Raw genomic sequence first — 64,836 nt, 5'->3', positions numbered from 1 at the left:
CTCAAAGTCATAAAAGACAGACTGAGGAACTGCCCAGAGTAAAGGAGACCAAAGAGACATGACAGCTAAATATAATGTGTGATCTTGGATTGACATCTGGGCTTGAGGGGAAATTATTTTTCCTTTGCTTATAAAGGACAACAGTGGGCAACTGGTGACATTTAAATAAGGCTTGTGGATTAAATAATAGTACTGTATCAATGTTATTTTCCTGATTTTCATCATCGTACTCCAGCTATGTAAGAGAATGTCCTTGATTTTATGAATTACTCATTGGATGATGGATTGGGGTAGAGGAGAGGCCATTATCTCTGAGATGTTATACATATGCATATGTATAAGCAGTGGATGGATGGATGGATGGATGGATGGATGGACGACAGACAGACAGATGGGGCAGAAAATAATAAAACAAATGTGGTAAAGGGAATCTGGATGAAAGGTAAAGGGTAGACAAGAATTCTCTGTACTATGTTTGCAACTTTTCTGTGTCTGAAATTGTTTCAAAATAAGCAGATTTGAAACACACTCAAACAAAAGTTGCCTGTGTAGGTACACATTAAATATCTCTTCCTGCTAAACTGTAGCTATAAGCGATGCTGCTTAATCGAATTTAGTATTCCATATTCTTTAAGGGAAATGTGTAACTCACTCGCGCTCACAGTTAGGATGACGGCAAGCGCTCAGGCTGCCCCCCTGTCCCAGAGATTCTTAGCTCCCTGCGGCTGCTCTGATGTGTGAGGCAGTCTGTTTGTTAAGGTCAGGATGGTGTTGATTTGCTTCTTTGACCCTGAAACCACCTATTTGTCCTGTTCTACATGGAATCCGCATCTCTGGGTCACTGTCTGCTCTCAGCCCTCACCGGTTAGGACACTGGGAAGATCATCTCAGTGACTATCTTTAGTCCAGTCGGCTTGGTAACCAAGTTAATTTTTCACTGACGCCTCTCTTTCTGAGTCTGGGAATGTTGGAGCTTATTCTCAGTTCAAGTTACCTTGTAAACAACAGAAACGTGACAGGTTGGTGTACAAGGCATCATAAAACCCTAACAAAGAAGTGATTCGGTGGTCGCCCCAGGACTTGGATCTCGGAACCAAGCTCCTGCCAGCTCTCTTCCTCTGCTCAGACAGTGATAGCCCTTGGGCTGTCTCACAATGCCCATTTCTCTCCCCATCTCACACTGCTTCTGGGTTTCTGGGTGGTCATCCCTGACAGAGCCTTCATGGGGCCATGGGAAGAAGCTACACCTGCAAGCATCCTGAAGGAACCTCACTTCATTGTTACAAAGTGCTCCTCTCAGCCCTATGGTGGCAGGCTTGTTTCCTATTTTCATGCCATCTGTCCAAACTAAAGGTACAAACAGCTGTGTTTGGTCCCCACAAGTTCCCATAGAAACCCCAGGGATGCAGCTTGGATTTGCCCCTCTTCTCCTCGCACCTGTTGCTTCTCTACGATTCTGGCCTTTTTCCAAAGGGCAATAGGCCTAGATGGCAGTCGTGCCATCATGACCTGATTGTCCCTTCTCTCCAGGCCCCAAGCATCCACCACACCAATGCTTTCTTTACGATGAGCAAGTTCCTCATTTGTGCAAAACCTAAGGCATAAGGAGCCAAGGTCTGTGTCATAAAAATGGGAGAGTCTAACAGCTTTAAAGTTAATCTTATAGAGTCCCTTTATTTTACTCGCAATCCATTTTTACAACAGAAAATGTGCTTTTAGCTAATTTCCTCATTTTAAGAAAATTTGTAAAGTCTTTTTACAGAGATTCTGTGAAATAGAGTTAGATCAGTAATGTCATGTTGAGGAATTATCACAGAACTGTTGGATAAAATCAACTTCTCATGACTTCAAACTGTCAATTTTAACAGTTTTGTCCCGCAAACATTTTGACAAATGTAGTTTCAAGGACCAAACTTGTCTCAAGATTATCCTTGGAATGATAAAAACCAAATTTCTCAGTATTATCAGAAAGCTGTTCAGCCTCCTTAACAGAAAGACGTAGGCAGAAACATTATCACAACAAGATAAGAAATAGGTATGGCTTTAACTTCCTTCCCTCTCTAACAAGTCATACATAACAGCTAGGCCACGGTTTGTCTTTTCTAAGCACCTTGTCAACTTCTTCCATTTTTTTTTTCCTTTTAAGTGTGTTGTTTTCCCAGGCCCCTTCAGCTCCAAGTCAAGTAGCTGTTTTAATCTAGTTGTGGAGGGCGCAGCTCACAGTGGCCCATGTGGGGATTGAACCGCCAACCTTGGTATTATGAGCACCATGCTCTAACCAGCGGAGCTAACCAGCCGGCCCCCAATCTTCTTCCATTCTTTAAAGGTTCTTCATTAACTACTGGATGAGTCTTGCGGCTTCTGCTTCTAATATATTTTCTAGCCAAGAATAACTTGAAGAAAATGGGCTTATGCTTTGCTGTTTTTACAGATGATTTGTCCTGGGACTGGCTGCAGCCCCGAAGTCCCAGCTACACCCCCTTCATCAAGCTCTCTACTTCTGCTTCCAGAGAGACTGCTGTTAGGCCTTCCCCACTGTACCTGCAGCATATCTAATATTTCCATACGAGGATTCCTCCCCAGCATTGCTTGGGAAATTTCTGGTTTTTTTTTTTCTCCAAATTCCAAATTTCAAGATAAATCCATTGAGAAATTAGGAAAACAAAAAAGAGCTCTATAATTCTCCTGCAAGAATTAAAGCTTTGTGAGTAATGTAGAGATGTAACTGGTTTGAAGGAACCCTTTGAAGTCCAAGAACTTGAGAGCAGGAAACACTGACACACAGAGTCCAAAGTTAAGGGTGATGTTTTTGGAAACCAGGACAGCAGGAGGCAGAATAAAAAAGCAGTCAAGATCTAATTTGTTGGTTGTAAATGTGTTTGTGACTCACCTGCCTCTCATGGTGAGTAATTGTTGCAAATAACAGATACATATTAATATGTTGTTGTGCATAGTGCACTTGATACATATCTTATGAATGATGCTCTAAGAAATACCAAGTTTTGGAAGCGAAACATGTCCTGAAACGGGCAATTTCAACATATGATTCTGACCAGTGCTATTAACCTAGCTAACCTCTTACCAGGCGATCTGAATGCTATATCTTTTGAATGTTACATAGTAACGTTTCCTGGTGTTTCCTAGTGTTTGAGTATTTGCTGTAGACTAATTTTTTTTGTAATTATTACTAAACTTAATACTTCTTATTTATTAAACAACTTTTTAGATATCTACAATAATGGGTCAAGAGAAGAATTAATTTTGGAACTATTTAAAGAATAACATGATTTGGGGGAATTCCTGAAAATTCCTGAGAGTTCTGACTTTGGTTCCTGAATTCTAAAATAATAGCTGTTGAGAAACTGCTGGGAATACAACCTTAACATTGTTGACACCTATTGCATGGTCTCCCTCAATTTATTGCTTGGGGTTCTCCGCCAAACAATCAATCAAACAGGTTTCCTTTATAAAATTTTTATCCTTTTCCCATATTTTTTGCCAAGTGTTTTTTTTTTAAACTGCTTTATTGAGTGTGACTGACATGTAAAAAGCTGTACATATTTAATGTACACAACTCGATGAGTTTGGGGATGTACACCCATAAAACCATCCCCACCATCAAGGCCATAAACATATGTATCATCTTCCAAGGTTTCCTCTTGGCCCCTTTATTTCTGTTATTTGTGTGTGTGTGTGTGTGTGTGTGTGTGTGTTAAGCATACTTACCATAAGATTTACTCTCTTAGAAAATTTTTCAGTAAACAATACAGTATTGTTAGCCGTAGACACTATGCTGTATAGTAGATACCCAGAACTTACTCATCTTGCATAACTAAAACTTTGTGCCCTTTGACCATCATCTCCTCTTTTCCTCCTCCCCTGACCTCGGGCAGCCAAGATTCCAGTCTCTGTCTCTATGAGTTTGACTATTTTTAGATTCCACATATAAATGAGATCATACAGTATTTGTCTTTCTGTGTCTGGCTTATTTCACTTAATATAATGTCTTCCAGGTCCATCTGTGTTGTTGCAAATTTGCTACATGTTTTTGATCTAAAATGCTTTTATTTTGCCTTCATTCTTAAAGAATGTCTTCGTCTTCTTCCTCTTCCTTTTCTTCTCCTTCTCCTTTTCCTTCTCTTTCTTCTTCTCCTCCTTCTTCTTTTTTTTTTTTTTTTACCAAGTGTTTTTAAATGCTTTGACAAAATTGTTCCCCAGCAGTCTTTTCTTCTTACGTCTGTGTGCGTGTTTTGTGGTTGGCATGAAGCTATGGCTGGCTGCACATCAGCCTGGACAGTGTCTGAGGGCTCCCACTGGGCACAGTGGTTCTCAGGATTGTAATAATCTTCAACAATTAGTTCCCAGTCACTTTTAATCTTCATGAGCTTCTCTCCGGGGCAGGGGAGTTTCGCTGGAGATGGAATTCACTGAGGAGGAGTAGAACTTGTACTTTCCCAGTGTCCTCTGATCCATGGGGAAAACAGGAAAACCTGGGAATATGGGTTACAGTAACAATGGCAACAAAAGGAGTCCACGAGCAGCACAAAGCTCTCGCACCACAATCCATGGAACTCCTTTCTCCCAGAAGTCTCACCCCAGCCCTATGAAGGAACCCCTACACTGCTGCTAGAATCTTTCCTCACAGATTGGTAGAGGGTGCAGGGGGTGGGAGGGTTGCCACCGATTCTGTGGTACAGCAGGTCTAGGCTCAGAGGCTTTGTTTTCTAAGCCTTGGGTCCTGACACTCTGATGAGGGCTTAGGTTCCCAGTCAGAGATGGACACTCGTTCCCGGGCAGCGCTGCTGCTCTGGGGACTGGCTACCCACCAGGGCTTGTTTTGCTCTCCTGGGCTGGAACACTGCACTCCCGAGTTGCCCAGCACAGCTTAGGGAACAGGGGAGACAGACTGAGGGGATAGGAAAGCATTGGCTCAGGGGCAACAGGGGTGGCAACTGTAAAGTCATTTTGAGTGATGGAGGGTGCCGCAGGCTCGGTGTGGAGGCATGGGTAACAGCAGTGCCAGCAGTGGTACCAGGTGCTACAGCACATGGTGGCCAGGGCAGCAGATCCTGCAGGTGATGGAAGGGGTGGATGGGCAGAGCCTATTCCTGCTTCCAGTAGCTGCTGCTGGAGACCCCAGTGGTGCCAGATGGCCCTCAGGGAACTCTATTAATGGCAGGTAGTGGCTCAGAGTGCAAACGCTGATGGCTAAACCTGGGATTGGCCAGGCAGGGTGAAAGAGCCAGGAGAAAAGGTCCTCTATCTGCAGCTGCGCTGCTCTCATCCCGCTCCCTGCAGGAGGGCTCTGGTTTTCTCACTGTGCTCCTGGGATTTTCTTCTCTCTCTCCTCAAATGTTAGGATCTTTGCATCTGGGATTAATTCAGCTTCAGAGGGGCGGGCTATTGATCAATGGGTCACCTGCTTTTGTGCGTCTTCCTGCTCAGTCAGAAGGGAGCCAGAGGCGGTCTTTACTCATAAACACTTTGCCCTATGGACCTTCAATCATGGACGGGCTGTTTTCCATAGAGGATTTTTCTTTGGGGTCCTATCCCCACCCTTCGGATCTTGCAAACAGCTCAGTAAACAGAGTAACGTCCTACCTATGAGACTCACCTTTCTTCATTAAAGCCCTTGTGAGCAGGCAAGATTTCTTTACACCCTAATAGGAAACACCCCTAAAGAGTGAAGCCATCTCTTCTGCTTTACCCCTACTACTGTGAACTCCTTGTAGCCAAATTCTCTGAGAGAGAGAGAAAGAGAGAGAGAGAGAGAGAGAGAGAGAGAGAGAGAGAGAGAGAGAGAGAGAGAGAGAGAAAGAGAGAGATCCATCAGTTTAGGGCAATATCCAGAGCCTGTGCAGAAGCAGTTCCACCGAGGCCGCCCAGAACTTCTTTCCAAATGAGACTCAATGGCAAACACAGCAGATCCCTGGCCATCTTGAGTTTTCCAAACATCCTGTTTATGTATAGAGGGGTTTGGAAAAATAAAAGCAGTCCAGGGTCAGTTCCATCCATAAAACAAGGAAGGGAGGTTTTTAAGGAAGCAGCCGAGGCCCCTGGGGGAGGGTGGCTGTGGTCAGGTTGGGTCTCTTTGGGCAAATCGACCAGTTGGCCAGTTACTCCCTGAACGCAATATGGTAGAATAAACAGGCAACTGTTATGAAATCCAGCTTGCCCTGGCCCTAGACTGGAGCGGTCTGGCAAATCCAGCAATGGACAGACTTCATCTCAGACACACTTTCAGTAAGGTACCCAGCGAGCTCTCTGCCAGCGCTTCTAGTCTGTCTCCCCCATCCGTAGTTCTTTCTGGCTCCAGACAAGATCAAAGATTCTGGCTCATCTTGGCCAGAAGCCTCAGACAGAGGGATTTGTAGGAGTCCTTTCATTTTGGGCTCCTGGTTACTGGAATTCGAAAATCTGGCTGTGAACACTTATTCCAGGCCAACTGTTGGCACCAATGTTTTAACAAGGATCAACTTCTACCCCTCCCCCGCCCCCTTTTCAAGTCAAATATGGAAACACTCCATTTGGCAGTTCTTTTCCCTGAAATAGCAACAAGAAGGGAGACAAATATCCCATTTTAAAAGAGAAAACTTTGGAGTGAATCAAGGATTCTCTTATAATGTTATTTTAATAAGTAATACCTTCAACTCTGTCACCACACGCTGGCTATTTGTGATTATAAATGGGCCTCTAAATTAGGAGATGCAAGTTAATGCTAAAGCCACCATGAAATTCTAAAACACAGTGTATTAAAGATGGGGGGAGAGAGAGAGAGAGAGAGAGAGAGAGAGAGAGAGAGAGAGAGAGAGAGAGAGAGAAGCTAAATCCATGAATAGAAAATTCCAGGTAAATAAACTCCCTGCAGGGGTGACCCTGGGGACACAGCTCAGTTTACCTTGAGACTGGGCGTTTCCTCTCAGGTCTGGAGGGGACCTTGTAACACAGTGTTTTTCTTTGGAGAGTGTGTATCCTCACAGAAGAGACACCCTGTTTCTTCTCTTTCAGACACCTTCTCGTGCCTCCTCTGACAGGGCTCAGAGAAAAGAGAAAAAGGGCCATTTGCAGCCCTTTCTGTTGTTGCCTTTTGAGACTTCACAGCTGCAGGATGGCCTAGAAACACCAAGTTATGCAAACCTCATCTTTCCAATTTTATGGTTTTCATCCATTTTCACACTCTTCCCACCTTCAGTCATAACTTTCATTTCTCCGCATCTGTCGAATCAACTTGAATGGTGCAGAAAGGGAAGCAGGATCACTGGAAATCGGGTGGGCTAACAGGGGTGTGGAGTAGATTTTCGGGTCACACCTCAGGCTTAGAAGGCTTCCTGACCAAAGTGGGATTTGAGGAGGTGAGTGAGGAGACATGGCTCTCTCTGCTCCAGAGGCCTGAGACTGTCCCAAGGATGTGGCCACAAGTAAACAAAGAACTGAGAGCAAAGAGAGCCAAAAATAACTTTGCCTCAATGGACTGAAAGGGCAAGGAAGAGAAAAGGGCCAGCCCTGGGACAGAGACAGGGTTGAACCTAAAGTGACACCGCAGCCAACAAAAATGTCTTCCGTAACGCTGTCTCTCCAAGGAATGTGGAGAGAAACAAATAAATAAATAATACTTACGTTTTATCTTCCTCTGTAAAAATTTCCAAAACATATAAAGGCAAAAATAAATAAATAATAAACAAACACAAACAAATCACATGTGTGATCTTACCACTTTGAGGTAATAGTTACAAATTTCTCTTTATTTCCTTCTCGTCTTTCTTTCTTTGAATCTGTGTCTGGCTACGTTTATACATTTCATAAAATTAGGACCATAGCTTACGTACAGTGGTTTTCATACAGCCTGATTTTTTAACTTTAATATTTTATATAGAAATTCAGCATTTTTCACTAGTCTGTTATTCATGGATTTAGAAAAGTTGTCTGTCAAAAGACAGAAGTTTCTAGTACAGGCTTTGGAAAATACCTCTCTAGAACAATGGTGTCGGTGTGTTTCTTTCAGGCACAGGTTTGGGGTGGAGCAGAGCACCCCCTCAGACTATCAGCCCAGCACAGGGGGCCTGCTGTTCTGAGGACAAAGAAGGCAGACAGAGGCACGTTAGAAAAAACAGAGCTCTGTTCTCCCAGAGTGGGGTGAGAGGGAGCCCAAAGGGCCGAAGCTGTAATGATGGGGTCAGTGCTTCCCCTCTGAGGGCAAAGGCGTGTCCTCTCATTGGGAGATGCTCACTGAGCTACCATTTATTGAGCACCTACTATGTGCTGGGCAGTGGAGCCTGTGCAAATACTATCTGTCATCTGCCTATCAATCTGACATAACAGGCATTATCATCTTTACTTTCCATATGAGGAAACTGAGGCACTCAGAGATTAATATACCAGCCCACAGTCACAACTGGTAAATGACTGCATGAGGACTACAGTTTGGGTTTCCAAGAGTATAGAAGAATAGAAAAATATAGGCTTTGAAAGAAACAAAAAAAATGTGGATTTGAATCACTTTAATTAAAACACAACTTTCTTTTAGACTATAAAAGTAATCAATATTTTGAAAGAAAAATTGCTACTAACCTGTCTCATTTCTCTGGTACCTTAACTTGGGAAGTCTCTGTTTATCTGACTTGCCCTGTCACGATCTTACATTAATTCATTCAACAAACATTTATTTTTCAATGATCATGTGTTAATCATTGTTAAGGGAATGGAAAAGAAATGGATAAGATTAACCCCTGTGTTCAAGAAATAGGTAGTGCAATGGCATTAGGCAGCCACATCCACACTGTGGCAACTGTAGTGAGTACTGCCGTAGAGATGTGAGTTGGCAGCTGAAGGAATGTGGCTATGGGAGGAAGGTTAAACCCGCCTGGTGAGAGCCAAAGAAGACTTCAAAATGACGGTGGTATTTCCCTGTCGGAGACTTGATCATTTCATCTGTTGAATATGGGAATTGGACAAGAGTGATTTCTGGCCTTAGCATTCTGTCATTCTCATTTCCTTTTCTTACACAGATTTGTCACCAAGGACAGCTCTTTTCCATATGTAGAAAACTACATGTGTGCTACACGGATGTTCCCTGGGCACTCTGGTCCAGAGCATACTTTGCACGGCTGCCTTCAAAGGCCCCTTCCTGTAGCATGGCAAGCAGCCCCCACAGGCAGATTTCCTCTGCTTGGGTTTGGCAAGGAGAGATCTGCTCAGCTATAGGTTCCAGTTCTGTGTCCCTCCTAATTGTAGCTCCCTCCCTCTTTGAGTGCTTTCTAGTGTCTTGTAGTGGCAGGTCAGCATTTGATCCAGCCCTCCCCACCCCCCAATTCCTTGGAAGGATAGACCCCCAAGGTCAGGATTTGTTCCCATTAATCCATGTATCCCTTCACACCTTAGCATGCCACTTTGTGCATAGACGATCTTCAATTACCGTGGAAGAACGAATAGCAGTTTTCTCTTTTGGAACTCATTTGTATGCAGTTTAAAAGTGCCTGTATTTGTTTCTTTAAATTACCACAAAGAGTGGCTGAAAACAACATAAATAACATTATTTTACAGTCTGGAGGTTAGAGGTCTGAAATGTCTCTAACTGGGCTAAAATCAAGGTGTTGGCAAGGCTGTGTTCTAGAAGTTCTAGGGGGAAAATCCATGCTTTTCTGTTCGTTTATTTTGTTTCTGTTTTTGTCTTTTCCAGCTTCCAGAGGCTGCCTGGGTTCCTCGGCTTGTGGTTATCTTCCATCTTTGAAGTCAGTGGTGGCTGCTCAAATCTCTCTCCCATTGCATCACTCTGCTGCTGCCTCCCTCTTCTACTTTTGAAGGATCCTGTGATTACATGGGGCCCATCTGGATACTCGGGGATTGTCTCTCTATCTTAAGGTCGGTTCATTAGCAACCTTCACTCCATTTTGCCATGTAACATAACACAGTTACAGGGTACAGGGATTCGGATGGGGACAGCTTAGGGGAGGAATTATTCTGGGGTACAGGGATTCGGATGGGGACAGCTTAGGGGAGGAATTATTCTGGCTACTATGGCGCCAAGTGACTTTTCTTTAGGATTCTGTTTATTCAATTATCTACTCATGCACTTACCAGCATTTACTGAGCTCATACTATGTTCTATGTGCTCTGCTGGGTGCTGGGAAATCAAAGCTACACACAACATAGTCTGGCAGGAGGCAGAATGAACTACTGTAATGCAGTCTGAGCAACACTATAATGTCGGTGTGCAAAGGAAACTGGGGGAGCAACAATATAATGTCGGTGTGCAAAGGAAACTGGGGGAGGGGGTACAGAAGAGGAGTATCAACCCAGATTAAAGAGAAAGAGATGGCACATGACCTGAGCTTTACAGGGGCTGGGACTAGGGGCGGGGGGCCGGGCAGAAGGAACCGCATTGCGAAGACCTGGGCAGTGTGGTGTGCTCTGGGAGGTGAGATAGTCTAAATTGCTTAAGCATAAGGTACTTTTCCCCACTCCTCCTGTGCCAACCTTAAGAAAGCTGAGGCTGAAGAGGTGAGATGCGTAGATTATGGTGGACTTTGTGTGGACTTTATGCCATCGCCACTGGGAAGCAACTGAAAAATGTCAACAGAGTGATGGTGGGCTGATTCGCTGGCTATGCAGATTGACTTTCCCAGAATTCTTATGTGCATGTTTGGGGCTTCCTTCCTTCCTTCCAGGAGCCACGCATGGTCTACGTTTTTCCAATGTGAGCACAGTGTAGCAATTTTCTACCCTTGCTGACAACCTCTCTAGGCTAACCATGTTGCCTCCTGTTGGCTAAGGCTGTTTTGAGGTTCTCAGAGGTGACTTTGCCGCACCTCTCCCCATACTTACCCAGGACCTGGCCCTGATTACCTCCCTGTTTTAGTCTGGTTTTCCCCAGAGCCATCTTAATTAAGGTCCTAATTAGGACAGCATCAATGAACTGTAAAAGCATTTATATAAAATGATTGCTTGCCTCAGCAGATTTGTTGCTTTTGTGAAGATAGTAGCAGAAGTGATTCTGGGCAGCTGTGGTGTAGTGGCTAAAGCACTAATGTTAGTCAGAAAATCTGTCTGTGAATCCCAGCTCTGCCATTTAATAGTTACTTGAACTTGGGGGAGTCACATAAATTCATTGAGTCTCAATTCCGTGATCTATAGAATGGGGGATATATTGGACAGGGTAGGTTAACTGCTATAACCACAATTTTAGTAGTTTAACACAGTAAAAGTTTGTCTTACACAACCATCCAACACAGGTGCTGCCAGTCCAGTGGCTCTTCTGAATAGCTGTTCTCCACCTTGTGACTCAGAGGCTCAGGATCTGCCTTGTGGCTCCCTAAGCCCTCTGCACCCACCGTCCTCACAGTCCTTCTCATTTGACCGAAAGAGAGGGGAAAGGAGAGGGATTGTTAAGGTTTGTGTAGTTTTATGGGCCAGAGCAGGAACTGACCCACATCCCTTTTGCCCACATTTCATCGGGCAAAACCCAGTCACCTGACTGCATTGAATCAATTGCAAAGGAAGCTGGGGAATGTAGTTTAGCTGTGGGTCCAGGAGAAAAAGGAAATGGTTTATGGAACACCTGATCAATCCTTCTGACTGTCCTACTATAAGGATAAAATTGTTTCTAGAATTAAATTAGATATGTAAGTGCTAGTGCTGAGAACAGTGTCTTGTACATGGTAAGTGTTGAAAGTGGGTGGAGTACATAGCAAAGAGTACCTTAGAAAACAACAAATACTTCAGGAAGGAAATGTAAATTGTGGGTTGTGAGAGCAGTTCCCCTTCATGGTTTATTTTAGAGTGTATCAGGAAACAATATCCATAAGAAATAGTCCATTAGTATCAGTAAAAAATATTTCAAAAGAAAATAATCCATTAGCCGTGGCACCCTTAGGAAAGAGCTCTTAGTCTGACAGAGGGAGCGCTGCTTCTGGTTCTGCTACCAGTGTCCCCAGCCTTCCTCATCTTCCTTTGCTGCCTCTTTTCCAACTAATTGAACCCTTCTACCCCCAGCCATCCTCAACTCACACACACTAATTCCCTTCATTGAGGATTATAGTGGGAGCTGAATCAAGAGTGAAAATGGGAGAGGAGTGGATTAAATCAGAAAAAAGATAATTTAGAGGAATAACTAAGGCAACATAGGTCATCTAAAGGAGAATTAAATGGAATTTTGCCTAAGAGAACGGTCCAGACGGTCAAGTGTGTGCAACTGAGTATGTAAATGAATTGAACAGAGAGTAGAGGGAACACTAATGTAAATGTTTGTAATGAGATAAGAACTTTGTTTATTCCTACTGTTAGGGTCCTTATGCCTTTCCAACCCTAGTTCCCTGTCCCCTCTCTCCCTACCTGACGATAGGATCTGAATTAGGAATGAAAAAAATTTCACCTCCCTTCCTGCATATTTCGGGGATGATGATTTTATTAGAATAAGGTTTTTTTTCCAGTTTTTTTTAAAGACATAATATGATTATTTCCTCTCCCTTTCACCAGTTCAAGCCCTATCTTTGAAAAAAAACATCAGGAAGAAACTATTAACTGATGTGTGCTGCTTTTAGAGCCATCCCGGGGGAGAGATGCATCTCCATTAAGCGTCCAGTTGGTGAGAGCTGCAGTAGGCTTGGTAATGAACTCTGAGAGCTGAGGGCTGGGGGCTGCCTGGGAGGAGGCTCTAATGGTGGCCTGGAAAGCAAGGCTCTCTCTGAAGATGTCCAAGATGGGTCATTAGAAGAGAGGGCTGAGGGTCAGGCTGCAGAGAGTGATAAATGGGGGTCATTTGAAAGAAAAGACATGACAAGTTAAAGTGAAATAATGATTGCGGCTCAGGACTCAGAGCTTTTATTCAGCCGCAAGCTATTCTTGCTCTTCATGAGGGAGAGAGGGCTGCAGGCTTCTGCTTCAGAGCGAGAACATGAAATTGAAGAGGGCCTGTTTTTGGGTGAGTGGGTGGCTAAGAGGTTAGGGATTAGCCCAGAACCTAGAAAAATCCTATTCCTAGGTATGTACCCAAAAGAAATGGGAAAATGCACACAAAAAGTGCTCATAGCAGCTTTATTTATAAGAGTCAAAAAGTAGAAACAGCCCTATTTTCTATCAAGTGATGAGTGGATAAATAAAATGTGATATATCCTTGTGATGAAATGTTATTTGGCCACAAAAAGGAATGCATCCTGATATGTGCTGCAGCATAGAAGAAACTTGAAAATATTATGCTAAGTGAAAGAAACCAGTCACAAAAGACCACACATTATATGATTCCATTTATGTGAAATGTCCAGAATAAGCAAATCCATAGAGACAGAAAATAGGTTAGTGGTTTCCAGGGGCTGGTGGGAAATGGAGGAGGGGTGCTAGGGGAGGCTTTGGAGGTGATAGCTAAATGGGGTTTCTTCTGGAGGTGATGAAAATGTTCTAAAATTGATTGTTGTGAAGGTTGCACAACTCTGCATATACTAAAAATCATTGTATTGTACACTTTAAATGGGTGAATTGTATGGTTTGTGAATTATAGCTCAATAAAGCTCTTACAGAAGAAACCAAATGTCAGGTAGTGATAAGTTTTACGAAGAAGAATAGAGCAGCGGCCAAGGTGAGTGGAGGATAGAGAAGTCTCTGTTTGGATAGAGAAGTCAGAGAGGGTTTCTCCAAGAGATGACAATTAAGTGGAGAAAAGTGAGAGTGACCTCTGCAGACATATCGGGGGGTGGGGTTTGGTGCAGGTTGAAGAAACAAGTGCAAGGCCTGAAGACACAGACAGCACTCAGAGCCCAGGAGCCATGAGAAGGACAGTGTGGCTGGAGCTGATCTGGCACTAGCAATAGCCAGATCACGTGGGATGATGTGGACCAAAGTTGGGAGTTCCAGTGTGATGCGGGGCAATGCAAGTCTTTGAAGCAAGCAAATGACCCGTCTGGATGCACATTTTTAAATTATTGTGATTGTGGGTGGAGAATAGGCCACAGGAAGGTTGGAATGAGTGGAATGGTGGTAAATCACCTCTTGTGGGGATGGGGGTGGGGGGGCGAGGAAAGGTCCTGGTTTGTGATGTTTGCTGATTTCTATGGTGTAAATGCTCTCACCATGGCCAATTTCAAACTACAACAGGCTGGTAAAATTCCTCAAAATTCAGTCGTCAGCTCCTGTGAGCTCTGAGCTCTAGCCCATCCCTGGCAGGAGACTAATGGAGAGACATCTAGAGCAGCAGTAAGTGGTGAGAACAAGTAATCAGCTCTGGGGTATATTTTTAAAGCTTTCTCCCGTTATGAACCAGGGTAAGTGATGTTCTTGCTGTATCTCATTGAATCCTTCCACCAGCCCAGGGCTACCTTTGGCCCATCGAGGACCTGAAAACTTTACCCTTAGCGTCTGCTTCTCACCAGTCCCTCAGATGCACTCCAACATCGCCTTACATCCCAAAGTGCATCTGTGTGCCTAGGCTGCCAGGTGTGCCAGATTGCAAGGGCAGGGAGGTGCAAGGAAGAGAAAGACTGGAGAAACCTAGGATTACATGTTTTATGGCAAAATTTTTATTGCTGGAGTTGTGGCAACTCAAGGCAAAAAGGAAGGAATTACAGTTCAGTTTCTAATTTGTATAAAGTATTCCAGATATCTTCACATTGGGAAGAAGAGAGATTTTAGCTTCATTTTAAAGATGAGAACATTGAGGCTCAGAGAGGTTAAGAAATGTGCTTAGGGGTGCACAGCTGGTGAGTGGCATCTGGGGAAGTGGCCTGTACTCTTTCCGTATAATCTCCCAAGAGCTTGAGCTCTATCAGCCCACCGTTCATTGTACCCACACTTCCTCAGAAGATCACAGGCATTCTGAACAAGGAGCAAGCCTTCCACCTCCTGAAATATTTAGGAACTTGAGATCAAGCCAGGTGTATGGAGATCAGCTTTTCATTCATTCAACAAACAATGAATTTCTATTATTTATCAGCCACACCAGTTAGGTATTAGGGCTGCAGTGATGGATAAGACACTGTCTCTGACCTTGTAAATTGATCCACACCCCTCTCTATGTTCTCCTGTATAATTTGGGGCACAAATCCCATTTGCTTATTCCCAATCCATCCATGGCTTTAAGGGAACCCAGGGTACTCGCAGGGGTGACATTTCCCTCAGCAGCTGTGGGACATGGAAGCTGGCACAAGAAAGCTGTCAAAAATGGCAACTTCCTTTTTCTGTGCTTTGGAAAACGTGACTTTGCCCCTTCCTCTGCCATTCCTGACCTGATGAAACCAGGAATGCCCATGGCAGCATTTCTAGACAGGATCAGGCCTACCCTCTATGCATAGCCACTTCTCCCTTCTTGGTCTCCTATTTTTGACAAGGGAGCAAGAATTTGTTTTGTGAGGATGCAGGGTACTTCCTTAGAGCAGGGCCCCTTCCTGGTTTTGGAAAGGACCACAGGACTAGGCTGGAAGTCGTTGTTATTATTTTTTTTTTCATGGAAATGGAATTCAAATTGGAACCTTATGTCTGGCTCCTCTGTGCTGCAAAGTATGGCTAGAGCATGGCGTACATCCGCCAGATCTGGCATTCCAGAGGTCTGCTGACTCTTTGATTAGCTAAGCTTTCTCCCAAAATGAAAGGCCACACGCAGACCCTTTCCCTGTAAGAACTCACTTCTGGTGTTGAGGTAGTGAAATATGATGCCCAGGTGTTTCTGTGTGTGTGTGTGTGTGTGTGTGTGTGTGTGTGTGTGTGTGTGTGTGTGTAAAGGAAGCTTCAGAGGGTTAGTTCTGCATTCAAGAAAGCAGATGAATAAGTGGAGCCCTGGGCCTCCCTGAGCTCTGATATCTTGCTTTTTTCCCAGAAAGTAGTCCGTTCTAGAAGCTCAGCTGGGGTTGAATCTCCACTCCATAACTGATTAGCGGAGTGACTTTCTGCGACTTACTTGGGTTCTCTGAGGGTTTCAGTTTTCTATTGCTGCATAACAAGGTACCCAACACCCGGTGGCTTAAAACAACAATTTGTTATTATTATATTGCACAATTCTATGATTCAGGCATATCAGGCAAGTCTCCGTGGGAATGTTCTATATCTTCTCTGTGATATCTGGGACCTCAGCAGGGCTGATGGTGTGAATGCTGAAACAGCGAGGGGCTGGCTGGAGAGTGTCTCTCTCTCAGTGTGCGTGTGCGTGTGTGTGTGTGTGTGTGTACAAATGTATCACTTCACCCCCTATTAGGCTGCCCTTGGGTTCAGGCGCCATGACTATTTGGTTTCACATTGTATATCCAGCACCTAACACAGGAGCTGGTGCACAGAACACGCTCAGTGAGTATTTGTTGAATAAATGACTGAATTCCTATCACGTCTGCAGGACGCATGGGCAAAGGACAGCAGGCAATGACAAGAAAGAGCAAGGGTAGAGAGACAGCACTCTCAAGGATCCTTTGTTTTGCTCTCTGCCCACACAAACGTAAATACTGCTCAGTTCACCCAGAAATGGGTGGAGAAGCCTATTTATTTTGCAGTTAACACAGCTTGGGGAGTTCAAGGCTCATAGATCCTTACCTACACAATTGCCTGGGATACTGTGAAGTGCCTGCAGTAATTAATTTGGGCTTTTCAGATTAATAAATCTGGGCGTAAACGGGACACTCAGAGTACTGTGAGATTTTTACACAATAAATCAGTTGGAAACACCTTCCACTGTAATTGTCACCTTCCCATGTTTTGGCTGTTAGTCTAAGGTCGTTCAGCTTCTGCCATTCATCTCATCCTCAGATAAGCGCTTCCCAGTATAGAATGGAACAGGAATACTTTTGAATAGAAGGGAAATCGCACCTGGGGTGATGAGTGTGTTTACAGCCTTGCCCTCTCTGCCTCTGTGGCTGTGTATGCTGTAGCTGATAACGTGTCCTCAGCATAGCCTCGGAGTGAAGTCCTGGGCCCACAGGGAGGGCATAGAACTCAGTCCTCACCCAATGGGAAGGAGCTGGTGGGTGACACCTGGGCTGCAGTGGGAGACCACTCCCGTCCACTTTCGGTCTTGGGGATAATGCCGTTCTTTCTGCTCATTGGTAGACAAATGCCCAGAGACGCTCTGAAGTGGTATCCGGAATCTGAGGGTTTTAGAACTCAAGTTATAATTTCTTAGACCCCAGAGTTCTCTCCTATAAACTCTTCTCTGTGCAGGAGAGGAAACTGAGGCCCAGGGATATGTGGTGACACGGGCTGTAGGTGTGGCAGGCCTGGAAGCCAGGCTCCCTGACACCAGCTTCAGTGTGACCACACTTTGCAAACTGTAAAGCACCACAAAAAAGTCCTTATTAATGTTATTACTATCACGTGTCCCTTGGTCACTTGGATAGGAAACATAAGTAGAGGGAAATGGGGGTGCATTTGAGAATCTCCTTTCTCACCAGAGCTGCACTCTCATTGCCCTCCTTTCCCCTGCACCCCTCCCCACCCCCTCTACACACTGGTCCTCTGGTTCTCTGTTGTCCTGGATTCAGGTCTGAGTGGAAACAACACATACATTTCAGAAAAGAGTGTGCAGAGGGGAAGGAAGTGTGTGAAGGGTGCTTGGTGAGGCTTTGACCTGTTCAGAGGAAATGGCTGAGGTGTGAGGACTCGGAAGAAATGCATCAGGATTTTCCTTCACTCTCCTGTCTCACATCCCCCTGGGCCCCCAATCTCCAGGTGTCCTGAAAGTCCAGCTCTGTGGGAAGCAGAATGCTGGGACCCTTGTCCTCAGCCCAGGCCAGCATCCTCAGCCTGCTGTCGTCAGAGCCTGCCTGGCCTTTGTCAATTGTGTCTGGGAGGAAATGAGGTCCTCCTTACACCAGGCCATTTCCAGGCTTCTTGAACTACTGAGAGCACTGGGAGGAGGAATGAATAATTTATAAAAGGCCATAAAACATAATTTGTTACTAGCAGTGAGTTTGAATCTGTAGTTAAAAAAAGAGAGAAGTTACCTTCCGTGGACCAGAAGGTTTGCATTATTTAGGCCCAGCTATTTCATTACCTCAGTAAAGCAGAAGAGCCAGAACATTAAAATCACACCCTTTGCTCCTCAGGAAGGGAAGCATACAACTACATACAACTTAGACTCCCTGGGCAAGGGACAGTGGCTGTCCGCCTGGAGTGCGCTTGGGGAGAGGGTGACATACATGCCTTGGATGGAAACAGGGGACCCGCGGCCCCAGACTCCCCACTACTGCTCCCATCCATTTGCATCAAAGGTGGGCAAGGGAGTGAAGGGTGCCGATGGAGTCTTCTCTTTCGGTGAGGATCCTCTCGAACCTCCCGTCCTTCTCTTCAGAAGCAGCCCCTTGTTCCCCAAGGCTGGGAGGGAAATCCAAGCCTGAGGAGAAAACAGCCTAAAAGTGGACATTAGCATGTCTGTTCTCATCTCTGCATCCCGCCCAACACAGTGCCTCACAGGAAATGTCTTTGAGAGGACCTGGCCTTCTCAACAGAGAGCCTTCTCTAATTTCTTCTCTCTGGGGGAAAACGAAAGTCATTTTACTTTTGTTTTAATGTAAAGTGATTTTATTTATTTGTTTATTTATTTATTTATTTATTTACTTACTTACTTCTTTGCCTTAAGCTCTCCTTTGCAAAGCATATCCCGGGCTTTATCATTCTTGACCATAAAGTCCTTTAATTTGTTTTCAGAACTGAGAGAAGTTTGTACTCTGTGGACTCCACATTTAGCAAAATTAACAATAGATATAAACTCTGAAACTACAATTTTTCAAAACTGTGTTGAAGGTTCCAGATCAATTTCTTCATGATCATATTCAAAGAACTTCTACTTCACCCCAGTGGTGGAAGAGGCAGGACAATATTTTCTCCATTGTTTTAGGACACACGATGGAAGTCATGGCTCTTTTGTTTTTCCATTACTGGACTGGCTTTGGGTACCCCTTGACCTCATGCCTGTTATTTGGGGCAGTATCTTCAGTTACACGTGATTTTCTGTCTTTCCAGCTGTCCTTCCTTCCATCACTCAACCTCGCATCCTGCACACGCACACACACGCACACATGCGCACACACACGCACACGCACACACACATGCACACACACACACACAACCATGTTCACATATGCAGCTATACAGGATTTGCTTTTACTCCATCAGCACCTTTAATACAATGGCGTTACTGTAGGTGAAGAGACAGCCTTTTGGATCTTGGGGCATGTCTTATGTCACCTGCCTAATAACCAACATTCTCTCTACATGGGCTACATGGTCTCTTCATCTCTTCTCCCTGGTTACTTTCTCCTCTCCCTGTTCCTCATCTTTACTCCTCAAAGAACATGACGAGCATCTGTTATGTGAAAGATACTGTGCTAAGCCAGGGGGGAAGGATAGAAGACACGGTCCTTGTCCTCGTAATGATTGGAATCTGTGGGAACTTGGGCTTCTCTCTGATCTACTTCATCCTGGAAGAGTTCGCTATTTGTAACCCACGGAGCAGAGAAACCATGCTGAACAGAAAGTAAGTGATCTGGATTCCAACCACTGTAGCCTGGACCATGGAAAATCATTACTCATTCTAAAGTCCTATTCTAGTATCAGCAAAATAATGCAGTTACGTGGGGTGATGTTCACTGTCAGTGCTCATGGTTGGCTTTTATAACTTAAATTGCTCAAATTATGTTCTACAGCACATAAATCTTTCAAAACATAAGGTTTGGTGAACAATAGGGTTCCAAGGTTAAATCCATTTGGGAGACAGTGGGTTAAATAATGTTAAGGTGTGTATCCGAGCCTTTTTAAAACAGCCTTTATTCTACCGTCTGTTGGGAACCTCCGAGTCAGTTACAATATCAGATTCCCAAACTCATTTAATTGGGAGTGTGTGTGTGTGTGTGTGTGTGTGTGTGCGCGCGCGCACGCGTAACATCTATGAACATGATGTAAAATTAGAATTGTGTAGAACACAGTTTGGGAATGAGGAACAGAGTGCCTACAACACGAGCTCTGATAGAAAGACTGCTTGCATTTGAAACCTGCTCTTGTCCGTAATACTTCTGCCACATGGGGAGTTATTTAACTTCTCTGTGCTTCAGTTTTCTCATTTTTATAAGGAGGTGAGGGAAAGCCAATACCTCACAACTCTTAGAAAAGTGCTTGGCATACAGTAAGCATTTACTGAATGCTTATAATTAGCTATTACTCTCTTTAGTTAATATTTATTAGAATGTTAATGAACAAAAGGTACTTAACTACATTCTATCATGAAGATTTAGCTACAGCCCATGATCCCATTGGGGATGGGACACCAGAATCAGACAGCAGGTTTTTGTTACTTTAGTGGTACAGAGTTAGGTCAGAAAATGGACAGGGAAGAACAACACTTCAGACTAGTTCAATATACCACATGAGAAAATCTCTACCAAATGATATGGTAGGGGGAGAAGTAAGCAACAATAAGAACAAAAAAGTAGTCAAATTTAAGCTTTTGAAATGAATTTCATGATCCATGTTCAATTTTCTTCTTGTAGTCATAGAAAGTAGAATACTAATGACCCCTGTGTTGTATGTATCTTCCAAGCGGGAAAGCAGGTAGGTGTATTGGTCAGGAGAGTCTAGTTTATGCTCTAGTAACAAACATCCCGTAAACCTCAGGGGGTTATATTGAAGGATTATTTTTTACTCAGACTACAGCACATGTCTGAATAACACTGTTTCATTATAATGCTGATGAGGTGCCATAGGAACTTAACTCTTATTTATATCAACTAGCCTTACGGTAAAATTGGTTGCGACTTAAAGTCACAGAACATTATCCTGACATTAAGTGAGGACTTACTGTACACATTTATGACTGATGTTCTTGGGGCTCAGTTTTATTTCTTTCAATCTGGTCATAGGCTGGTAGAATAATCACCTTCTCAAGTGTGCTGGACCATTAAGGCAGAGAAAAAAGATCTGGCAACTGAGTACTGCCGACCACATATGACACACGTCACAACTTATCAGAAATAGTCATATGATCCTACTCAACCATAGGTGAACCAGGAGAGACACTATCTTACCACATACCCAGAAGGTGGACAGCTGGGAATATTTGGTAAATAGCAACAATCGCTACCATCCACTGCCCTTCTGTTCAAAAAATGTTTGGCTCCCACAGACAAAATATACTTGCTCACTCCCTAAGGGAGACAACCCAAAAGCCCTATCCAGCCCTGGCACCAAGTTGAAATTCTAGGATCATGAAATTCTAGGATTCATGTTAGGGAGTGACATATTCTAGTCTCTACATCAGTTGTGAATGTGGCTCCTCCTAATTCAGAAACATAGGGAACCAAAAAGACAAGTTGTCTTCCCTTTTTCCACAATACAACAAACAATGGTGGATTTGGAATAGGAAAACTTTAATAAATATTCCCATTCAGAAATGGGAAATATGGAAGAAGCACAGCCATTGCTGGTCTGTAATGATTCTGAGACTCCACTGAGCAAAAGTTTCACTGTTTGGGAGGGGTTCCCAGTCCACTGTTCTCTGCCCTTTGGCTTTTTCTTCCTCTGAAATGTTCCTTTTTCTTTGTTATCTTCCTTGATCAGACCTGAAATGGGCATTGCCTATGATATCCTCCTTGGGGATTGAGCAGCTTTCTTGACTTGCTTCTTAACCATTAATATTTAGGGGCCTAAAGGTTGTTTCAAGTCTTGAACAGTCATGAACGGGTTAGTCCAAGTCATGGTTCCTTTGGCAGTATGACTGGCTTAAATCTCCTTAGGCTTTTTCCTGTTTGTTTAGACAGCTGTATGTGCTGACAGCCAATAACCACTCATGGTTCTTCTTGAGATGAATCTAATGGTAGATAGTTTATGTCTATCATTTTTCTGTGGGAGGCTCAACCTCTAGTTTCCCCCCCCCCAAGCCACTTTGTCTAATCAAATGGTTTTTTCTGAAAGCTATCATTTTACAATTTTAATTAGGTTTCACTCTAAACCACCTTATTCCATTCAGAGGTATTAGCAACAGGCATTCCTGCCTTGTGCTTATTTGTTTCATGAAGCAAGCCTGAGTACCAATCAGCTTTTCTTCACAGAGGCTTTTTTAAAGTTTTGTCTGTTCCTTACTGGGGAGAAGAAACAGTTGCCTCTGTCAATCCCCATGTTTCTGGACTCTTTTGTGCATTTCATCTCTTCTTGCTAACTGGCCAATTCTTTTCTGAGCTCATCAATATCTTGCATTATATTGTCAGAGACAGCCAATAGTAGCCACCATACAATACTAACGATTTGTTTTTGAAACTTATAATTGAACCGAAAAGTTCAATTATCTGCCTATATTGACAATTTTTCAAATATTTGACAATTTTTCAAATATTTTGTCATTCATGACATGGACTGCCTTTAATAGATTTCTGTGAAGTTTATTCACTGCCCGTTATCTGGCCACTGAGCCAGTGTCACAAATTTTAGGTTTTTAGTTATAGCAGCTTCTCATTTCTGGGTCCTACTATTGAATCAGTTTAGCTTATGCTCTGGTAACAAATCAATCCCCAAGTATCAGAGGATTAAAACAACAAAGGATTGTGTCTCACTCAGAAACGTTCCTGTGGCTGGGGCTGAGTTCCCTGTCACCTCACTCTGGAACCCACCTCTTTCTCATGAACGGCCACCGTCCTGAATGATGGTGGACATTGTGGCTGAAAGCTCGTGAGGCATTCACTTTGGTCACTAAACATTTTGGTCCAGAAGTGACACCTATCACTTCTGCTTACAATTCATCGATCAGAATTAGTTGCCTGGTTCAACCACAAGTGAGCTAGAGAGTACAATTCCCATGATTCAAATAAGTAGGGAGCTGAAAACATGTAGAAAACAGCACTAATGACGGCCGCAGTTGGGGAAAGGGATGAAGAAGCCGTCTGTAAACTTAGGATACGAAGAAGCTCTCCTGGGATCCGCCCTGAAAGATAAGGAGTTCTTCACAGATTTGCTTCTTGGCATGGTTAGTCATTTCCTAGGGCTGTTGATTAGCATGGCACAGATGTCTAATGCATTCCTTTTTCAAGATACAGCTTCACTCAAGCAAAAGCTGTTAGGTTTTTCTCCAGTGAATTCTGGAGCGTCGTCATCACCATCACCACATTGCAGCTGATCCCAGCATCACCTCGTCATCATCAAAAACTTTGGCTCAGCAGCTAATTGTAAATGATGCTTCTCAATAGGATATATGTTTGCATTTGTCCTTCCTCCTGTCCACTTCAGCCCCAGGAAAAGCCCAGGAGGAGGGAAGTGGTCATGGGGCTTCCAAAGACTAAATTAATAGGAGGGACATTTGGTGTATGAGTTATCCTATAAAGTGTGAGCAGTGAGCACCAGTGGGTGGAATCAGTTTGTAGAATCAGTGGGTGCTTTGGTCAGGAAATTAACCTTTGAAGTTCAAGACATTGACTTCTTTTTAATGTAGATGATGAAATTTGTGGTGTGTGTGTGTGTGTGTGTGTGTGTGTGTGTAGATGGAGGGGAACAAAAGGAAAATAGCAAAAAATATGTGCATAGTATAGAATTACCCATTATCCTCTCCATTCCCTCCAGGATTGAAAACTTCCTTCCCTCACCTCCCCAGCAGGAAAAGTGGGGGAAGGTTAAGAAAAGTAGTAAAAATGACCCAAGAAGAAGGGGGGTGGGTCATGAGGGACTGTGTTCCGGTCAGAGGAACTATCACATTGGCCATCCTGAAGATGGACTAGGGCAGGGAGCCCTGCCAGAAGGTGAGACAGAAAGACGAGGGACAGTGTCTGACTCATCACCCCTGCCTGCAGCCATCACTGTGCTGTTTGCCTTCTATGGTGGAAAGCTACAGACAGAGGTGATTCCTCTTAAGGAGGGTGTGTGTATACTCGTGCACAAGTGTTTACTCAGTAAGAACTGAGGGAATTGGCCACTTACCACTCTTTCCTTCCGCGGAGGCCTTCCATAGGGTAGTGAAAAGAGCCATTCCCAGAGATTACTCAGAGAAACAAGGCTAAGTTTATGACCACTATCCTCTCTCCCCAGAGGAAAACTGAAAGGATTATACTGTTGGGGTTATGACAGGGACACACACACACACACACACACACACACACAGAGCAAAGTAAAAAATGTAATAAAAGATGACTGGAAAATAGAATAAAACAATCACTTGTATACCTGGAATAAATACATTTTAAGGTCCAGGGCAGAGATATGAATACACAGGGTTATTATATTATGTGCCACACTACATGTGCTCATCTTGGTTGGTATATACACCTGCTTTCAGGCGATTCCTCCCTACTGGCACCTTTTCCTTCCCACCACGTCCTCCTGATCTGATGATGTTTGTAGTCAGCTGGACGGTCAGCCTGAGCCTGGGAGGATGGGAGCCCTGGGGTCTGCTCCCAGTCCTCGGTTTCTGACGACCCCTTCTCTTGATATTTCTCCTGCCTCATGACAACCCCTTGGTCTCTTTTGCTGGCTCCTCTTCCTCCTGAACTTGATGTCCTCATTTGCATGTCTAGTTTGCCTCTCCAGTTTAATATGTCTATAAACAAGGTCTTGATTTCTTCCAACTTGTTTAACCCTACATCTCCCCTTTCTCAATAACTGGTGCCACCAACCTACCTAGTTTCTCAAACAAAAACCCTGGCATTCATTGTTTAATTCTCATGTCCTATTCATCATCAATTCCTGCTATTCTATCTCCTAAACACCTCTCCATCCCTACCCCACCTCCTTCCAACTCTGTCTCTACTCATCCTACCTTACCATAGTTCAAATCACCATCATCTTTCCCCCACACTACTGCAGTTTCCTGCTCTTTCTATTTTTCCTTTTGTCCCTTTGTAATTCATTTTCCCGACAGCCTCTATGTGCCGTGTCTCTCCTCTGCTTAGTAACTATCGTTGGCTTCACACCCGTCATCCTTTAGGTAAAACCTAAGCACCTCACCCTACAAGAATGTACCCCTTGCTTCTTCTTCAGTCTCATCTTGCACATCCGTCCCCATTGCCCCAGCTCCTCCCAGCAAATGGCCTTCTTCATCGTCCTTGAACCTTGATGACCCTTCTAGCTCAAGGCTTTGGCACTCATCTGCCCAGAATGCTCTTCTCTGGCTTTCAGCATGGCTGGCTTATTCTTGTCGTTGAATTCTCAATTGAAATATTATCTCTTCCAAGAGAACTTTCCCAACCACTCTCTTCAAAGTTGAATCTCCAGGATCATTTCTGACATAGCATCCCATTTATTTTCTTCAAAGCATTTACTACAACACATGAATATTACCTTTATTGTTTTCTGTTAACATTTTCTATCTAGAATGTGATGTATTTAATGAATAAAAATGTAGACTCATAAAAGCAGATATTTTGTTTAGATCACACCTAAATCCCCAGCACCTGGCACTATGATGGGCACCCAGTAGTTTCTCAATTAATGCTCGTGAAATGACTGACTGACCCCTACCATTATTGCAAACGTCTGAATTTAGATACACCGAGAAAAACCTGTGCTGTCATGGCATCGGGGCTCACTGAACGCTGGGCAAATGTTGCTTTCTGTGGATGGGGTTGTGCCTCATCTTCCTTCACCTGGGAACTGTCACTTCTGAAGGTGTGACCTTACTCACACTTCATGTATGCTGGAGGGGAATGACGGAGGCACAGGGCTTTTCTAAAGCTAAGAAATGAGTCTCCTTCACAAAAGAACTAAAAACAGAATTCTGGTTCATGAATTTGCTAATGGCTTTTCCCTCCAGGGGAACTTCTCCGTGCACAGTGAAACTTCTCTTGGGGCATGCCCTGTGCCGGATGTGAAGGCAACCATAGGATATCAGCTCTGCTTGTAGCTTGGCAAGCTTAACTCAAGGGATATTCCAGTGGTGGTTCCTGACACCATATTAGACTGTGTGCCATTCTGGAGGGATGCGGGTCCTTCCCATGCCTCTCCAAGGTTTGTTTTGAAGAATTACTGGCCTAGTTGATAAACTCGTGCATAAAAATGGCAATGATGAAGACAAATGTGCCAATGTATATTTCATTATACAGTTTGAAAACAAAGACAGAAGGAATCATAAGGAATCCATTTACAACCTAGAAAGTAATTACTGATAATTGGACAAGGGTAAAAGAGTATCTTTTATGTTTTATTTGTTGTTGTTTTCCTTTAAAAATGATTTTTGAATAGAGTAACTTACTTGTGTGAAGTCCAAATTGCTTAATTACATACCCTGAAAACAGGAAAATGATCAACTGGATGATTTTAAACAGGTACTCTCTGGCCTTTCATTGAAACATGCAAGGTGAGAGGAGGGAGGGGAAACCAACAGAGCAAGCATAGACAGGAAGCAGAAACTATGGCTTGCCAGGCCTGGTGACAGACAAAACTAGAGAAGGAAGACTCAGTGAGATGCTAGTGTCTCTCTTACCTACTCGCCACCTGACCTCTTCCTCACACACCCAGGTTGCTTAGTTCCCTACTCTCCCTCCACCTCCAGGGAGCCACTGCGGTTTTCAAACACTCTGTGCAAGGCCAAGAGCTTTTACAGTATCTTGTGGTTTGAGAGTACCTTCACGAAGCATTCCCATCATTATCATCAATGAACCTTTACTAATCATCTAATATGCAAAAGAAGCGATACAAAAACACTTGTCGTTGTCAGCCAATTAATTTTGGCCATAGACACCCCAAAAGGGGAAAACTGAGGCACAGTAAAGCAAACGTAAACCCTACCTGTAAGTGGCAGTCGGCAAAGACCAATCCTCCTCCACCAGACCCTAACATGTCTGATAAAGTGACAGAATACTGCATGGTCTCTGGCAGAAATGGATGGAAAACCGTTCTTGCCGCCTCCCTCTTGGAGAGTTAAAACAAACCTTGGTTCCTACCCAAATATGGCAGGTGGGTCAACCTCCTTGTAACATCACCTAGAGCAGAGGCCATCTTTCTCCCAGGGCTGGGAGGACGGAGGGAGAGAGTACAGGTAAAGCACCTAGATTGTGGCTGGCCTAAAATAGATGTTCAGTAAACCTAGCTATGATTTTTTTAAAAAAATCAACATTCTTGCATACCCTTTCCACTCACCCTCTCCTCCCTTTTCTTGTCTGCACAATAAGCAGACATTCTGCATGGCTTCCCAAGGAGGATGGGAGCAAATGAATTCTAGGCTGTACTTCCCTGGACTACCATACCTCTGAGATGCCACCACCTACTGGTTCTTTCTTCCCCCAGGCTGCCTAAGTTCCTAGGACTCTGGTGGAAAACTTGTGATGGGAAAGGCAATGGGAGACGGTCCACCATTCTCTCTCCTATCATGTTGCAATCCTAGGAGACTTGCAGCCTCCTCTTCCCAGGTTTGCAAAGAGGGATACGGGTTTTTTGGGGGATTTACATTGGAGTACAATTTAAATTGGAAGCTCTCAAGACATCTCGAAAATGGTTCCTATACTTTTTATTTCTCAGTGCAGATTGGAGAAGCTGGTAAATGGGTCTTTGTAAACACAGAAGGACAAAATATAATTTGATGTTTTCATTAAATACTGGATAGAGTGGAGGCACAGCTCTGTGCGGGGTGGTGGGGCGGGGTATGTTTTCTTATTGATGAGAGGCACTGCGCAGGTCGAGTCGGTTAACCGACCAGAGAAAAGCTGATTGCGGGGGAGGCGGCAGTGTGGTGTGAGGGCACTGCTGCTCGTTTAGGGGGGCCGTGAATGTGAACGTGCGAAGGGGAGAGGCGTGCCCAAAGAGCGCGGGAAAGATTACTCTTGTGGCAACTGTGTGTCTATTTCCACAGCTCCCTGGCTGGCGGCAGCCCCTGGCTGGGCAAGGGGTGTGATGTGGGAGTGGGGTGGGAGGGGGCAGCAGGCGGGGCCTGCCACGTCACTTGGCTAGTGTGTGTTGGGAAGGAAGGGCAGAGCGGAGAGCCGAGCCACTGCAGCTGCAGCGGCTGCAGCGAAGGCTTGAGCGTTGGGGAGGTGGGTCCCCGCGCCCCGGCGCCAAGACAGCCCCAGAGCCCTCTACGAGGCTTGCAGCCAGGCCCATAGGGAGGAGGTGACGGCTGTGGCGCGGGAACGGCGACCTTGGGTAGATTGAACCGCGGTGGACGTAGGGCGGAGGCCGGAGCCCCGCCAGGAGTCTTTGCGGAGCCGGAGGGAGGCGCATCTGGGGCTTGGGTACCCGCCGCAGCCGGGGGACTCCAGCTGTGGGAGCAGCGCAGTGGGAGCGGGGCAGTGCTAACCGCTCTGGAGGGCGGACCCCTGCGTCCCGGAGCCCAATCCCAGGCACGGTGGGACGAAGCCACGCGTCTTTTCAGGCATCCAGTTTCACACGCGCGTCTGCGGTTCCAGGTGTCCCAGTAAGCTCTGGCACCCAGGCGCGGGCAACTGGCAGCGCGGAGCCAAGTCCTCAGCGCCCGGGCACCTCCCCTGACAGCCTCACAGGGACCAGGGCGTCGGGGCTCACGGACCCATCCACAGGTCAGACACCTCGCTCCGAGGAGCGCGAGCCCCGCCCTAGGGACAGGGCGCAGCCGGGAGCTGGGAAGCCCAGCCGCGCTCCAGAGCTTGTGTCGGGGGCGCTGTCCCGGTGGCCGGGAGCGCACAGCCGAGGGGACATGAGATCGGAGAAATCCCTCACGCTGGCGGCGCCGGGGGAGGTCCGTGGGCCGGAGGGGGAGCCGCAGGATGGGGGAGACTTCCCGGAGGCCGGGGCAGGCGGGGGCTGCTGTAGTAGCGAGCGGCTGGTCATCAACATCTCCGGGCTGCGCTTTGAGACCCAGTTGCGCACCCTGTCGCTGTTTCCGGACACGCTGCTGGGGGACCCCGGCCGCCGCGTCCGCTTCTTCGACCCCCTGAGGAACGAGTACTTCTTCGACCGCAACCGGCCCAGCTTCGACGCCATCCTCTACTACTACCAGTCGGGGGGCCGGCTGCGGAGGCCCGTCAACGTGCCCCTGGACATCTTCCTGGAAGAGATCCGCTTCTACCAGTTGGGGGACGAGGCCCTGGCGGCCTTCAGGGAGGACGAGGGCTGCCTGCCCGAAGGTGGTGAGGATGAGAAGCCACTGCCCTCCCAGCCCTTCCAGCGCCAGGTGTGGCTGCTCTTCGAGTACCCGGAGAGCTCCGGTCCCGCCAGGGGCATCGCCATCGTCTCCGTGTTGGTCATTCTCATCTCCATCGTCATCTTCTGCCTGGAGACCTTGCCCCAGTTCCGTGCAGATGGTCGAGGTGGAAGCAATGGCGGTGGTGTGAGCAGAGTCTCCCCAGTTTCCAGGGGGAGTCAGGAGGAAGAGGAGGAGGAAGACGATCCGTATACATTTCATCCCGGCATCACCTCTGGGGCGGTAGGGGCAGCAGGCTCAAGCTCACTAAGTGCTCTCGGGGGCTCCTTCTTCACGGACCCCTTCTTTCTGGTGGAGACCCTGTGCATTGTCTGGTTCACTTTCGAGCTGGTGGTGCGCTTCTCCGCCTGCCCCAGCAAGCCAGCCTTCTTCCGCAACATCATGAACATCATTGACTTGGTGGCCATCTTCCCCTACTTCATCACCCTGGGCACCGAGCTGGTGCAGCAGCAGGAGCAGCAGTCGGCCAGCGGAGGGGGTGGCCAGAATGGGCAGCAGGCCATGTCCCTGGCCATCCTCCGCGTGATCCGCCTGGTCCGGGTGTTCCGCATCTTCAAGCTGTCCCGCCACTCCAAGGGGCTGCAGATCCTGGGCAAGACCCTGCAGGCCTCCATGCGGGAGCTGGGCCTGCTCATCTTCTTTCTCTTCATCGGAGTCATCCTCTTCTCCAGCGCTGTCTACTTCGCAGAGGCTGATGACGACGACTCTCTCTTTCCCAGCATCCCGGACGCCTTCTGGTGGGCAGTGGTTACAATGACCACAGTAGGTTACGGAGACATGTACCCCATGACAGTGGGGGGCAAGATCGTGGGCTCACTGTGTGCCATCGCTGGGGTCCTCACCATCGCCCTGCCGGTGCCGGTCATTGTCTCCAACTTCAACTACTTCTACCACCGGGAGACAGAGCAGGAGGAGCAAGGCCAGTACACCCATGTCACTTGTGGGCAGCCCGCACCGGACCTGAAGGCAGCTGACAATGGACTTGGCAAGCCTGAATTGTCTGAGACCACCCGGGAACGTAGGCCCAGCTACCTTCCCACTCCACATCGGATGTACGCAGAGAAAAGAATGCTCACTGAGGTTTGACTGAAGCAGGCAGCGCCTGCTCAAGAAGGGTGACACTGAGCAAATACTCTCGTAGGCTTCTTCTCATTCTCCAGAATCTCACCAGAGCTCCAGTTCACTTTCTGATTCCTCCCCCTACACCCACTGCCTAGCATCCAGGACCAAATACCTGGACTGTCAACTTTGTTGCTTGGTCCCTGCAGTATTCAAAGTTTATCCATCGAAGTGACGTTTTTGAAATTCTAATGGTGCCACCCAGTTATGCCCATCTTCTGTTACATGGATGAGATTTCTGTCTGACTTTCCCTCAAGACTCTGATTTTTCATGTCTGAGACTTGTATTATCTGTAGGAACAGAGATGTCAACAGGATGGAAACCAGGTTATACCTGGGTCCTGTTTCTCTTCTCAGTGTCCTTTGCTTTGGGTCATGCACCCACCTTAGCTTCTGGCCAGGTGGTAATTGGCAGCAACTGGAGGATAGAAACAGTACTCGTCTGGCTGTTGTATTCCAGGGCTGGGTAACACCTGCTGGCCGTCTGGCGGAGGGCCGTTGGTGCAGCGTTTAGCTGCACGGCTTCTTCGGCATACGTTATTCATCTCTAATCTGGGATGGAATTAGAGAAACTACAATTAAACTTGGCCATGTGGAGGACATTGAAGTCAGTCCCTGACAAAAGGGGGCCAATGGATTTTCCCAGGTGTGTTCCGGCACAGTACACATCAGTCTTTGGTATGCATTTAGTCCTCTCCACTCTCATCCCCCGACTCTCTGTAGCTTCCAGGAAGGTTCCTTCTTAGAGCCAAACACTCTTTTTGTGCAAGTGCCTTCCTGCGCAGAAGAACTGGAAAAAGGGAACCACAGAGCCAGAAGAAATGGCTGAGTAGAGTCAAGTAACTGGTATGTCCACATATCTGAAGGGAGGTGCCACTTAAACAGATATTGTCATCTCAGAGGGCCAGAGGAATCCTATTCCTGACGGCAAATTTCTCTCCCTTGCTTTCCCCCAACCTCTCTAGCCCAGCACCCTTCTTCCTGGGAATTTGATTTAGGATTATAGTTGAAGGTTTTCTCAAACAAACTTCAGCTTAAACCTGCAGACAGGTAAAAGCACACATTGGATGCTAGCATGGTTTTTCCCCCCATCTTGTGGGCAATGGAATAGATGGTTTAGAGTAAGGAAGAAGCATTATTCCTTTGCTGACAGTCTCACTGCTAGAGGTTTTTTTGCTGAGTCAAGCAAACATTCACCCCTTGGAGCTGCAGCCAACTTGCTCAAACTGGTAAGGCAATGTGGTGGTGTCACCACCTGGACTAAGCCATTTTCTTCCATCGTGAAACTCTTGCCTTCCAACCTACTGCCCATTTCCCCTCATTTCTGTCCTGGTAACATTGTCATTTGTTTTGTTGCCTTGATAAACTGTGATGTACTGTTCTGAGCTCTTTTGGGTACAGTTCAGAAACTGAAAGGACTGTTAACGTGTTTTAAATTTTATATCTATGCTTTAAGACTCTTTGATGAGAATTTTTTTTTAATTATTTTCTCGAAGAGAAACTTATGAGGGACGGCCTTTTGAGGGTTTTCTAGAGACACTGTGGCTCCTGTGAGTGCCAGATCTAAATCTGGATTTTGGCACAGCCTTACAGGGTAACTTTGGCACCACAGTTCCTCTCTGTGCCTCAGTTTCCCCACCCATTAAATGGGAACATTAATGTCTTCCCTCCCTACCTCATGGGGAGTCCAATAAACTCATGTGGGAAGCTGGGGATGATGCTATGCAAATGTGTGAATTTTTGTAAAATGGACTTGATTTTTGGTTCACTTCCCTGTCTCCCATCTCCCATAGGCAAAGCCTCCTCCCAGAGTTTCTGCCTTGGATCCAAAGCCCAAGAATAGGCCATTCTGGGTCATTAGCTCCTTAATTCCCTCCTCAGCCTCTCGAACTGGGCCTTAGTCTTTCTTCTTACGCTTCAGAAAGAAGGCTGCTCTTTAGACAGGTTCAGTGGGGTCCTTCCAGGGCTCTGGACCACCCTGATGGGGAGTTTGACTTCTCCAAACCTGGAACACAGTAGGATAGAGGGGAGATCGTGATTTAGAGACCGGCTCTGAGGCCATAAAGTGCTGCTTTTCCAAATCTCTTCAGTTACTCCTGGCTATTGGGGGAAAGGAGAAGGGCCCAACCGGGGGTAACTGTTGGAACATGTGGGAGTGTATCTCTGTATGTGTACGTGATCACTATATGTAATAAAACCTTTCCTTTTCAAGTCAGAGCATGCCTGAAAGTAAAGGGTTTCTGGAGAGCCGGGCTCTCTAGGGACTCTGGTTGCCATAGCAACCTTCTAGACCGTTCTATCTTCTGATTTGGGCAGCAAGGGAGAACAGAAGACTACATACCCCCAGCTTCTGAAATGGGAACACCTCCTGCATAAAGGGTTAGGGGCTGGTCGTGCCAGGACAGAGATGTGTGACCTTTGGAAAATGAGAGGCAACCAAGTCCCCAAAACTTTCACCCTGGACCTTTCTTCCTGGTTTCCCACCCAGTCACTGAAGCTGCCTCATCTCACCTCTGAGTCTTCAGAAACTTGAATGCTAAGCAACTGCCTGTTAAACCAATGTCAATAGGATCTTTTTCACAATGACACGCAGAGCGTTGGAGGGGATTTGCTGTTCAAGAGGCAGTCAGGCTGGGCATCGCAGAGAGTAATAATAGTTTTAGTCCATGAGAATGTCACAGAGTTTTCATGTCCTCAGAGAGCGGCTCCTCCCAGCTCTAAGAGAGATGGAAAGAAATGACATTCTTTCCCCCAAGGAACAGTCTAGCTCCTGGGAAGAATTTCATAGGTGGTTCTTAAGAAATTGAAGAAAAACTGAGAGGCTGTGACCTCACCTAGTTCCTGCGAAGGATTTTGCCAAATGATCCCTCTCTGACTCTGAGCCTTTTTATGTGGATTTTGTGCCCTAAGCACCAACAAAATACACGCTCTGTGTTGCCGCGACATCTGGGGTGGCGATTTCACAGCTCCCAGCAAAGGCAGCGTTCAGCCCATCTTTACACTTGACTCAGTTCCCAGAAGTCTTCCTGGATCTGTCAGGCTCAACAGAGACATGGGATATTCCTTTGGCCTGATCACCCCCAAGGAGCGAGAGGGACAGCTGGCCGTCTTTGCATCGGAGGTAGGTTTTATTGCTGGGGAATTTTTCTTCTGGCTCAATCCTTTGTGCCAAATTAGAACTCAGGGTGGGAAAGGGTTGAGAGAAGGTGGGAGAGCATGCATTTGGGGAGACTCAGGGTTTGGATTTCCCTGTCCTCAGCAACCACCTTTCTCTCTTTCTGTATACGTTTTTTGACTCCATCCATTTTAGTTTCCTCCTTGTTTCTCTTCCCTTACTTCTCCTTCACCCTACCCTTTCTCATCATCTCTTTTCTCTGCATTTCCCCCTTCTTTTCATTCTCACTTGCTCTGCATTTTTTCTTCTCACCTTTCCCTTCTGTTATTTTAATGTCTTCTTCCTTCTGTGTGTCTCTTTCTACCCATCTTTCTCTCCCTCTTCAATTTTTTCAGTGACTGAGAAAACCTATAGGATTTCTGCTGAGGTCACACTATAAATTCTAAGACTAGCAGTGTTTGCTAAGAAGATTGTTCTCCAGCTGAGGATTCCCCTTTTACCTGACATCTCATATACCGTCCGTTCCTACCATGCTCACCTCTGAGGGAAAGTCCTGACCTTACAAAGCAAGATGAGATTGCTATGGGTTTAGAAAAATGTCTCCTAGAAATTTCCTGAACCTGCAAGGATGAGAGAGAGAAAGAGAAAGAGAGAGAGAAAAAGAGAGAGAGAACCTGAGATAAATACTGTGCCATAAAGCACTGAAATATAGTCACCTTAGGGTCCCCCAACCTTAAGCAGCTTACAGAAAGATTCAAGACAAAGGAACAGTAGAAATAGTAAAATAAACAGGAAACAGAGGACTTAGAAAGGTATAAGATTGGAATTAGCCTGGAGAAAGCCTTAACTCACAGGTGGCCTTCTGACTGCCCTTAGTCTGCTGAAGGTTCTCAGAGCTCGCAGCTGTCTCTTGTGCACTGAGGGCAGAACAGAAGCTAGGACATAAATCCCAGCAGTGCAAGGTGCAGGGGATGCTTCTTGACCAGAGGGATTATGTTTCACCACCAAGTCCATAGGAGAGCCTGTGCGCCCTCCTTGCTGGAGGTCATAGAGCAGGGGTGTCCAAACTTTTTTCAAAGTTTGTTTTTTTTTTTTTTTTTTTTTTTTTTTTTTTTTTTTTTTTTTTTTTATCAAGGGCCATATGGGGTAAAATACACAAACAGCCGGGCCACTCACTCGAGGTGAAGTACGTATTGCCTCACCTGGTTTATTTAAGTAAAGTAAATATATTTTTGGAATTTGCTGCGGGCCAATTAACAATGGATTACGGGCCGCAGTTGGCCCACGGGCCGCAGTTTGGACACCCTGGTCATAGAACATAGGGTAAGTCCCACCTGCATCAGGACATTGGGGGTGGCGCTTTTGGGGGGTAGTGGGAGTTTTCTAAAACAAGATTGTGGTGAGAGTACGCTATAAATTAATCAAAAAAATCACTGATTGTGAACAAAACATGACAAGAGGCGAATAACCTGGGAGAGTCGCATCTTGGCTAGGAGGATGGTTTGCTTTTATGAATCTAGAAGTTTAGCATCTCTAAAGATGGACCAGGCTGGAGATCAAGGGGGGAATGACAGTTTCTTTCTTCTGCCACATGGGGACACTTTAGAGACTTTTTTTTTTGACAAACCATGGTTGGATTTGCATATTTGTTTGTTTGTTTTTTTTTTGCTCTAAAGATAGTGCAAAGCATTTTTGGTAAATGCAGAACGTAATTAGCATGTATGGAACTACAGTAAGTATGTGGTTATTATTCATTACATGGGATGAGGGCGTTGACCTTGCCTGAGGGACTTATACTTTGCTGGCAAAAAAAAAAAAAAAAAACAACAAAAAAACGGAAAAAGAAAACAGCAAAATCTCCACAAACAAACCAAACAATCCCACCTAATCTCTGTACCTGTAAACCCAGAATTCCTGAAGGAACTGCACAGGGAGTCACTGCTCTATTCTCCCTGCAGCAGTCATTAACCCTTAACAGCCTGATGATGGGGTGCCAGCAATCTTTGGTGCTTTGGGTAAACAGAAGAAGTGGGGTAGCAGCCTTCTGTTAGCTCCCCCTTCTCTGTGGTTGCTCACCAGACTTTGCTCTTCTCTTGCTCTGACTCAGCTGTCACTTACTAACCCCTTCCTTCTCTCCCCTTGGTGCTTTTCCTCACATGACACCTTTCAGTCCTGAGGCTTATCTTTCCTCTCTCCACTGGCTGAGCCCTTGCTCTTGGCAGTATTTCTGTCCCCTGGCATCTCTACGTGAATGCCAAATAGATTCCCAGAGAATATTGTCCTCCTGGGACAAGCTAGCTGGAAGTGCTATCCAGCTCTGATTGTTTTTGACTATGGGTTATTGCCCCAGGAAGCAAAGTGTGGTCCAATTCTAGCTTGTCAAGGTCACTTAGGGAAGGAAAAGAAATCCATTCTTTAAACAGTAGGATTTCCTCTCTCCATCCCACTTTATACCTGGCTGCCTCTGGTTGCACAGATGCTTTATGGCAGAATCAGGCCTGGAGCTGGGTGGGAGCTTTAGCGGGCAAGGCATCTTCCCAGATTCAGGCCACTGAGAATAAGGACAGATGGGTGCCTGGCTCTCCTGTTACCGTCCTCCATGAACCACTTTCCTGCTCTGGATGCGAGGTCTCTGTGGAGTTGGAGAGTGCTGTGGCTTTCATATCCCTTTGCTCTGAACGCCCAGAGAAAAGTGTTCACCCTGCTTCCTCACCCTTTGTTGGTCCTCATCCCTTGCCACCCAAAGCAGGAGTGGGGACCTGGTGCCAACTGCTTTGAAAGGTGATCCAAACAGAACAGTGACTCCCTCGTTTCCAGAACAAAAGAGTAAAAGGGGCTGACACTATAGCCAGTATCAATAACACTGGTCTCAACTTGGCTATCACTTACCCTATTTGGGGCCTAGCCCTGGTGGGGTTTAATGACAAAAAATAAATAAATAAATTAAACACAACTCCAATCTCATCACTGTTACTGTGAAGAAGATTTCCCCCTTGTCTGTCATGGGCTCTGGCAGACACTCTTTGCCCGCCCCTAGCAAACATCTTGGAACCTTCAGCAGCCTCAGCTGCAGGCTGCAGAGAGCACAGACAGACCCTGGCTCTTTGGCGAGAGCAAAGCCGACATTTCAGGAGGAAATTGCAGCCACGCAGTCTGCTGGCGCTGCTATTTTTGACATGCTTGCTGTTCTCCCAGTCTTGACAACCGCTGTCTCCAAGAGACAGACAAACCCGCTCTTGGCAGCAGAGATGCTTTGCTCTGAAAAGAACATAGGAAGACAGTCCTGCGGCTGGGAGGGGCCGGAGGACGCGCCATTCCTTCCCTCTCTTCCAGGAAACCCCACACCTACGGGTCCGTAGATCTGATGCTGAGGTGCCGTCCTCGGCTGGTGAGTTACCACCACTCTCATCCTCCCCAGTGGGAGTGATCCTAACAAGAATGAGAGTCTACCCTTCATTTAAAACATGTTCAGTGCTTTCAGACACCACATCATATCACAAAGAGGTTAGGAGCATGGACTCTGGGCCAGATTTTCTGGGTTCAAATCCCACCTTTTCCACTTAGCTGCTGGGTGACATTAAGCAAGTTCTGAAACCACACTGTGCCTCAGTTTCCCTCTCTGTCAAGTGGGGGGGGGTTAATAAGAGTACCAATTTTATAGAGCTGTTTTGAAGATTAAATGGGCCTCCTTGTACATATTGTTACATGTAAGCATAATGCAAAGATTGGCTATTATTATCCTACAACAACTAAGTGAGGTAGTGGGCGAGGCATTGTTTGCCTCTGGCAGATGAGACAGTTGATGCTCTGAGGGCATGTTCAAGGGCACGCTGCTAACGTGTGGTCCATTGTCCTCAGGAGAGAGAGAATAGAACAGAATGCAGTGAGGTTCTCTTTGGTACTGAGCAAGAAGACAGAATGAGTTCGTGGTTCTTGAAAATAGACGTGGGCTTTTATTTACATGCCAGTGTATCTCTGATGGAAAACTAGCAGGTGGTCTGCGTGTTTTTCCCAGTGGGGCTCTGACAGCACAGAGCTGCCTATACATCTTGCTATAGAGCCTTTCCTCGCTCCCGTCACTGTTCTGCTCACCTCACATGTTAACATTCCCAGGGGTTGGTCCTCCACTAGAGCCTTCTTTACATACTTCCTCACATCTTCCTCCTTGGGACTAATGCAGGGTCTCACAGTTCGCCCTGGGGACAGAACCCAAAAGCCAGACCCCCCACTCAGAGTTTTCGTACACTGTTCCAGTGGCTTTCAAAATCCCACCTCCACTGGTCCTTTTCCTCAGTGTCCCCCTCTGTTCCCCACACATCCCACTGTGTCCTCACCCCTTATTTTGCAGGTGGGGGATGCCCTGTGGCATTCTTTGGGTGTGTTTCAGCTACACTTTCCTCCTTTCAGTGGAGGAGACAGGAGACCCCAGAGTCAGAACAAGCCAAGTCCCCCTACTCCTGTGGGTGTCCCTTGGCTTCCACTGTGACTAGAGAGCGGCTGCCTCAGCTCTCATTGTGGGGTCCCTGCTCAGGCCAGATGCTCTATGCACCCTCTCATTCCCACAGCCACCGAGCTCCCCAGGAGGACCTTGCCCAGGGCAGCACAGTGGGTCTGCCCCACTGCCATCCTGAATTCCGAGCTTCTTGTATTGCTTGCCTTAGGAGTTGGGTCTGATTCACCATTTATTAGCTGTACCTCATTTAATCTCTCCAAGCTTCAGTTTTGTCATCTGCAAAATAAGGAAGCTACTTCCATTTGCTTTTTGTGAGGTTTGAGGCTCAAATGAGGCTGCAAGTTAAAAGGTTTATCAGGAAATGAACTCTCAGCAGAGCAGGCTTTCCCTCTGCCAGGCAGCTAAGGGGGCTCAGGGTAGCCACAGGGTAGGGCTGGGACCACCTGTATTCTCAAAGAAAGACAGGGTCCCGGTGACTTCAGTTTTGCTCTCTGCAACAAACACCAAAATGAAATATGACATAAAAAATTGACTAAGCATAAGTAGCTATTTTACCAGAAGGCTCTTTGCCTAAAGGCTTCACAGCAGAATCTCTTTAAATAACTGCACTTCAGATGTGACATAATATATAGAAATGGAACTTGAATATATCTTGTAAGAATAGGATGGATATATGGGTAATAGTTTTTCAACAGTGAGTTTCCAACCAAAATTGAATGAGGAATCTTCCTCACCCCTCCCCACGAGCACAAGAGAACTGCGAAGGGCATTTAGGGGGGTCACAGATGGACAGAACCCGAGAGCTGGAAGGGGCTGGAAACCCTCCTTTGTGAAGGAGGAATCTGCTGCCCAGAAGTGGAATGACCAGCCCACAATCACACCGGCAGTAAGGGGCAGAGCTAGGACTCCCATTTTCTGACTCCAACCTCAGGATATTTTTCTGTGGAAATTGGAAAACTAAGGAGCATTTAACCATTTTTTTTAAAGCAACTTTATTCATTTCCCACCCAACCAAAGTCCTTAACTGAGCTGTCCATAGGAAGTGGAATTGCTTTTTAATTTCATCTCTCTCTTCTGACTTTCCGAGGTACAGAGGCAGCAGGCCTAGCTAGAGAAATCCTGATCAGAGAACCAGCTCCTGGATTTTTAAGGAAGGGTTAATAACTGTTGCTCTGTTGAGTACCAAAGGTATTTTGCGTTGGGCAGAGAGGCTTGTGTATAGGCTGTGGCCTGGGCAGACATGCCCTGGGCTTCACATCTCATGGAGATTTAAACTTTCAGGGCTTTGCTTTGCTTTTTCTGTTAAATTTAGGGACTGGGCTTCCGGAAACTGTCATAGGTTGGAAAGCAGGAGGTTACTTGAGACTTCTGTGTTTTATAGAGGAAGGGAGGAATGTAGAAAGTTAGCATCTTACCCACAAGTGCTGACTTCTGATGCCCTGGGAAACAGAATCAGCTTCTGGATTCTTCTCTGTACTTTGTTGCCCTGGTAGAGAAAGAGAAGTTGTTGTTGGGTTACAGGTCTCTTTTATAAATCTCTGGCCTAGGGTCAGGGAGAACCAAGTTTCCAGAAGCCGTGGTAGCTGGGCCATAAATCAGACAGACGGTCCCCAGCTGCTTGCTGCTTGGAGGCAATTTGGCATTGCTGTTAAGTCTGGCATGCTGGAGCAAATAGCGTGTGTGCCCCTTAGGACTGCTCTCCACTCAGGAGGGCTCCCATTTTCCCTAGAGCAGCACACACATGTGTGCATGTGGCGCCCATGCCCTCACCCATACCCAGCCAGAATCCTATTAGCTGTCCTCTGCTCATCTGGAAGTACGATTGCTTTTGTTTTATTTTTTTTTCCTGCATCTGTAACCCTCTGATCGTGGTTTTCCATGCCTGCAGAATTCCAAATAGCAATCCCAGAGCACCCAGCCTAAAACTGCAGGTTACCCTTGATAGCAGGTCCTAAATATGTGACTTCTGGGGCAAATATGACACCATATTCAGAAATGCCAGGTATGACAATTGTATCTCAATGAAGCTGGAAAAACATACAGTAAATATTGGAAGACTTCACACACAGTGCTGGGTTTTTGGTTTCCCTTGAAAAGCTGAAGGTCTGGTGTCATTGATACTGCCTTTCGACTCTCCAACATCAGTCAGCAGGGGCTGAGCACAGCTGCCCTCTTCATTGGGGAGTGGGTTCTCTTTTGCCTAGTGCCCACCCAGGCTGGGGCTGTCTGTCACTTGCATTGTGCTCATAGCATTGTTTTTCTTGTAAGTGGGAAGCACTTTCCTCTGTGTGCATTTCTACCGCAGATTACAAAATCAACGACTGAAGGGTGTAGTGTTTAGGGAAACTACACCCCCCCTGCTGCATCAGGTGACTCTGTGGGACACTGGTGCATGATTGCTCTTGAAAGACTTTCTCTATGATCTTATTTAACCGAGTCACGGTGGACTATTAAATGGGGAAGAGGTAGGTTTGGTTGTCAGAAACACATAGTGAGGGCTGGCAGCCTGGGGAGGAGACAGTCACAACTCCAGAAGACAGACAGAATTATGTGGTTGCATGGAGAGCAGGGACCTCAGAGGAATCAAGAACATGCTAAGTTTTGTCCTTTGTCAAGTGAAGAAGGCAGGGTGATATGTGATGCAATTAAGGATTTCCCTCTAAAATGATTAAAATGAGAAAAAGGCAAACTTGGATATTTGGATATTTCTTATTTGAGGATGACCTCCTCCTTCTATGATGTCAGCTAATGAGCCATCACTCTGCTCCTGCTGGTGGGATGGGATGCGAGAGAGTAAAGAGTGGGGATTCCTAAGAGACGTGTGGCTTTCCCGGATAATGGTTGGCCCCCCGGCCATGAGCTCTGCATCTGTCAGGTGTCTGTATGACATGGTCACCCCAGATCCTTTCTTGCCTCTCTTCCTAGATTCTATCCCGTCAGTTTTGGCTCTCGGGTGGACTCTCCTGTCTATGAATGTTATTGGTCAAAAGTTAAGTGACTGTAGTTGAAACCGTGTCTAACATTGCCTTGGGAGAGAGATGAGAAAGGCTCTCCTCTTTTCCTAGGTTGACCTGTAATTTCATTAAAATATTTCAGGGCCAGAATTCAGGAGGGCAGTCTCAACAGCATTTCAGGCTAGAGTCAGCTCAAAATCCTTAGGATTCCAAGAGAGAAGTAGATTTCACACGGTTCACCCCTCAGTGGGGACAGCTTTCACTTCTGAAAACCCAAAGTTAAAAGGATGTATAACCGCCCCACCATCCCATCGCCCCCAATTTGCCCTTTGCAGGAGTGCATAAAAATTACATCAGGCTTAAAGAAAATCCATCATGGGCTTTACATCTTAATGCCTGTCTGCCTCACTTTTTGCCAATAAGTACACTTCTGAAAAATTATTGTTTTTGACATGAATTGTGTGTGCGTGTGTATAAAAAAATTAAAATTTTTTCCTATCAGAGGTGCTTTTTACTAAAAGGGGGCCTTTTCAAGGTTTTAAAAACGTATACAGTAAATTTGAAAAAGAGTATATAGTCTGTAGAAAAATGAACTTCAACTGGTTTATGCCATACTTCACACTCATAATTCTTTCCTCCACTGGAAGGAAAAGGAATGCTGTGTTAGTAGAAATGATGGAGATTGCTGACCAGATTTGAGAAAGAAAGAGGCTTTTTATTCATTGGAGGAACTAGAGGATTTTCTAAATATATGTTCAAAGGTGGGAACTCTAAGAAACTCTATTACCATTTCCTTTTTTTTTCTTACTGCATTTTGACTCTCTGGGTGAAGACTTTGCAACCCAGTGCAGCATGGCATTTCTATCATGCCTGCCTATGGGGGGAGATAGGATGGGGGGAACTGAGATACAGTTCTGAGTCCCTCGTCTCTGTTAACCATGTAGGAAGGGGGTGATGTCGGCCCCCCCAGGAGTCAGAGCCCAGTGCTGCCACCCACTGGCTGGGTAACTATGTGGCCCTGGGAACTTGGGGATCTTCTCTGAGCCTTGGTATTCTTTTCTGTAAAATTGGGCTGTTAATGTAACGTCCCTCAGGGTGGCCAGTAGAATTAAATGAGATAATGCTAACCAGCGTGCATCACAGTGCCTGGCATGTTTAAGTATCCAATAAAAGTGGGTTATGATTTCCATGGTCTCTTTCTTCTCTGCCTGTTTTGGTGGGTACTGAGGCACGGCAAGGCCTCTGACAATCGCCCAACCTTTAGGAACAGCTGAAACCACTCAAAGCTCTTGTAAGTCAAAGTCTTGGGGAAATATATATGCACTCGTTTCTCTCACTCTGTAGGTTTCTATTTTCTGACCTAACACAGAGCATGATTAAGCCATTCAATCATGAAGTACTTGGTTTTGACAAAGGTGACTCATGCAAAGAGCCTTAATACCCTTTTAGACTGAGAGCTTCTCCATGCTAAAAAAGCCAGCAGAAGAGAAGATCCAGGAATTCGGACAAATTTCTATAAAAAGAACATAAGCAATGAAGTGACTTATCCATTCAAAATCCCTAGGAGCAGTGAGAACATCCAACTCACTTGGGAATTAACTGAGAGGTGGAATACGTGGGTGTGGGAAGATCCTGTGGCCCAGCCCTTAACTTGCCTGACTTCCGGAGAGGGAGCTGTAAGGAGACTGACTGCTCAGGACCCAGTAGAATGTTTCCTCGAGTGCCCAGCAGGTCCATAAGTGTCCCTTTTCTGATATGTTTGGGGTCGACGTTCTTCTTTGGAATCGCAGTACAAGTCAGTGGAAAATATGACTCAATTCACAGATAATATATTTCCTTACAGACAACATTTCAGGAATTATTTAATTTGCAAGGACATCAGCTGAACTCACGTGATATGTAAGTAGAGAATAAGACAAAATGATGTGGAATAATTGAGCTGGAAAAGGCTTCCAAAAGTCATGGAATCCATTACTCTGCCCCACAATAGACAAAGTTCCTAATTATCCCAGGCCTATTCTGAAACATCCCCAGAGAGAGAGAATCCATAACTGAGACTCCTTAAAGCTGTTTATGTTGGAGCTTCACCACCTTTGTTGTAAGAATGTTTTCTTCCTGTCTAGGATACACATTGCCTATGTACTTTTAACTTCCTTCCTCCCATTTTGTCCTTTACTGATATGGCTACTCGACTGACCATATTATCTAGAATAATCCCTTATGCCACGGTTCCTCAAATGCAATCTACAGAATGCTCATCTGACACGACAATCCCACGGAACGAGACTCCCCAGGCACTGCCCTTCAGAAACACTGCCTCTTGGAGAGACACAGTGTATATGAACAAAAGATTAAAGGCACTGGCAAGTCATGCAGCACATAAACCTATTTCATTTCTTTGACCCTTTCTGGGGTAACTTCTAGTCACATCCCACAAAAACTGTAATCTAAGGAATACATTTTGAAAAACTCAAAGAAATCTAAAACTCCTTGCGATGGATTTGAGTCGTGGAACCTCAGCCCTTAAAGGTTTTCTCAAATGGACCATTTTTGTAGCTTTTCTTCACCCCTCTTGCGTTGTGCAGAGACTAAGAATCAGTGTTTTGATAAGACTCTGGGTAACGTGAAAGAAGATATCCTTTCCGCTCTTGCCCTTCAAAGCCTTCTTAAAGAGAAGTCTTTGGGAAAAGTAACTGTAAGAGTTGGTTTTATTTGTCAGATTTAGAGTTTCTATTTTGCTGGCAAATGTCCACACTTCAGATACACTTCTCCAGAAGAAGACTTACTTATGATGTTCCCTTATGGAGTAACAGTCTAATTTCCATGTACGTTGTTAACCAAATAAAAGAAGGGAACATGCATTTCTATGCAGGAGTACTTTTCTAACTAAACTCGACTTTTAATGAAAACATTCAAGCGTATCTTTACTAATTAATGATCATCTGTATAAAATCTCAGTCACAATCTGTGTAAGACACAAAGAAATACTAGCCATGAACTCTAAGTAACAAGGTTTTTCAGTCTTCTTTCTCGTTTTCCTACATACTGCTTTCAAGTGCGACACGCTTTCTCCCAAGGTACTTCGGGCACTGGTGCTGCCCTGTGGGATCTGGTCCCTCCAGGGCTCGAATTTAAGGCCTCTGGAAAGCTGTTTGCACTCTGCTCCTTGTGCTGCTCAGGGCTCTTACCTTTGACTCCTCTCTGCTGACCGCAGGAAGGTCTGATACCCTGGTCTGCTCCTCCACCAGCTGGCTCAGACTCAATCCTTTCTTCCAAGGTTTCCCTTCTGTGCTCAGAGGTAAAAAGGAGAGAGGGCCTAGCTATTCTTGACCTGTCATTGCCTTTGAACCTGCTCCTTTTCTGGACATCTTGGGCTGAAGAGGAGTTTTTGATATCGGATTGCTTCTTTCATCATTAAATCCACCCAAAGTCAGAACAAGTGGACTATGGGGAAGGTGGGAAAAGCATCTAATTCTGGGTCTGTCATTAACCTGCTGTGTGACCCTGAGTAAGTCGCTTGCCTGGCACTCAGCAAATGTTAGCTGTTAGTATTATTCTCTGGCCTCGTGTCTTCGTCTGTAAAGTGAGATGGTTGAATCAGACAATTTGTGAGTTTTTGCTTGAATATCCTATAGCTTATTCATTAAATGTATGGATGGTTCCCCTGATGACGTGGCAAACTTGATTGCTTGGCTTTTGCCAACAGAATGATCTTTAAAAAGAGAGCTGGAGTTACTAAAATTTCAACTTTATATAGAATCACTGAATTTCAGACCTCATCTACTCCAGCCTCTTATTTTACAAAGATCAGAACTTAATGCTTAAAAATGTACTGAGCAGCTTACAGCAAAGTTTTGAAAAAGAGGTAATAATTTTCATGTAATACCAAAGTGAGAAATTTCTTTTGTCTGCTTTTCTGTTACTTTTCGTCCATCCTTCCTTGCTGCCTGCCTGCCTTCCTGCCTTCTTATTTTTCTTAGACGAGGTCTATCTGAATTATTAAGTGATTCCAGGTCATTTTTTATTTTAAAGTTGCAAAATAAACATTCCTTGGTTTGGGCAGTGTCAGCACCTTGGCATCATGATTGGAAAAATGTTGGACTCTGAAAGGAAAGGCGCTTCTATAGTAAGGAAAGGCAGGAGAAAGCAGAGCAGCAGGGGTATAACCAGTGTTCCCCGGGTCTCTGGCTCCCTACTTTACAGGGTGTCTGTTAAAAAGACACAGGAAAGAAAAATTGGTATAATTCTTTGGAATCCTCAGACAGAGCAGTGGCCCCCAGGGCAGGCGTTGAATTGGATGCCACGCAGTGGCTCTGGACAGAAAAATCTTGGCTGGGTAGAAAGTGTCTAGCTCTGCCCTTCTAGCTCAGCCCTGGGAGCTGGCGCCCTGTGTCTAAACCAGGGGCCCTCTGAGCCGGGTCCCCATCCTGCACGGCTGCACCAGTGTGGGTGCTTTTTGGTGTTCGGCCATCCCCTCATCCGTTGAGATTCCCTTCCTGCTGCCAGCGCAGGCTGATGAAGCAGTAGAAACCTGGCTGTATAGGTCCTGGTGTGCTATTCAACCTTGAGCAAATTGCTTGACACAAACATTTTATTTTCTGACTTTAAAAATAATATCTGATCATTATGGAAAATTTGTGCACTTCAGAAAAGTATAAGGAAGAACATAAAAGTCCCCATAATCCCACAACCAGAGACATCCAGTGTTGGCATTTTGTTGGGTTTTCCTTTCAGACTAGCTCTGTCTTAGTTTGTATCTATATCTCTATAGAGATCATATTGTATTTCATTTAAAAAATTTCATATCATGTCTCTAATTTTCTCATGCAATGATTACATAACCCCCCACAGATGTATCATTATTTTGGTAACTAGCCCCAATGTTGGGCATTCAGTTTGTTCTTCTAAATGAAGCTACAGTGACTATTGTCAGTATAGGTGTTTGTTCACATGTATGCCTATTTCCTTAGGTTGTATTCCTACAACAGGCAAAGAAGTATGACAAACTGACGAACTCATTTCCTCGACTTCAGTTTCCTCACCTATAACAGAAACCACGCTAATTAAGAGCAGCAAACACTTCTCAGCATGCAGGAACGTTGCTAGGAGGAGCTTTGGATGTACTAAGTCATTTAATCTTCCCGGCAGTCTCGGGAGTATTTCCACTTAACAGAAATAGCTTGCCCTAAATCGCGCAGCCAGTAAGTAGGGTGGTGGGATTTGAACCCAGGCAGTCTGGTCCCAGAGTCCTGGCTCTTAACTGCTGTGCTCACACTGCCCCAGTGAGAGGAAAGAACTAAAGTGAACCTAATCCCTCGGGTACCTTTCAGTCCTAACATTATCTGCATTCTTCAAGTCTATACTAGCGTTGTTCCATAATAACACAGTTGCTTCTTCATCCCCCCATTTGTGTGTTTAATGAGGTTGGGTGTGTGCGTGTGTGCGTGTGTGTGTGTTTATATAATCTTATGACTGGAAGAGTCAGCAGAAAGTGTGAAGCAGGAAAGCCAGGACAACACATTGACAAAATAATAAAACACTCGTAATCTGTGTTATTCATTACAGATTACTCATCATGGTTTCCTTTTTATCTGAAGGTTCTCAGGCTTTTTGGCTGGGACATTTGTCATTATAATAATTGGCCTGTCAGCCGGTGGAGCAGGAATGGGATTGGATGTGGCCGTCCAGTGCAGCCGGGCCCAGGAGCACATGTCTGTACATATTATCCAAGCAGGACACGCCCCCTTCCTAAGCTGCTCGGCCCATGCTGTCACGAGTATTCTGGGTCTGACTCTTCATTGTGTCGGAAAGGAGAGAATTGACCCCTCACCCCTGGAATGGCACGTCCGTGCTGCTGGCATTAAAGCTTTCTCAATATACAGATGGCCAGCCCTCCTTGAAACTCTGATTCATCAGATCTGAGAAAAGCCAAGAACTTGCATTTTAAAGACGTGCTCCAAGTGATTATCTTCAGGAACTCTGGGGAGTCTAGGCAGTGGTCTCAACTTTCATGGCCATCACAACCACCTGAAAAGCATTTGTTAAAAGTACCATTCCCTGTCCTCTCTGCTGTCTCATCTTACTCCTCCCCCAATTTGAATAATTGATTTAGGCTGAAGTCCAAGTGCAGCATTTTAAAAAAAGCTTCTCAAGAGATTTTAGTGCACAGCCAGAGGTGGGAACCACTCGTCTGAGAATTTCTGACAATACGGATTTGACACCTTTACATGTACGTGCACTTCACATTTTACACATCTCTTTCACAATGGAATATCATAACAATCCACTAAGGTCAGGAGAGAAGGCTTTATGATGATTGACCTTGGCCCAGAGACGTTGACTGAGTTACCCAAGGTTGCACAGCTTCTCCCTCAGTCAGCAGTAGCTGTTCTCTGCCCAGCCTTGCCCTTTCCAGAAGGGCAGCCTCCCACTCCCTGAAGATCTTCCAGGATGAAATCACATTAGCTTCCCTCAGCTGTCTCTCCTAGTGTTGACTCGGGAAGCCCTTTCTTTTCATTCTCATCCAGTCCTTCTACTGCAGCCACTCCTCTTCCCCTGAGAGCCCTCTCTGAAATGTACAGTTAGGTTTCTCTCCCAAACTCCATCCCACTCAGCAGTTAGATAATGAGGGACAAAAGGCCTGGGGACCTGGACGGTGCTTGCCACCCACAGCCATCTGACCCTTAGCCCCCAGATTAGCCCTTCACTGCTGGTCGTGTGCAGCACGCACAGTGCCTCGCAGGAGCGTGGAGGGTCACCTGCAGCACAGCTGCCCGTGACGAATTCCCATGTCCCCAGCTGCATCTCCTGTCCTGGATGGATGCTCACATTCACACTGAAGCTTCTCTCCCCTGCACCCACTCCGCCTCCCGTCCTGCTCCCAAACAGCCTTAAAGCCCACCTGAGTCCTTCCTGTGAGGCCGCGGTGGGGGCTGGAGGCTCCTGCAGTGGTGAGTCCCCAGTCTGGACATCTGGAATGGATTGGTGCTTAACCAGGCAGAGTAGGGGAAGAAAAACAACCCGGTCACTGCATGGACCCCTCCACCACCCTCCATCAGCAACCAGCTATTGGCTCAAATTCCCACCTGACTCAAACCAATGACTCTGTTTCCCTTACTCTTACTCTCCGCATGCAAACCTTTTCCCTCGAACAGGCTGTGTCCTGGAGAAGTTCCCAGTGACTGCAGGCTTTCTGTGTCAGAATCCTGCAGCCTCTCTCCCTGGGAGGCTGGGAGAAGTGGTGGGAGGAGGCGGGGTTTTGCCTCATAGGCAATGCAGGTAGCAGAGCTGCCCCAGAGGGAAGAGATCAGATACTTATTCCCCTCACTTCCCTTTATTTAGCCATCAGCAGCCATCTAACTGAGACCACGCCACCACCTAACCGATTTGATTTCTGCTGCGATGTCATTTTTTCCCTCTCCCAGAGCCTGCCCACCATGGGTTGTTAATTGATTTGGTGGGTTGGTGTGTGTCGAGAGCCAATCAATATCTTCACTGATTTTTGATCCCCCAGGACTGACTTTCAGGAAAGGCACCTTAGTGTGGCTTTTCTGCCAAGTAAGAGGATTTGGAAGGAGAGGAGTGGGGATAAGACTGACAAGCTCTCCTTTCCCAAAGCAAAGCAAGCAGTGGTGTAGTTTTCTATGACCCAGAATGGATGGCTTGCTGGATCTTTACCCTTCTGGTTGGATGTTGTCAGACAGCATGATTATCAGAGGGTCCAAGAGCCCATTGCACTTACCCCCTTAACTGCCTGTCACCCACAAGGCTGAGCCTCCAGCAGCCAAGTTGGTCCTGGCTGACCTCATCCCCTGACATGGTGGGTTGGAGGAGGCTCGAACCCGAGCCAATCTGAGCCTCTTTTCTAGAAGTCCTGACATGGGACAGAAGGCTTATTCAGTCTGGGTTAGTCTTTCTATGGAAGAGATGGCAAACTTCCCAGCGGTGGGAGCTGGAAGGGGCCTGATCCATCATCCAACTTAGTTTTCTCATTTTATAAATGAAAAAATCATTGAGGCCTCAAGAGATCACTTGATTGGCCCCAAACCATATAATTACCATGGTTACTTTAGAACAGAGCTGATTCTGAAGTCTAACGTGTCAACTTACTTACTCTCTTGGCTAAGATGGGATGTCTATATAAATAATCTCCAGTGAAAGCTTGCGTTCCTCTCAGACTGAGGAAGTCATAATAGCCAGGCACTGCATGGGACCTTCAGGGGAGAGTACAGACTTCAGTGTCAGAACGACCTGGGTTCAAATCCTGCCTCTCCCGCTCACTAGCGTTGCGACATTGGGCAGTTTCCTCCTCTCTTGGGGCCTGGTGCTCCTCAACTATAAAATGGGGATTATTATGCTCATCTCACAGAAATATCGTGAGGGTTTTCTCATGAGGATAAGATATGCTTAGCACACAATCGTTGCTCAATAAAGAGAAGTAGGCTTCTTGGCCAAAATAAATAATCGTTTCCTCCTTCCCTGTGCTCTAAATCTGAAGCTGGTTTGGTTTTGGAATTATCTAGTGCTTTCATGTTTGCAGTTGGGACCAAAGAGTAGGGGGGCTTCCTCCTACCTCTGAGCTCCAAAGGGATGACCCTATCCAGAGCCTAGGGTAATCCTGTAAGCCCATGATCATTCCGCTCAGGCTCAGGGCAACTCAGATGGAGAGAGACATGTGGCAGACGCTAGCAATTTGAAAGAAACAAGCACTTGTCTGTTACTTTTTTCGTAGGCTTGTAAAATCTATTCAGCCTGTTGTCCCACCTTTACTAAAGGCCTCCTCTGTGACACCACCACCATGCTGTCACCAGGAAGCACACTGGGTAAGAGAAAGGGAACAGGGACCCACAGGTGGAAGGGATTCTTCAGCCTGGTCCCTCCTGGGGTCATGGGGCGACCCCTGGGATGATGCACCTTTTGAAACTCTTTTGAGAGTGGCTGTGGAGGATACTGGCTGTCCTTCCTGGTAGCTCCGCCTTGTAAACTCACAACATGGATATTTGGGGAAAGAGGGGCTTGTATTGAATAAGCTATTCTTTCCTTGTGTGTCCTTCATGCCCTAAATCACCACATCTGAGCTCGATTCCTAGTCACTCACCTCTTCCCAGAACAAATCCCTATGGAATATCCATTTTTCAGGCCAAGATAGGATCCTGCCTCTCTTCACCTCCCGTTCTATCCCCATCTGTCTAAATCCTAAACCTCCCTCAAAGACCACCTAGCTCAAATATAGTGTCCTGCATGAAGCCTCTGTGTGGACTGGCCCACTTCCTTCACACTCAGTGTAGGTTACTCTGTTTTTTGTGGCGTTTTCTTGGGGGGGGAATCATTTTTTAATCGTTTTTTTTTTAAATTAACGTTTATTGCAGTGACAATGGTTAGTAAAGTTAGGTTTCAGGTGTACAATTCTGTAATACATCATCTATATATCACATTGTGTTCACCTTCCAGAGTCAGCTCTCCTTCCATCACCATATATTAGATCCCGTTTACCCTCATCTACTACCCCTTGCCCCCCTTATCCTCTGGTAACCACTGAACTATTGTCTGTGTCTATGAGTTTTTGTTTCTTCATTTTTTTTTTGTCTCGTTCCATTGTTGTTTTCAGTTTTATACACCACATATTAGTGAAATCATATGGGTCTCTACCTTTTCTGTCTGACTTATTTCACTTAGCGTTATAATCTCAAGATCCATCCATGTTGTCACAAATGGCACTATTTCATCCTTTCTTATGGCAGAATAGTATTCCATTGTGTATATATACTACACATCATCTTTATCCAAGCATCTATGAAAGGACACTTTGGTTGTTTCCATGTCTTGGCCACCGTGAATAAAGCTGCAATGAACATAGGAGCACATATGTCTTTAACGGATAAATGTTTTCAGATTTTTTGGGTAGTTACCCAGGAGAGAGATTGCTGGGTCATATGGTAATTCTATTCGTAATTTTTTTGAGGAAAGTGGAGGTTACCTTGTATTTTCATGCACATTTTCAGACTAATCCTTTCTAGATACACAAGGCACCAGTCCTCACCTCAAAGGGTTGACAACCTACTTGAAAAACATGTTTTAAGTCCAATTGGACTGGCATTTCCTTGAAGGTGGGAGCCCTGTCTCATCTTTTCATTCCTCAGCACCACTATGTCAGGGAGCTATTGGCTGCATCCAACAGTGTCAGGAAAACAAAAACCAAAAGCACATTTATTTTCTCATACAACTTGGAGTCTTGAGGAGGGACGGCTCCAGGACTGGTAAACCAGTTAGCTATCGCTATGTAAGTAACCGCTTTAAACCTTAGGGGTTTGAAACAAAAACCATTGTTTTCTAGGTCTCACTTCAGCAGGTTAGTAGTAGGGGCTGAGCACAGCTGGGCAGCTCTTCTGGTCGGGCCTGCCCTGCACTTCCTCGTGCCTCTCTGGTCAGTCTGGGTTGGTCAGGTGGCAGCTTCTGGAGCTTGGCTGGCTCTTGTCCAAGGAGCCTTGGTTCTCCTGCACGTGTCTTTCCTGTCCCTCTAGCAGGTGGCCTGGGCTTTTTCTTATGGAGGATACAGGGCCCAAGAGCAAGCCGAAGCATCAAAGCCACCTGAGATCAAGATTTGGAACTAGCACAGTCACCTCTGCCACATACTGCTGGCTAAAACAAATCATTAGACAAATCCAGACTCAAGTAATGGGGAAACAGACTCTGCCTCTTGGTGGGAGGAGTTTAAAGTGTCCTTGCAAAGGCAGGGTGGGGAGCTTGAACCACTTTTGCAACCAGCCTGCCCCAGCCATGATATTAGGTCTCAGAGGATTCTTTGGGACTCCCTTGGCTTCCCCCTCAGCATTATCGATCTGTGGTTACAGAGGCCTGACTGTATGTGTTGGTCTACGACCATTTCACATAAGGGACTTGCACATCTGCAAATTCTGGAACCAATCCCAGGTGGATACCAAGGGACTACAGTGAGATTTGTGGGGAGTCAAAAGTTATATGCAGATTTTCGACTGCATGGGGAGGGGGGAATCAGCACCTCTAACCCCCTCCCATTGTTCAAAGGTCACCAGTAATTAATGGCAGCAGGGGGGGTAGAATATGCAGTAAGTGACGGTGGAGGTATGTAGCAGGTGCTGCAGGTAAGGGAGGAAGAGTAACGAATCCGTCCTGGCTGCAGGCCGTCAAGGAGGGTTTCCCAGACAAACTGACACACCGTCCAAGTCTTGCAAGATAAGTCAGAGTTTTCAAGATTGAAAAGAAAATTCTTAGGAGAAGGAATGGCTTGAACGTGGGGGTCTGGAAATGGGATAGTGTGTTCACGGTACTGGGAGCTTGGGACACATGCGGATGGAGGGTGAAAGGGTGCAGAGGAAGCTGGAAAAATAGGTGGGAGTCAGATTTGGACAATTCATGAAGCTGCTAGAAGTCAGATGCATTCTGAAGGCCTTGGAAGAAAGCCAGAGTTTTAAAGCGGAAGCATCACATGCCTTGATCCCATTTGGGGGTGATGCTTCTGGCTGAGGTGAGGACAGGAGTGGGAAGGAGACTAGAAGGTGGGGCCCCAGAGGGAGTCGTAAGTGGCGTTGTCAGTCGTGGGCTGAGGTGGTCCACCCTAGTCTGGAGGGATACTTTATCACTGACATTGTGTATGATTGCTGGCACATGTGAAAATGAAAGGTTTCGACTTTTGGTTAGTCTTACTATTGCTGTTACATCCTCTGTGGACGACGCACCCCTTTATTGCCTGTGTGGGGGCAGACCTCTCTTAGCTCACTGCCCTTGGTGTGCCATTGACAGAAGGCGGTTGGAGGAATCCAGGTACAAGAGGTTACCATCTCTTACTGAGCATCGCTAGGGGCCTGTGCGTGGACAGGCTGCGTGTGGGCCCTGCAGTTCAGAGGTAGATTTGAAAAGAACCTTTGTGTTTGAAGTGCTGTCATCATCCTACTGACCTTGGGGGCATAGTGTCATAAATTCCCCCTCCTTCCGCCACACTGGTCCCCCTTGACCCTCCCTAGGAGCCTGAAGGCCTCCCTCAGGCTGCTAGCACGGGGAGGTAAGGGACTGTGTCTCTTCTGTTACTGGAACTTCCTCCATAAAATATTCAGGGCTGCCAGGAAGTCATCAGGTGGAGATGTTTGAAAAATAGATTTACTCAGAAACAAACCGAATAGCTTTGCCTGCCAGCCTCCCTCCGTGCAGGCGTCTACAGGGGCTCCTGGCCCCGCCTTTGCCGTCCTTCAGGGGGAGCAGCCACACACGAGGCTGCAGCTGAGCACAGTGGTTGCGATGGCTGGAGAGCAGAAGCCAGGACAGCAAGAGCGCTTTCCCCACTTCTGACTGCTTTCCAAGGGCAGCCTAAGTGGACTGGGCCATGCGGGGCCAAGGGCCTCAGCCACCTCTGTAAAGTGGGGACCTTTGTCATGTGTTTGCGATTGAGGCGCTGCCTCACTGTGAACAGAGCTCATCACCTACTTGCTACTCCTGTTCCTTTAGAGGGATGTTGGGTTACTGTGAGAAATACCAAACACGAGATGAATTGCACATAGAACATCATGTCACAGGCAAATGTGCACCCATCATTTTATTTATATACTGTTATATATTCATAAAAAACAGAAATGATGTATTGGAAATCTGGTAATTTCTTTGCCTCAGGTCTGCATGTATCCATAGTTCGTGCCTAGCTTGTACAGTTTTAGGCAGTGTTCATATAAAGTGGAAAATTTGCAATTATCTACTTAACTTCAACAATGGAGTTGACTTTGATTAATGCTCTGAGATTGAACGATGCTAACTGGCATCCGACACGACTCACGTGAGCCAAAAACTTGCTTTCAGTTCTTAATCCTCGCTTGGAAATGAGGAAAAGCAGTAATACTGAGGCAACTTCCTTCACTCATTTTAAACGGAGGCTCTGTTTACCCGCTCGGCTTCAAATCAGAGCTGTTTGTGCGAAGTTAGGCTTTCTGGTGGTTATTTTAACTGAACTGGTAGTGCACCCAAGCCAAATAAAAGAACTGTGTGGCGTGAGACCAGAGTTCAGAATTCAAAGTTTAGACTAGAAGATAGCATGGTGCAGTGGAAGAACAGAGACTGGTGTTCAGCACCCTGGTTGCACCCAGCGAGCTGTAGGATTCTGAGTGAATTATTTAACCTTGTGGAACCTCAGGTTCTTCACCTGTGAAATGCAGAAAATGATGTCTATTTCAAAGGATGGGTGGGCTGATTCATGAGATAATGTATTTAAAATGTCCAGAACACAGTAAGTGATTAATAAATGTAGCTGTTATTAGAGCTATTATTAGAGCTTAGGCTGTAGAGCTCAGGTGTTGGTGGTTCTGTAATTAATTGGGTCGTTAGCTTTCTTTTGGTTACAAGAGACTAAAAATCGGGTTCAAGCCAATTTAATCAAAAAAGGGAAATTTATCAACTCATATAACTTCATCTAAAAGTCGGCTTTGGGTCACAGAAATATTATAGAGAAGGCTGAAGCTGGAAAGTTGGAGGGGTTGAATGACTCCTTAGTAGGGCCACCAAATTTAGCAAATGAAAGTATTCAATGTTCAGATAAATTTGATAAATAGCTCTAACTGCTGAATTTTTGTAATTTATTGAAAAAAGCTGACAACAGGACATTTAGGGTGTCCTGAGAAAGTCACTACAGAAAGCAGGCATAATCATTAAATACGGGACATGTCCTGTGTGTACAAGGATGCCTGGCAACCCTACTCCTTAGGGTATTGCCACCTATGAAATTCTCCCCATATCTTTAAGTAGTGTTTCCACCTACTGCTGTTGACTCAATTAATTTCATTCTTGTATTAATTAAATTAACTAGAGACTTTGCTGGAAAATTCATGATAAGTCTAAGGTCCATACTATGTTATTTGAAAATAATAAAATTCTTTAAAAAGTAAAATTGGGATTCAGATACAGTATGATCCAGGAGGTAAAAATTCTTTCATCTCTATCATCTCTTTCATCTTCCATCCTAAGTTCTGCTGTCCATGTTGGCTTCAGATAACTCCAGACATATATCCTCCCAGGTAGTGGTCCAAGAAAAAGAGTGCTTCTGTTGATCTGACAAAGCCTATGATCTGATTTTCATTAGTTAGAATTCTACCTCATTCTTTTGTCTGGACAAAATTTTTATATTAGGCCAGGAGAATGGTTTGCTCGGACTGGACATATTTGGGTTACATGCACACTCTTGGAGCCAAGGTTGGAATCGATTTTAACCAAAGCACGTGGACTGAGTATGGGGAGGGGAAATGGTTTCTTCAGAGGAAAACTGGTTCTCTGTAATGAAAAGAAAGGATAAAATGGATATTGGGTAGCCAGAAAATAAAAACACCTCCCTGTAAACAAACAAATGAACAAAAATAGCAAATATACAGCCAGGTTCTTCTGTGGCTTAGACAAGGAAAAGATGTCATAGCTTAGATAAATCAACACCAAAAGGGGATGAGGAACGTGCCCTTCGGCTTTAGGTGAGGAGTTCCTGAATTGACACATGGACTCATTGCTTCAGATCTGAAGATTATAGAATTATCAAAGAATGCTTTCATTTCCAAAATTGTAACAGCTGTATGTTTTATTCTGGTTATTAAAATAATATATGCCTAAAGGCACATAGGGTAAAGTAAAAGTCACCAATAATGCCGCAATCCAGAGATAATGCCTGTTAACATCTTTGTATAATTATTCAGATATTTTTCATGTGTATGTTTTTAAGTTGTACATATAAAATACTTGGTTAAAAATAAAATTAAACTTAAAATTACTTTATTACCTTTTAAAATTTAATGTCATATTTTGGACATCTTTTCATAATAATAAATATGGATTTTAAAAATATAATTTTAAGGCTGCATACATTTGAACAAAGGTACGAAAACTATTTAATGACTCTTACGTTAATTCAGTTTTTGTATGATTATAAACGATACACTGATAATATCATTACCTGTACATGTCTATCTATTATCCAATGATTTTTGTGTGTGTGAATAAACTCTTAGAAGTGGAATAGCTATGCTAACAATTATGTATGCCTTAAATATTTTGACATGCATTACTAAAATGCCCTCCAGAAAATTGTTCCTGTACTGGGTAAGGTTGCCAGATAAAATACAGAATGTCCAGTTAATTTGAATTCCAGAAAACGGTGAATAATTTTCTTGTATCAAAATATCCCAAATATTACAAAATCATCTGAAACTCAAATTTAACTGCAGATCCTGTATTTTTATTTGCGAAATCTGACAACTCTAAGACTGGGTATAAATCTCAGTTCACAAACCCCGTAGGGGCTATGCTGCGTCCTTGTCAGGCTTCGGCCCCGGCCCCGGCCCCGAGCCTCAGGTCTGGCCACTTTTATGCACCCTGTAGCCCGCGCTCCAAATTCTGGCCATCTCCAGAGCATCTAGTGGTGGGTGGGTCCCTGCCCTCGACCTCTGACCTACCCCCTGTGCCCTCACATTACCTTTTCTCTGTGCAGAGAGAGAGAGAGAGAGAGAGAGAGAGAGAGAGAGAGAGAGAGAGAGAGAGAGGTGGGGAGGGAGCCCGCTCCAGGGTCTCTCTCTCTTTTATAAGGACACCAATCCCAGGGGACCACAGTCCCGCCTCGATGACCTCATTTATGACCTCATTACTTCCTTAAAGGCCCCCATCTCTAAATATAGCTATACTGGGGCTTAGAGTTTCAGTATATGAATTTGGAGGGTGGGGCACAAACATTCAATCCATAACACATAACCTTCAAGAGGTTCTCCTCTTCTTGTTGCTTTTAAAGATTCTCAAGGAGTTCAGGCTTTTGAAAAACAAAACAGGCAACCTCTGCTTATGAATAGAGTAATAAAATGTGTCAACTGAGATCAAAATCTTCAGGAAGAACTCAATTTAAAGATTTAAATTCTTAATAAATTAAATATTTATTTATCAAAGCAATGTCTCTTCTAAATAATCATTTGGTCACACAAAAGCAACTTTGTGGGAACATAAACAGTGCACATTGGCATGTACATATGTACATATGTATGCATAAAGAAGAGTGGAAGTATATCAATAACAGCAATGGTCATAGCCACCAGTTACTACACACTGTTCCACATGCAAATATCCTCTTAAATCCTCACACCATGCGGCAGCTTCAGTCCTTATTTCCACTTGTCAGATGAGGCTCTGCGTTAGTAACTAAGACCAGCTCTGTGTGACTCCAAAGGCAATATGGTTTTTTTTTCTGGGTTGAAGAGATGTACATAATTTTCAGTTTCTTTTTAACTGAATTGTAGTAGTCTCTGAATTGTTTGCAATGTGTGTGCATTTTTTTTTTTTAGAATCAGAAACATTATTTCCATCTTGAAAAAGCAATAATAGATGGTGATAGAAATTGAGAGGCAAACAGAAGAAATCATCAGCTCTGAAAGAGAGTGATTATAGCACCCAACCAGCTCTGAATATTCTAGTTTGCATGTGGGGGGGAGGGGCAGTTGTTAGTTTGATCAGCATTAAATAGTATCTTGTTTAATTAGCATTTCATTGATGATTTTAATGTACACTTGCTCTTAAAGATAATGGCAGAATATTATTCAGCCAAAAAAAGAGGGGAATCTTGCCATTTATGACAATAGGAATGGACCCGGAGGACATTGTGTTAAGTGAAATCAGTCAGACAGAAAAAGACTAATACTGCATGATCTCACTTATATGTGGAATCTAAACAAACCAAATCAAAACCAAAACATGAAACTCATAGAAAAAGAGATCAGATTTGTGGTTACCAGAGATGAGGTTGGTGGGTGGGGGAATTGGATGGAGATGGTCAAAAAGTACAAATTTCTATTTGTAACATAATAAGCACCGGGGATGTAATGTACAACATGATGACTATAGTTAACACTGCTATATGATATATTTAAAGTTGTTGAGAGAGTAAATCCTGTAAGTTCTCATACAACAGCAACAAAATATTTTTTTGTATCTATATGAGATGATGGATGTTAAACACAGTGGTAATCATTTCACAATGTGTCAGGTCATTACGCTGTACACCTTAAACTTATACAGTGCTGTGTGCCAGTATATCTCAATACAACGGTGGGAGGCGGGGTTGGATAATGGTAGATACTAAGCCTTGAGAGTGTCCTGACAATTTTCCTGTGAGTGTCTGCACATAAACCATAGCCCTAAAAGTGTTGCATGCCACAACTTCCCTTTTGTGGGAAGGCACAGGGCTTTAGTGACATACCCCAGAGAAACACAACATTTGATCAAGATCAAGGTTTCAAGGAACGCCAAATTGCACATCACTCACAGAAATGGCAAGAATGGTTGGGAAACAACTGTTGAGCCTAAATCCAAATATGGTGACAACAGCAGCAAGTGTAGCTTGAGAGGGTCAGTGTTTCACACAGCGTTCAGCAAGAGGCAGGATCATTCAGATAGTGGTCCTAGCCTTCCCCTGAGGATGTGGCGTGGCCCACGCTCTGGGGACTGCAGCCTGTTTGAAGATGTGACCCCCGCCCCCCAACTCACTCCACCAATAGATAGTGCCAGAGACTGGTTATGGAGGGCAAAGGAAGGGGTGTTTTAAAAATACATGCCTGGGAATTCTCAGGTTTCATTGTTCAATTGTATTATATTACAGACATTAAAAAATTAGGACCACCCCCCATGATTATCTTCGCTTGTGTCTGAAAGAAATTTAATGTAAAGGAAGACAACTTGATAGTTTTACTCTTTAGAAAGAAATTTAAAGAATATTTTGTTTATCATACAATTCTGAATAAGGAGGGAAGAAAATGGATAAATTCAAACTAGTTTTATTCAGCAAAGAGTTAAATTAATATTGGATTATCAAGTGTTCCCTAATGGCACAAGGAGCGTAAGCAAGTGGTGCTCCACATTAGATATTCAAAATTAGAACTCTCTGGTCCCCTGTCTTCTGCTGGACTTGGAATTTTGCTCATTAGCTGACAAATGGGTATTCTTAGAACAGCCCTGCCAGCCAGCCAGTGTCACCCTCTTTTCTGCATAATACTGCACATGCAATAATTTGCCTCTTTCTGTTGCATTTTTCCCCTTCGTTTATAAAAATGAGGGAAAACAGAGGACTCTCCAGCAGAGAGCATAGGTGTTAATAGATTTGAGAAAAGACAAAAAATCACCAGGTTTGCCTAAAGCGCCAAATCTTCAGCTTCAATCAGTTGTGCACTGGAATTCAGCCAACTGAATCCGTGTTGAATTATGAAAGAAGATAATATATTTAAAGATGATATGTAAAGTGCTGGAAATATATCATGGAGAATTGTGTATAAAAGGCAAAGTGTAAGGAAGGATTTTATAATATGTTGGCTCTCCAGGATAGAAATCCCCTACAACAAATGATCTTTTGCCCCTTTTATGTCAATACACATTTCCAGAAATTATGTGTGAAGATGGGAACTGGAAGTAGTATATAGAGAAGTGAGTGGCAGGGCTGTAAAGTAAAAACAAACAGGCTCCAAGTCTAGGGTGAGGTAAGACAGATGAGAAAACATTATGTATACCCAGGAAGTACATACGGGTTCTTGCAGTAGTAAAAGGCCGTGTTTCAACAAATTATTCAATATCTATTTATTGAGTTCCTACCTATGTATGGACAATAGGGATATAATGATAAATGAAATGAATGTCCTCCTTTAATGAAGCTTATGAGTGTGTGTGTGTGTGTGTGTGTGTGTGTGTGTGTGTGTGTGTTGATGGTAGGAGTGGAGGCAGATGTTAATTCAATAAGCCCAAATGTAAAACTGCAACTGTGGCAAGTGTTACGAAGTGCAGAGAGCCACGCACCTGTGCTGTAACAGACTAAAATAGGAGGATTTGACTTAGTGACTCTTTAGCTGATATTTAAATGATAAGCAGGAGGTAAAGAGGTAAAAGTTCTAGAGACAGCATTCCGGGAAGAGGGGACAGCATGTCCAAAGGCCCTGCGGCGGGGAAACGTGCTGAGTACGAAACTGGGTGGTGAGGGAAAAGTAAACGTGTAAACGTGGAGTGAAGTGGGAGGGCTGTTTTATCATTAGCCCAGGAGCCACAGGACACCATGGGCATGTTTTAAGTAGGTGGCAGTGGAGCGACATGGTCAGATTTGTGTTTGAGAATATCTGTCTGGCCATGGTATAATGGACTGGATGGACATAGGTGGACCTGTTAGAAAACTTTTGCAACATCCAGGTAAAGATGGCACTAAGGCAATAGTGACGGAGACAGGAATAGGTGATTGGATTTGAGAGCTACGGTGGAGGTGGGAACATCAGGTCTTCATGATGGTTTGCAGGTGGTGGGTGAGAGAAAGAGGTGGAAGAGAGAAAGATGACTTCTAGGATTAATAATAGAAAAGGGTAGGTAACCTAGTAGTCACCTCCTTTTGGTTTTAGAATGAAATATGATTTCTGTGGGGAAGTGAAAGCAGTGAGCATATTTTTAAAAATCATTTAAATTTTTTATTAAAGTAATGCATGCACAGTTTGAAAAGCCAAATAATACTCTAAGGCTTCTAAAGAAAATCAGCCGCCCTGCCTTTCTCTTATGGAAGACTTCAGAGGCAACAACTTTAAATTATTTTAAGTTTTTTTCTGGTATTTACCCTTGTTTTTCTCAATCAATGCTTACATTGCTATTTCTTGATTTCTTTTTTCATTTAACAAATATTTATAAAGCTCCTACTTTGTGCTGCTCACTAAGCTTGGGTACATTAGTGAACAAATCATCAATAGATGTAAATTCCCTGCCCTCATAGAGATTTAACTCCAATGGGGAGAATAAGCAAATCTTTAACTATCACTCTGACTATCTCATTATATAGAGGCTGTGCTCTATATAGAAAAATATAGAGAAAAATTAGCACTCATGAGGGTGATGTAGGGAATGTTGAGGAAGAAATGCAATGTTAAATAAGGGAGTGGGAGAAGTGGGTGACCTTACTGAGAAGATGGCATCTGAACAAAGACCAGATGGGAGGGAGAGCCCTGTGGATATGTGGGGGAAGGGCATTCTAAGCAAAGGGAAAAGCAAGTGCAAAGGCCCTGAGGTGGGAGGTCGTATGTGGCCCTTATTGCTGGAGGAAGGTGAACAAGGGGAGAGCAATAAGGAATAAATTAGGTGTTTCCTGGCTCCCTGGTGTCGTTTATCTTGCAGCAGACCCTGAGATCACTAAACTATACTTCCTTTTGTTCTGATTCCTCCCTGGCAGGGAAAAGGCTGGCACAGTGGTCCAAGCAAGGAGACCTACACACAGGTGTGATAACTGCCGGACAGAGAGGGCCTGGACCTTTAACTTCTCCAGAGGACGAGATCCCTCCTTGGGCTATCCAGTCTGACACCTCTCCAGTGGCCCCCCACATCAGTGACCAGACTAGAAGAAACTGAGATTGGACCCGCTGGCATTAAACATGGGCCCCAAGATGCTGGAGTGGGGCTGTAGGGAGAGGTGGAAGCTGGTGGTGTGGGCAAGAGAGACCAGGTACAAGGAGGCCTGAGGTCAAAGGATGGCAGAAAGTGCATGCCACAGACCCGCCCAGGAAAAAAGTGGCCATGGAAGACTAACAAATAAATATATGGCAAATCTCAGAGGCTATGTGTTTTGCTGCATAGACACATTAACAGCTAATTTAAGCAGACGGGTTAAGTAGTCATGACAAACGCAGGCAGGTTTCCAAGATGCTAGAACACCCAGCCAGCTTCCCAGGTGCTACCAGAAAAGGTACTTGATTGCTCTCTGCAGCCACCCCACTCTGGACAGGGACACTCTCCAAGTGTCAGCCTGTGGGCCAATGTTAAGGTCAGAGTTATGTTTCCTGTGGCTTTCCCAGGGCCCAGATGATGCTATGTGCAGGGTCCCCCAGGAGCAGGTAGAATTTCTTTCTAGTGTGTGACTGCATTACTCTTTTTGTGATGTGGTCAGCTGACAGCTCTTCCCTCCTGGCCTGCCTGGCCCCAGGGGAGGGACAGCAAGGTCACTTTTGGGAAGTCCCTTCTCACCCTCTTAGCCCTCCCCAGATCCGGTCAGGGTGCTCTGGAGGGAAGAATTCTCACGAGTAGCCACTCACCCAAGTAGGCTTTCCTCTTGGTGACAAACACATGATGCTGATTTTCTTGCCCTGAATTTACTTTCCTCATTAGGTGTTGTGAGGGTACAGTTTGTTTTAACACCTGGACCTTCCCAGAGATTTTTGTGAGTGCTATGGCTTCCTTACCCTACTGCAGAAGTCTGGGCTGCAGAGACTGTGTTCTGAGCCATGTGTTCACCTAATGTCTAGCGCAGCACCTGACACAGAATTGTCACTCATAAAATATCAGATGACAGAGTGAGATGACAGACTGACTCTGGTTAATACATACAGTTAAACCACTTCGATGCTGAAAGGCTTCTGTACCCAGCTCCACTGTGGGGAGGGGTTTCCCTCCCCCTTGGGGAGGGGTTTCAACTCAGTTCTGAAACTATCTACCTGGAGATGGCATCAGATCCCACAGGTTGAGGCCTCAGTCCCACAGGACTGCCCCCTACTCCACCCCCACTTCAGACACCAGTTGTAAGTCCAGACTGTTACTGATGCTTCTGAATGAGGTCCCCATGATCGCCTCCTTGGGTTCAGTTCATTTGCTGGAGTAGCACACAGAACTGAGAAAAACCTTTTACTGACGAGATCACCGGTTATCATTAAAGGGTGTAAGTCAGAACAGCCAGAGGGAGGAGATGCAGAGGGCCAGCTATGTGGGAAGGGGTGCCGAGCTCCGTGCCCTCTCTAAGCTCTGCCCTCCCTGCATCTCCACATGTTCACCAACCCGGAAACTCTCTGAACCCCATGGGTTTTTACGGAGACCTTCTCACATAGGCCTGGAGGTCGTGAGGGTGGGGGGTAGGGGGACTGAAAGTTCCAAACTTCTAATCTCATGGTTAGTTGTCCTGGCAACCAGCCCTCTTCCATAGGGGCTTTCCAAAAGTCACCTCATTCATATAACAACACACCTCTATTTCCCTCGTCACTTAGGAAATTCCAAGAGTTTTAGAGCTTTGTGCCAGAAATGGGGACAGAGATCAAATATGTTTCTTATTATAAATCATAATATCACCTATTCAAATCACCATGAACTCACATTTCGTTTACTATAAGTGAAGGGGGTTGTCAAACACCCCAGCAACACACACACACACACACACACACACATACACACACACACACAAAACCTTTTTTTCCCAGGCTTCTCTTCTTACTAAGGAAACCCCATAAGTCTGACATCTCCTGTGTGAAGGTCTATTTTCCAAGCTGTATCTATCATTTGATTGTTTCTTTGCTTAACAGGTGTTCACTGAGTGCCTACTATGCACTGGGCCAATGAATAAAACCAACAAAATCCGTGCCCTTATGAAGGTGAGTTTCCGGTAGGGGGAGGCAGGCAATCGACACAATAAATAACTAAAATATATTGTATTCTAGATACAAATGCAATAGAGGAAATCAGGAAATGGGGCTGTGGAATACAGCAGGAGTGGGGAGGGGTGGAGATCAGCTTAAAATAAGGGAGATAGGAAAAGCCTGACCTAGAAGGTGGTGTTTCAGTAAAGAGCAGAGGGGGTCAAGCGGGAGCCCTGTAGGTACCTGGAGGGAGACATTCTAGGTAGAGGGAAGAGCACCTGCAAAGGGCTGATATGAGAGCTTTGCTGGCACATTCTAGCAACAGCTAGGAGGCCAGAGTGGCTGGAGGGCAGTGAGCAAGCAGGAGAGGAGCTGGAGATGAGGTCAGACATAGCTGGGCAGCAGAGGCTGGGGCCAGCCTGCCAGAGCCTGAAAGGCACCTAAAAGCACTTTGCTTGTATGTGGAATTGGAGAAGCCGTTCTTCCAGGCTCTGATCAGACAAGTGCTATGACTGGACTTCAATTTTAGCAGAATTACCAGTTAGGAAGCTGTTCAAATAAGCTAGGTGACAGCAGACGGTAGTATGGGCCAGTCTGTCAACATTGGAGGTGGTGAGAATGGACAGATTCTGGATAAGTTTGAAGAGAGAGCCAATAGGAGGAATTGGATGTGGCGTGTAGAGAAAGAGTGAAGACAAGGATGACTCCCAGGTTGCGGGTTTGAGAGGTATGTGGAAGAAAGGAAAGACCGGAGGCTGGACCCCTTCTGGCTACTGCAAGAGGCCCGGTGACCCCTTCCCAGCAGCAGGCCTGCGGAATGAGCCTCCTCCATGATGTCTTCCCGGTGGGAGAGCAGCAGTTTTTGTTGCCTCTGCCCTGTCTGATTTCCTGACCCCATGTCTAGGATGGGCTACATATGAGTTTCTGTCATTCATTCTCACTCTCACTTCTCTCTCCCTCCACACATCCATCCTCTGATTTTATTCACTACCCTCTGCATGCTTCTTACCCTCCCCACTCAAACTAGAGCAAAGGAGTCTGTTTCTCAGCCGAGTGACAGAACACTCATGGCAAAGTGCCCAGAGAACTCTCAAGTACCCTCGGACCAGGGGACTGCCAGCCAAACTTATGGCCACAGAGTTGTAAAGTGAGATTGTCCAGAAGGTTCTCTTTCCTCTCAGCCCACTCCTGGGAAAGTTGGGGTTATGACTGGCACTGACTCCAGCTGGGAAATGACAGGTGAGGTATCATCACATCCTGGCAGGAGACAAACCAAACTGAGAATCAGGAGACCAAAAGACCCTGAGGCAGAGACAATGGGAAAGGAAAAGATGGGGTGTATGGAATGCCCCAGCAGAACCCAACAGCAGTCTTGGAAAAGAAGAAAAGTCGCCGGGAAGCTGAGAACACCTCTGTGATAGCTCCTAGGGAAGGGCCATGGAGGCCTTGTCCAAAGTGGATTGGTAACGGAAGAAGGCCACCCCTCATCGTGATGTCACAGGCTGCCGGCAGCCTGTCCCTGCTCTCTGCCATCTGTCTGCCTTTGGAATGCACCACTCCAGGGATGACGAATGTCTTTGTTTCTAGGTGAAGTAGCAGAGAACTGATTTACTAGTCTGTTTTGGGTGCCCTAGGCTGGTATAAGAAGGATTCTGCTTCTTGAGCTCCACTAGGCTGGCCGAAGACCAGGGAAACCACTGGGCCACAGAAGGGGCAGTCTCAGTGTCATTCATCAACTCAAGTGTGTGGCAGCCATAGCATGGAAGAGT

The 64,836-nt window shown here is 45.3% G+C and overlaps 1 protein-coding gene across 1 annotated transcript; it reads left to right on the top strand.

The window, feature by feature from the left end:
- The first annotated feature begins 28,402 nt into the window (after nucleotides 1–28,402).
- On the top strand, nucleotides 28,403–61,279 carry KCNA6 (potassium voltage-gated channel subfamily A member 6). Its single transcript, XM_081059346.1, has 2 exons — nucleotides 28,403–33,284; nucleotides 60,904–61,279. Exon 1 carries the CDS (start codon nucleotides 28,538–28,540, stop codon nucleotides 30,128–30,130), a length of 1,593 nt encoding a protein of 530 aa, XP_080915472.1. The 5' UTR covers nucleotides 28,403–28,537; the 3' UTR covers nucleotides 30,131–33,284; nucleotides 60,904–61,279.
- Nucleotides 61,280–64,836: the final 3,557 nt, after the last annotated feature.

Source organism: Rhinolophus hipposideros (assembly GCF_964194185.1).
Source record: "Rhinolophus hipposideros genome assembly, chromosome: 9".
Lineage (NCBI taxonomy): Eukaryota > Metazoa > Chordata > Mammalia > Chiroptera > Rhinolophidae > Rhinolophus > Rhinolophus hipposideros.
Note: the sequence above shows the minus strand (reverse complement) of the source record. Positions and strands in the feature narration are given on the sequence as shown.

Excerpts from the sequence above, each read along its gene's own strand:
- KCNA6 (XM_081059346.1), top strand. The coding sequence starts at position 28,538 with ATGAGATCGGAGAAATCCCTCACGCTGGCGGCGCCGGGGGAGGTCCGT.